Source organism: Lonchura striata, chromosome 3, assembly GCF_050655825.1.
Source record: "Lonchura striata isolate lonStrDom1 chromosome 3, ASM5065582v1, whole genome shotgun sequence".
Classification (NCBI taxonomy): domain Eukaryota; kingdom Metazoa; phylum Chordata; class Aves; order Passeriformes; family Estrildidae; genus Lonchura; species Lonchura striata.
Genome location: NC_140705.1, coordinates 32522712 through 32593003, shown reverse-complemented (window position 1 = coordinate 32593003; position 70292 = coordinate 32522712). Strand labels below are relative to the sequence as shown.

The following is a 70292-nucleotide window of genomic DNA, read 5'->3' as shown; positions in this document are numbered from 1 at the left end:
GCTTCCCCTCGGCAGAAGGGCTGCTCCTCGCTCCAGCTCAGGCTGCTCCTGGACCTCCTACCCCATGCGGAGCCCCCAGATCTGATCCGCTGGATCTGGGTCTGGCCCCTTGGTCGCCACGCACTGCGCCAATGGACAATGAGCCATTCTGGACAGGCATTCCTGGCAAGGCAAGCAACAGGGACAACGCAGGACAGGCAGGACAGGCAGGACAATGGGTGAGAGGGCTGTCCTGTGCCATGTATCCTAAAGGAGTTAAACAGCGCTGCCTGGTATGGATGTACAGTTCCCAATATTGTCAGCTGTGGAACAGATGTTATTAATCATCAGCATAAGCAGATAACCCCAAATAACCCTGCATCAGTCAGCAATATGCAAATGACCAAGGGCAACTTGGTCCTCATCAGCTTTTGGGTCTGTGAGGATGCAGCTTGCCGTTAAATAAAGTCAAGAACCACGCAGCTCACAACCTTATACATATTACTACAGTCGAAACCCTCATCCTCCTACTTGCCTCCATGCAGCCAGATGGTTGCTCATTCCTTCTGACTAAATTCCCCCTTCACACTGTTTCACCCCAATGATGAAATGTGCTGTGTCATCCTCCTTCACACCTTTGCATTGCCACTACCCTCAGTGAATTTCCACTGTTCAGACTAAGTACAGACCTCGACTTGCTGCTAAATACATCCTTAAAGCTTGTTATACATTTTAATATTGATTATTTATTTTGAAATCCTCAATTTCTTGAGGAAGGTACCTAGCAAGAGCCATAAAACTCTCAGTGCTCTCTCAGAGCTTGATTTATCTTGTGGGATTCATTGGAAAGCTTTTTACTGATTTCACTGTCCTCTGGACTGGAGCTTAATATCAGGAATATAAAACAGGAATATAATATCAGGAATTCCAAAAACCAGGAATTTGAGTACCAATCTTGCAGAGATGTATGCATTACTTTGATTTCATGAGAGTGTTTGTTGAAAAAGAGTAAACTTTATTGGAGTGCACTTAGGTACAAAGGTTAAGATTTTCTGGCTTCAGTGCTCCTGTCTTCACTTGAGCATAACCCTTACTATGGGAACCACAAACTGGTGAACAACAAGTATTTATCATTTAATTGCTGCTGAATGACCAGGAAAAGCAGCAAAGGAGACAAACTTGTTTTAAGTTGGTTCATAAGGCAACACCAAGCAACTTGTTAAAATTCTGTGATAGGTGAGTAATTACAGGCATTTGCTGGAAAATTCTCATTACCTTAATCAGTGAATTTCCTTCATGCTGCAGGATTATTTTTGACAACAAATTTTCCTGTCTGTCTCAAAGTTTTTCTTTAAAAGATGGAGGTACTTACTTCCTACTTATTTATCTATTTACTCACAACTAGAAAATATTTGGTTTAATATTCTATTTTGGCTATATTCTCATTTTATTAAAATCAGGGCAACTCACTGCAGCAGCTGGTTGTACATGGTTCACTCACAGCACTAATACACAGCTTTAAACTATAATATTAATAACTCCTGTTTGCTAATATATTTCATAAATACTGCAAAGCAGAAAAAAAATTACACTGATTTGAAGGGTGCTGGACATCTTTATCTCTCCTTAAATAGAAGAGAATGCTTCTACATCTCAGAGACAATCTTGACACCTAACCAATAAACCAGAGAAAGCAGGTGGCAATGGCATTATATGGAAAAAGCATGACTTATAAATAAGAAAATTAAGAACTCTAAAGGGACTGTAAAAACTGTAACTAAGGTATTCTTAAGATTGTTTCCTCTTCATATAAGAATCCTCTGTTTTGATAGCTTCAAAAGCCACAGATAGTCTCCTTTTCCATGTGGAAAACAGACAACTTTAATTTCAGTTCATTTGAGTCTTTATAAGCTGAATAAATCCTCAAAAGCTATGGGGGGAAAATTACAGACAAGACACTACACATTTTTTTAATTGTTTTCAGAGTCTCCCTTTTGTTCCTTTAGCCCTTAGGTTGGTAGGTTTCTACAATTTGAATTTCAAAACAAAGTCTGAGCAGCTAAACTCATGGCCCGAGTTGATAGACTCAAATGGAGCTAAAGTACCAGAGCTCACAAAGATCTTCCCTCTGTCACATTTGGCACAGCCTCAGCCAAAGCTTCAGCATCTTTCTTCCATACATATTTAGAGAAATCATCAAAGAGTAGGGGACACCCTGCCCACATGATAACTAATCCTTTAATTTGATTAAAGGATCCTTTCAAACACTCTTTGGAACTGATTTTGAAAAATCTCAGCCTGTATTCCAATGAATTTTCTTGTAGTTCTCAATTTTTAAGTATATTTATCATATTTTGGACTAAAAATTTTGCACCTAGCACTTTCCGTTATCAACTTTGATGCAACATGGGAATTGAAAATCCAGACAGCTTTCTTATGTCTCTCTTTTGCCAGTCTTTCCATACACATAATGAAGCAAGTTCATTGTGGAAGTAATCCAGAAAGTTGGGAAAAATAAATGTTACACTTAAAAGCTGAAGATTTTAAAGCTTGTAGAGCAGCATCTTACTTTATGTGGCTCCTAAGCAGAGAATTGTTCCTCTGTGGTGTGTGAAACCTATTGGACATCACCTTATGATGTTTTGCATTTTCAGGTGATGTACAAGTTAAGACTGGACATCACCCTTTGTCCTGCATCTGCTGCTGGTAAATGTCCTGAGGCCACGCCTGTAACTCCATTTCTTTTGTACAGTTCTGGACACTTGAAGACAAAGGGGAACTTTTAGTTAAGTAGAAGAAATTTAATAAATTATAAACATTGCTAAAATGATTTATGAGCAGTTTCCCATGTTTACAGGAGTAACATACAGAAAGACTGGAGTAGACAATGAGAATTTATGGGGGGCAGGGGTAGTTTCTAAAGATTTTGTTGTAAGAATTATTCATTGTTATGCCAGATCTTCATGGAAGATTAAACAGAACTTTACTGCTGCTAAGGTAACAAAGTACACACAAACCTAAGGCTCATGAGTATGTGGAAACAGAAGTATAAAAGTACAATTTTGAACAAAGGACATTCTAGTTATAAAAAATGATTGTATAGTAAGATGAAACGGGCATAGAACAAAAATATGGGATAAAAAAAATATTACATTCAGGACTGAAAAAAATTGTTAAGGTGGCTTTATTTCCACCTGAAAGAAGCAGTCTGTCCAAGGCATTTTAGAAGTTTTTTGGTCTGTGGGTTGTTGGTGCCAATCAGTTATTTCTCTGGGTTCTGTGAAACATTGCTAAGAAACAGTGAAGTCTTGTAGATTCTGCAACAGTCCACATACTTTAGATTTCTAAAGAGGTCTTTATCACTTTTTTAAAATTCCAAGTATAAAAACATGTTGAAAATTACAGATTTAGTATGCCATTAAATGCTCTGACAGTTCAGATGAATCTTTTTTGGTAGAAATGTGACTGTCATTGGGAGAAGTAAATGAAGTCAAAGGGTAGAGAAGACACAGTGCTCCAGCTTCAACAGAGCTACAGAGTATCATCAGCTGCTCTTGCACTGCAGAACACCAGAGAAAGACAACTGAAAGGCTCTAAACCATACAAAATGCCTGAGATAATGCAATGTAAGTGACTGTTTCACTTATTGAGTAATGGCACTCAGTGTGCTGGCTGATAGCTGTCTTGGCCAGGCACAGCTTGAAAGCACATGAGATAATGCTGCTTGGAGCCCAAGCGTGCATCCTAGAAGCCACTGTATTTTTAAGGTATCATTTTATTGTCAGAAGTAACCTCCAGGGCACATTTTCTCTGTTGTGCTGTGGGCTGTGCATACCCCTATGAATCCTCCTCTACATGTACAACAGGCCAAGCAGATCCTAGTCAAGGACATCACTCTATTCTTTGCAAAAATTTTTGGATGTTTTATTAATCATTGATGTTTCTCAATAACAGACTCAGTTTCATTTAAGACTCTGTTATTTCCAGAACCTTCACTGTGCCCAGAAGTTTACATTCAGAGCATTTCTCAGTTCTCCCCACAGTCAGATTTTAGAGATAACATCCCAAGATAGAGCTCTTTCTCTTTTGACTTGAATCACTACAACGAAGCTACAACAAAGCCCATGTGTTAAAGTAGGCTCTTGGAAAGAGACAGACCTGGAACAATTTTGAGAAAACTACTAATTCTTGCATTTACAAATTTGTGGTTGAGGACAGCAGAGAGGTACATCTTTCTTCATTTCAGAATTATTTCTGTACTATCTCTTTGAAACTGACAGAAGAAAATAAACCCAAACAAACAAAAAATTTTACAGAAAATTCCAGAGATATTAAGTAAACCTTCCTTCATGCCATTAAATCTAAATGTACTTAGATAATTAAAAACCTGTATGAGTCTTTTCTTCTCAGCAGCTGCTCTTTCAGTGAAGTCACAATCTGCTGCTTTTTAGTTAAAATATGACTAGTTTTAGTACCTGTGCCTGCTTTGATTCCCTCCATGAATTCCTAATACTAAGCACTTTTGCAAAGAAAAACATTTTCCTGTGAAATTCCACATCTGATATAGGTCAGTCATCTGACTTGCTCAGTCAACTGAATCTGGAGGTTAAAACATCTTTCATGTTCTGTGTAAATCAGTCATCATTCCTTAAGCTTCCTGCTACATCGTGTAAGAAGTTCTAGAGTTCATTTTCTACTTGAGTCATTAAAGATCCACTGTTACTGAAGGTGGTGGCTCTGACTGAGGAGCAGGAATTCAGGCAGGTTTCAGTCAGTGTCAAGCCTTCTACCTTGTCTACACTTTCAGCACAAGATACTGCAAGCAAATCAGGCCCAACAATGTCAAATCCAGTAGGTTTGCATTTGTATTTCTGATTTGAACAACATTTAGTAATCTACATTGCTGCAGAGGGATGAGGAATGAAAGCCCCCACAAATCTCATTTCCCCATCTGCCATTCCAATGAAACCTAAATTAGCAAGCACTCAAGATGTGAAGTGCTCTCAAAGAGCAGCCATGGAGCCTTACATTCCTGCCAGCCTTTCGGGGAGGGATCTTCTGCCAAGCCCTCGGAAAAACAATCTATCACCACATTAATTTTGGCTTTTTTTCACAGTGTTCCCGTATCTGTTCAGTTCCACTCTGACAAGGCAATTTAGAAGACTAAATTCTTGCAGGATGCAGAAGTGGGTCAGCAATGTATTTACACACGCAAGGACAAAAAGAGAGTAATCTTGCGGATAGTAAGGCGCAGTTGAGTACATGAATTTTGTCAACTTTCCTAAAGTGTATGTACTAAACAAACTAAGAATAGTTCTTAATTTTTATAGTATTTAGGAGTTTTTTATATGTTTCACAGAACAGAGAGGTGGGAAAGCATCTCAAATGTGGAAAGCTGACGTAAATTTGAGGATAAGGATTATGTGTGCTCTGCATTTCAAGCATGGGTTCAAGCCCACAGATGGAGGCCACTCTCCTACTGAGGGTGCACAAGACTGTACTCAGTCACGAGTTTGAGATGATCTTTAGGAACTATCAGAAAAAAATCCTTAGCACCCACATTTAATCCCCATCTCAGAGGCCAAAGGTGTCCCCACATGCAGCATGGGTAGCCAGTAGTGGTCTGCTGGCCCCTACCCAGGTGTAGCCTGTCTCTCTGCAGAAGGTGACACAGAGCTGACAGAGCCCTTCCCCACAGACAGGACACATGAGCAGCATGAATTTAACTCCGTGGAAGCAGTGCAGACAACTGCAGCCAACCTACTGGCATTCTTCTGGACCAGGGGAGTGATGCCCTGACATTTGACATTGTTGGCTTCTTGGGCAGGGGCCAAGGGTAATGAGAGAGTGGAAAAAGCACATGGGCTCTGTTTCCCAAACTGGAGAGCGGATGACCCAATCTGGAGAGGGGACTAGCAAGTGGGAGCTGAAGCTGGTAGAGGGAGAATGCAGAACAGGAAAGAGTGGCAGCAGTAATTAGGCCTGCACTGCAGACAGGCTGTATTGACCCACATGGGAAGTGATTGCAATGTCATAGGCAGTTTGAATCAAGATGACCCTTTACTGCCTGGACAGAAGGGGAAGAGATGTAGACTCAGAGCAGGAGCACACAGAATGGAAACCAGGTGCCTGGCCTGGCACCATCAAGTTAACATAGATACAACCTGTGCAACCAATACACTGAACAAAGGAACATGTAGGAGGCAATGTAAGCCAAACAAAAGGGCAGCCAAATAAATGAGAAACCATACAGTGGGTCGGGTAATGGGTAGAGAAATCATTAATGTCCTTCCATGCATCACCTTACAAGTCTCAACCCAAACTGTTTTGAACTAAATGTGGACCTGTCTGTCAAAGTAGATTTACATTTTGTATTCTTTGGTAGGGGACCCTGAACATTGTGCTAATATTTGTTTATTCCTTTTAGATTTGTAGAATAAAGTCAGTTACATTTTGCATTTCCATGTCCTGTGTTTTCCCTGATCAGATTTTTGGTGCAGCTGCTACTGTCTCAAAGCTACCTGAGATTTATTTTCTTCTGCTATAAAGGTACTGGGGAGGTAGTGGTTGGAAAGCAGTATTTCACATAGGGAGCTAATTAACCTGCAACTGTTGTTCAGTTGTAAAATGTAAAGTGGTGAAAATGCTAACTGGAATTTTTAGCACTTTCCAAAAGTCAGCTACAAAACTCAGTACTGTTAGCCCTGGCCACATTTGATTTTACCATCTCTTCTTTGCAGAAAATGAATTACATTCTTTGCATCCATGTTTTTCCACTGGGAGAACTGCTGGTTGACACAATAAGTATGTATGACTTTGGTCAGTGAAGGCTCAGCTTAGGCCAGCTTCCAGACTAGTCAGAACATGAACTGGATGGGAAGAGCAAAAAGCTAATACAGCCCCATTTGTTTGGTTTTTTAAAATTAGCTAGAAAAGGATGATGAAAGGCACACAACTAGTTTTCATGGGAAAGCTGTAAAACAAACATGGCTTGATCAAAATGAGAAGCTAGGAGAGGCTAGCAAAATTAATCTTGCTACAAGAAATATTTTGTCAATTCATCAGAACCATCTCCTCAAGATATACTTTCTATTTCACTAAGCAACAGACATCATGCAGCCAGCAGGGTCAAGTCTGCTACTCTGCTAATGGCATGGCAAGGGTAAGCATTTCAAAGCTGCCATTGATTTTTTCTAAACTGAGCTAGACTGAACAAAAATTACTTTCAGAATAGCAGATATAAAATAAATAATCAAGGTGTGGCCAAGCAACTATGCTGCTAAACTTATTTTGACAGCATACCTGTCTCAGTCATAACGTATTTTAGTCATGGTCAACATAGGCTGCTCTTAGATAACTCCTGAGAAACAAGCTACAGGATTTTAAAAACCTTACTTGTCTAAATTTTCTTTTTTGTATACAGGAAGTTGTCTTTTGACCACAATTTGTCCACAAATGGACAAATATGATATAACAGCTCTATCAGACCCTATGTGGCTGAATATTTGTGCTGTTTTCAACATGTAAACCCCCTCCACCCCTCAACCAGTCCTATTTAAAACAACAGGAGATAACTGACTCAATACTAACTTTATAAAGATGATAACTAAAGTTTAGGAAAGTCTAAGAAATATTAAACTCAACACAGTTATGTCATAATTGGATGCAGTATTTTTCAATGGAATCTAGATAATAGGACGTGCAACAGACCCATTCTCAGAGTTTCTGGACTACATAATAGGCTGCACTGGAGGCCAGTGTCAGGGGTTCCTCCTCACATCATCAGCGATTCGAGGACTAGGAAGGCTTCAGCAAAGACCTCATGGGAGACTTGACAGAAGGGAAAAATATTGTTTCATTTACCCACAGAGCCAATTCAAATCTGCCATTTCAAATCCCTGTTGAATCAGTAAAGTCTGCAGCTGCAGTCCTCATTCCCATTGAGTAGACGTCACTCAGACAAGTAGCATTCAGTGAAATAAACAGGACTATCTGCATGAAAGACAGATACTCCACAACATGGGGTGCAGATTCAGGCTGGGAAACAACTGTGAATCATCATGTAAGTAAGAGCAGACTTCTTTTTAGAATGTGACTGGCAAGGACCCTACAAACCTATTATATGACCCAGTGGTGAGACATGGGCCTAGAGAAATTAGGCTTGCTTCTGATTTTAGCTGCCAACCTAGGTGCAGCAAGCAGAAAATCAGAGAATCATCTTACTCAGATTCAGCTTTATCTGTGATATCTTCATGTTTCCTCCATGTTGCTGCCACTTCCAAGCCTGGGCTGCATCACCTCTCAGTCTGGAATTGTATCTGGTTCAACACAGATGTTGAACCAATAAGAATGATTTTTATGGGACTAGGATATAATGAAGATCATGGCTGATGATAGTTTCTCTCACAAGCTGGAATTCATGTATTAAGAATAAACTCTCTACGTATTCAGAGCAAATTTCTCATGAGACTGATCAAAAACAGTGCTGTGAGCTTCCCCAGGAACTAAGGGCTATTTATATTTCTTGGTACAAGTTACACTAACAAATAAAACCAAGTAAACTGAGTTATAATATTTCTCCTATGTCTGGAACTTGCTGAATTCCAACAGAGATAGGAACCTTTGTCAGTGAAGCAAACATTTTTTTGTCTAGCAGATGGAAAATAATTTCTTGTTTTAATATGGGAAATAAAAGACTGTTTCCAAATACGTTTAGTGCCATAGAGCTGGTATCTTATATAGAATCATCTCTCTTATCTACAGAATATTAGTATGGACTTACTAAATTCACGTTACATCTGCCTACATAATATATTTTATTATATTTATATTCTTCAGGAATTCAGAAGACTAAAGGAGGAAAAAACAACAATAAAAAAGCAACCCTGCATACAGTCTTAATCTCATTTCTCCACTCTCTGTTTCCTTCTGTGACCTTGGAGTTTTTTGCAGTATTGATTTGTAGCATTTCCTAACATATTAGTTATTTTCTAAAGGTTTTGCTGTCCTCTTGGGTTTTTGGGTTTTTTTGGGGTTTTTTTTTTGGAAAGAAAGAGCAGGTGTTTGTTTTAGTAATAATGAATGTTTCATTGCCCCTACAGATCATTCAGGGACACCATTCATAGTTAATGATTAAAATGCAGTAATAAAACATGAAAAGTTTGAAAGTCAACAGTGATGTCTCTGAAGATAGATCTTTGACAGAAATTGCTGACATCATCAGAAAATCTCCCTCTATAAATATATATGCAAACATAATAATTTTGCTTTTTATTTTTTTCTCCTTTTGCCTTCTCTTCCTTGCAGGCAGCTTTTGTATGTGCAGTTTCAGGTCAATACTCTAGCAAGATGGCAGTTTGTCTATAATTTAATTTAGTATTTTTCTCTCTTCATTTAAATTTTGTACTCATTTTCAGCCTGCAGTAATTATTTGCATGGAAAGAAATTGTCTTCAAATTCTATATTTAGCCTGATATATCGGATTAGAAATGTAAGCCAATCATCCAATGAGGTTAATTTTAAATCCTGTGGAAATTGTACCACCCTATTCGGTTTTCTCAGTACTGGTACCCATCTTGTGTGAGGTCGTATGACCTTTAACATCAATGTCAAATGTAATTTTCCACCAAAAAAAGTACGTACAATACCCTTAAAATATTCATTTTAGAATTTATAAGGAGAAGAAACCTGAGCAGCAGCCTTTTTTTTAAGTCGATGAACTGAGGGCTGTGATTGTGTTTTAAAATATGCAAAGAATGAACAGAAATGTCAAGATAAAAAACAGAAACTTATGCTCATTCTACTTTTCCTGCCACAAGCAGTATTCATCGGTTCTTAGTTCAGGGTCACCCACCAATATTGGTAGACCAGCATTTTACCCAGTGCTGTATTTATAATAATTAGTCAACATTAATATCAATAAATACTATTTTTAAGTTCTACATCTGCCTTAACTGCTGCTTTCCAGTTCTGTTTGTACCCATTCTGCCCCTCTAAAAAAGCAAATATTTTGGATTTTTTTTAATAATGCCATGGTTTTCTTGGCAGTAACTGTCTAAGAATGGCTATCACATTCATCATCTCCATCAAATCTATTTAAAGCTATTGGTTAAAATTCAGCTTGTGATCACTGAGCTGCAGATGGAGTTCCCTGAACAGCCAAGGAGTGCACGCATCCATGCCAGGAACACTTGGAGTCACTGTGGAGAAAGGGCTGAGACGATCTGTCATTACATAGTCTTTATCCCATCAACCTCAGAGAGGTGGCAAAAAAAGGCAAAGACTGTTACCTTACCTAAGTATTAGTGCCAGCACTTTCAGCAGGCTTCAGGGCTTTTTCCAAGGAAAAAAAATTGAAACTTACATGTAATTAAAGACAACATAGGGAGTAGATGTGATGTCCAGCTTCCAATAAACCATTAACAAAATATTAAATAGACATACTTTTAAAGTATGGGAAATGCAGGGTAGTAGTTCTTTTTAAAACATACTTTTCCAGCAGAGCTTATTAAACAAGATCAAGGCAGGTCTAACCTATAAACTCCTGGATGATCTGCAACAGGGATATTTTTGTTTTCTAGGGCATGGGCTTGCTTGAATATTTCATTCCTCATAGTGCATGAGCAGGAGCTGAAGGAGGGGTTTTAGAAAGAAGGAAGGCAGTCAGAATATTCTCCTTCAAGGCCATGAGCCATGGATGGGGGTCCCATCCCTATGCAGAGCTGCACTGGTTTCAGAAGGGCTCCACTCCAGGTGGACATCAGGGTGTCTCCTCATGGAGCGCTGCAGAATTAGGCTAAATCGAACATATTGAATATGATCTCAGAGAGCTAAGCTGCTTATCGCTGTGTGACAGATAATACATTATACAGCTGAGTGGCTAATAGATTAAACAGAGAAAGGCTGATGGCAGGGCATTTTCACTTCCTTTGGCTTACATTCTCCCTCAAGGAACAACACTGTGAATTTGAAAGGTTTCTCAGATTCCTCAGTTTCTCCTGGAAACCTGCTTAAAAATATGTATAAAGTAAACCCTGTCTTCTGTACATGGAAAAACTGAGTAATCCTTAAAGTCATCATGTTTCATAAATATATTAATGGATCTTAAACAGGAATAAGGAATTAGTAATTAGCTAAATGTATTATTACAGGAAATCAGTCAAATGTTAAGAACTCTTTAGTTTAGTTCTGAAATTTCAGTTTCAAAAAGAAGTTTCAATCTACGAAAGTACAAAGGAAATATCTCTGCTAATGAAAAGATTTCTATGTTTAGTTGCACTGGTGTGTACAAGCCACTGATGATCCCTCTCCAGAACACAGCCTGAGAAGGATCAGGATTTCACATTGGTAACTGTTGTCATAAATCAGATTAACAGTATGAACGAGCACTTGCATGAAAATAAAGAGGCGTTTTTATCTTCTGAATTTATATTTTAGGAAACTGTGTTTATTTACTCAAACTATTTCAGAACTGTAACTCTGTCTCCTTCCCTGTGAAAATGTGACCACAGAGAGTGCCATGGTGTTCATGGTTCAGCTAGCACTATCCACAATGATCCCTGTACATGCTTTGGGAGGCAGCACAGGACAGGGCACATTCCTGACTTGGAAACAGCAACACAATTTCAGAATCACCACATTACAGACTAACATAGTTTGAAGGGACTTCAGGAGGCCAGCAGTCAAACAAGCTGCTCAAAGTAGAGGCAACTATGTTGGGTTGCCTGGGGCTGTATCCAGTTAAGGTCTTAATATCTCCAAAGCTGAAGATGCCAAAGCTTTTCTGGGCATCCTTCTTCAGTGTTTGACCACCCTCATGGTGAACAATTTTCTCCTACCATCTGGTCAGAATTCCCCATGTTGCAATGTGCATTCAGCTGCCTCTCATCCTTCCACTGGGCACCTTGGGAAGAGTGTGGATAAATCTTCCCCACACACGGCCAGCAAGTAACAGCAGACAGCCCTAAGTTCTTCCTGAAGCATCTCTTCTGCAGGCTGAGCAAAGCAAGCAGCCTCAGCCTTCCCTTGAATGTCCTGTGTTCCAGCTCCTCACTGGCTTCGTGGTCCTTTACAGAGTTCAATCCAGGTTTTAAATATTTTTCTTGTACTAGAAATACCAAGCCACATTGCTGGGTCTTGTTCATCACTAGGATCCCAGAGCTTTTTCTGGGGAACTGAATCCTGGCCCATACTTGCCTGATGGGGTTACTCTGTCCCCAAGGATGACAGTGGGGACTGCAGAGTCCCACTGGCAGAGGCCAGCGCTGCAGCGCCTGCAGAGCCAGCAGGGCCGGGCTGGGGCGGTGACGGGTCAGCCCAGACCCCGCGGTCCGGGCTGCTCCAGAGCCACCGCGTTGTCTGTGCATGAGCTGAGGTCCCATCCGCAGGGCAGTGCCCTTGGCACAAGACACAGCTGAACGCAGCTGCCGATGGCAAGGGTTGGCCCCGGCTGCACGCCCTCCACAGCACTTTAGAGACCACTCTTGTCTGCACTGGCATGAACGAGCCCCCAGCCCAAGAGCCAAACCTCAGGAGTGGGAATATATACCCAAAGCCCCAGCTAACTCCATCCCTTGGCCAGCTCAGTAATGAAGACATTAAACAATACTGGCTCCAGCTTCCAGCCTTGAGGGATGCCTCTAGTTACTAGCAAATCCTTGTGAAAAAAGGCAGTTGGATGAAAGGAAGAAGGACGAATTTAAAGGCGGGACGACGCGGTTTCCAGCCCCTCCATCGCCTTTCAGGGCCGGTTTTATTCGCTGCCTCCACCGGTGCTGAAGCCCCATCTAGAGCATCGCCGCGCTATTGCGCTCGCCGCCCCGCCGGGACCGGGCACCGCAGCTCCGGGGCGGGGAGCCAGGGCGGGAGCAAAAACCTTCCGTCGCTCTAAGGAAGAGGAGAAGGGTTAAAAACCCGAAGGCAAAATAGCCTGCTCGGCAATCCTGTGCTTCGGCTGTCAGGGCCCTTGGAAATGGCACCCCGGTAATTTGAATTTCAGACCTCGTATAGAAAAAGGTAATGTTGAACCAGCCTTTTCAGGCAATAAATATAATCACTTGGGTAACTACAGGCAGCTTTAGCTAGCAAGTGTCATCAAGCAAACGAAGAGAAATGCTGATATGGGATATTAATGAAGGAATTAATGGATTATGGGTTTATTAACATCAGTCAACACAATTTCCCGGGAACCCAGTCAGTCAAACAAATTTGATACTGTTTTAATGAGATTAAGCATTAGACTGATAATGAAGATTGTGTCTGAAATTGTGTCTTTGCCAAATATTTGACATAATCTTGCATTTAAAAAAATATATAAACAAAATCGTAGCATATTACATGATAATTTTTAAAACTGGTTAAAAACTAGGTCATAAAAATACACTATAGCTAAGAGTTTTCAATTCAAGGGATTGTGTATTTTTCAAACTTACAGAAGAATCTTTTGGGTATTATTTTCTTCCAATCCAAGAGCATTTATCAATGTTCTTGGTGAGAACTGTATTACTGTACATAAAATTTGCAATATGACACAAAAATTGCTGCTAATGTGAAAAACAATAAAGGTAACAGTTCTATTGTACACTGTCCAGTTTTGTTAATTCAGATGTGATCACAAATGCAAGCTCATGAACCTGAAAACCAAAACCAGAACCAAATATTTAGATCTGAGACTGAGTCCTAAAATGCATTAGGACATGCCAAAAGAAGCTCATAAGAAGAAAAGGTGTTAATCAATAGCAACTGACTGTTGATGCCACAATAAAATACCTGAGAATTTAAATAACACACTGTCTTAGGAGGGCCAGTGTCATCATCTCCAGCATTTCTTCTCCATAATATGTACTCTGCTGTTGCAGAATCACAGCATGTCTGATGTCCCAGGGACCTCTCGATATTGTCTGACCCAGTACCCACCTGCTCAAGCAGAGTCAGCTAGGGTAGGCTGTTCAAGACTGTGTCCAGTCACATTTTAGAGCATCTCCAAGGATGAAGATTCCTCAGCCTCCCTGGGCAAACCTTTGGTCTTTGATCACCTGCAGAGTAACAAGTCTTTTATGTTTAAATGGAACTTCTTGTATTTCAAAGTGTGTCCATTACTTCTTGTCCTGCCATTGGGTATTGCTGAGAAGCACGGTTCCTTTGCTTTTAGTCCCCTCATCACGTATTTACAGCCCCTCATACATCAGATGCCTCAATCCCTTCATGGTCCTTCACTGGACCCACTCCAGTATATCCTCTACTGGGGTGCCCAGAACCGGTCCCAGCACTCCCAAAGTGTGCCACTAGTGCTGAACAGAGGGGAGGGTCCCTTCCCTCACCAGCTGACAGCACTCCCCCTCGCAGCTGCAGCTGGCACAGGTTGCAAGAGTGCACTGCAGGCCTGTGTTCGTGTTCATACCTCACACATGGTGTATCCCAGCACAACTTTACCTACATCTTATGTTCAACCTCTACCTAATTATCTCTCTGGCACTGGTACTCAGCTTTCCTTGTCAATGTCCTTGCTGTTCCACATTGGAAGTGACCTTGGAGATGGGATCCAGTTAAAACCATAAAGCAAGCTAATTTCAGCATCCTGCCCTGACAACCCCTCCAACCTGCTTAGTCACAATTATTTCACCAAGTGACAGGTAGTCAGTGTCAACCAGGTCTCACAACTTGTACTTTCAGAGCATTGAGGACACAACCCACCAGCTCTGACAGACATTGTTAAGGTAATTTATCATATAAAATTCCCACTTCCCTGGAAGAGAAGCTACAGTCACAAGTGAAGACGAGTTTGACTCAGAAAACAGATTTACCTGAGAATATGTGAGATACAGCCACTCACCTCCTTCTGTAGGCTCTCATATGAGCAGGCAGCTGGGGCCTTAAAACTGAACTTAAATATAAAACAACTTTAAACTCCCACATCTCTCCCAGTCAATTTATTTGGGTAGAAATACTTCTTTCCACTACTAAAAAATGTGCATTTTCTTGCATGGAACTAGTTCCAGCTTCTCACCACTAAGGCTTATTACACTTTTTTACCTCTGGACTAAAAGTCCTCTACCAAGAGGAACAATAGAGCTCACAATCAAACCATCTCTCAACTTCTATTGGTATTGAATCTTCTCTTGGGTGTCTCTCCCTGTAACACTGAGTTTTATGGACCCCTGATGATCCTTGAAATGTGTTTGTGAAGCATTTTTAGTTTTTCAACACCTTTCTCCAAGTGTGGACACCACAACCACCCACCTTAGTTCAGCTGGCAGGTTTTACTTGCACAGAAAGATACGATACCACTTTTCTCTCCAAACTGTTATCTCTTGGCAGTATCCAGGGAATTAACTGGACTAAATGTCCAACGATCAACACTTCTTATTCAGTTGTTCTTTTGGGTTTTTTTTTTATTACTTTAGCCACATGGTGACCAGAAAAAGATTAAACAAGTAAGACTAAAGCCTATTTGTTTGGATGGACATATCTCCTTTTTCATTGATGATACGAGCTGTCAGAGGACTAGGACCTGAAACCCAGCATTATGTTTTGTAAACATCCTTAGTGCAGTCCTTCAATCTGTCTGAGCAGACCCATGATTTTTCTTTGACTATATGAAACATCCCTCCTCTACAATCCAGGTTAGTTCAGTCCCTGTCCTTGCTTTTCTGACAACTACACAGTGACTGATCTCATTTGATACTAGGTTTTAGAAGAGGATTGATGGCTTTGGTTATAAAACAGAAGGGGAAAAAAACATCCAGGAAGCAGTCTTCATCAATTTAAGCATCCTTGAAGCAGAATATGAAACAGTATGGAGGCACAACATGAATAGTATAATATTCTAGCATTTGAGAAGGGGGGAACTTCAAATCCTGAGAAAACAAAAAGGAAGTTCATACAATCGTATAGTATCCTGAGTTGGAAGGGATTCACAAGGATGACTGAAGTCAATGTTATTTAATACTAATGAGGAGAATTCCAGTAAGTTGATGAATACATTGTGTCGCGGTGCCTTCCTTAGTCGGCGCTCGCCCAGTACCCTTGGCACTGCAGACAGCAAGGGCCACGTTTGTTTGCCACTGCAGGCAGGAACTATGGCCTGTGAGACCAAAGCCACCAGTCTGGAGGAGGTGTGATACAACGCTGACAAATGCAGGGAGTCATCCTTTTGGGAGTATCAGCGTTCCAAGTTTATTGGAGGTCTGAGGAGACAACCCTGCTGGAGCTGAGGTAAGCCTCAAAAGGCACTGAACAGTGTCTGCACGACCTTTTATATGGGGGAGTAACAAGGGGCGGGAACAACAGTCAACCAATGGGATAACAACTGGGAGCGGCACCCGAGGTGACGAGCAGGGGAAACATCCAGTGGGGTGAGAGGGAGGGAGGGGACCCCGGGAGCAGCCTATCACCCGAGGCCCTGGTAGAACTCTCTAGGTGAAGGGGAGGGGCCTCAGAGTGACAGACAGCCCTGGGGAGGGGCCAGGGGAGGGACCCGGCGTGAATGAACCGATGGGTAGAGGGAGGGGTGACTGCCAGATGGAGGGGGAGGACAAGAAAGGAGGCCGGATCATTTCACATAAAGAGGGGGAGAGGGAGCAACCATAAGTGGGGGGGAACTTAAAACACACCCCAACAACATTGCAAAAGTTTATGCACTACAAGCTGTAAAGGTTCAAATGCACCCTACATAGGATTTTAACAAATCAAGGATATGAAGTCAGAAAAGCTATCACCAAGCTGCTGTCCTACTCTGTGGTTCCCAAAGTGCCCAAGGTACATGTTTGGCTCAGAGGCATCTAAGCCTTCACAGCAACAGGCAGAATATATCTCATGGATTACTTCAGTCTGCCTACACAAACAAGTCTGATTTGGGGCACATTCAAAAATCCGAAGATGCAGTTTCAACTCTCTCCAATTAATGGGTTCAAGTCCCTACCTCCTACTTGCCCAGAGTCTGTGATACACAGGACTGTGGGCTGAGATGTTGGCACTTCTTCCTCATGGGAAACATTCCATTTTGGATTTAGAAAAAAAAAATTGATGACATGTTAGGTGTCTAGAAGTGGTGTGAGTTGTTCAGATGTCTTTCTGGGTTTAACACTACTAATCAAGATGTGTCTATGTTCTGAATAAAGATTTTTTTAAGGGTACAATTTTTCTGCGTAACTGAAGCAATAAAACTGTTCTCAAAGCAGTTCACATTGAACACTGAGCCAAATCTATTTTGATATAACATCCATTCCTTTTGCTGGTATCAATGATGCATTTGACCTCATTCCTCTACAACATAAAGTATATCACAAAACTGTACAGAGACAGAAAATTCACTTTCTACCCTAGCAATAAAAATTAATTTTAAAGCCAAAGGACATGAATATTCAGAACAACATATATTGCTCATGATTTAAAAGTTTTTAAAATTTTTTTGTCACTTTTTTTTTTTGTCAAAGGCTAATGTACATATTGTGACTATGAAACTGCAGATTATGAAAAAGCAGCAGAAACAAGTCCACAGATGTCATGTTTGTCCTTCAAAAAGTGTTTTTTTGGAAAAATGTTACTAAAACCTTCCAAGAACAAATACAGGACTTAACATAAAACTGCCAGATCCTGAATAATATGTGTGAAATTTTCCTCCCAGTAGCACATGTCTTCTGGAGAAAGATGTCCTTAACTGAAATGCCTCCTTCAAATAATTTTTTTTCCTAATCAAACATTCAATACTTGTTTGCTCAGCATCTTCTCTACCTTCCCAGGATTTACTGGGCTTTTTTTGCAATTTAAATTGCTTATAAAACACTTGTTGCTAGACCATAGGCAATAATTACCTTGTTTTAATTTGTGTTCCTGCTAAAACACACCTATATTCACATTATGAGCAGTTAAAGCTTTGCATTATAGGAACAGAGCATCTTATTTTATTATGTGGAAGTGTTAACTCATCACATTGTAAATTGTAATCCTGTGATTCACCAGCAATCACTTCATTTTATTCACTTAGTATCTCTCCACAAGGCAGCTGTGAGCTCAAAATCCAAGCAGGTATGCTAATGCAAAGAATTCTGATAAATTTGTAAAACCTCTGAAATCAACTAGTGCTGTGAAGTATACATAAGTATTTCTTTCATTGCACTATATCTGCCCTTTAATATTTCAATATTTCACAGCCTTGGAAATTTGTATTGTTAAAAACAAATCCCCAAGAGCAATGGCCTTTTATACATCTTCAAGTTCAGCTGAGTTCACGGAAGCCCTTTCTCCGTGACTGTCAGAGACACAAAAGGAGTGTCAAGAGTGCTGAAGCAGCTCCAATACCACCATGGTCAGAGAATGCTCAAGAAAATCCTCTTGAGGGGGTTGAAAGCAGTCATAGTATGAGAAGTGACACCAAAAGACATTGTTTCTAAGAGTCATAACACTAAGTTCTCAAAGGTGACCTGTCACTTGCCACCGATGACTCAGGAGCACTTGTAAAAAGCTGCAGTAGAGAGGTCTTGGGTCACTTCAGAGCCCATGACATGGGAGGAAACCTCTGAAAGCAATCTTGGGGTTTTGATTTCTCAAGATAGGCAAGCATGAAGTAAGAAAAACAGCTGGCCTCCAATAAAACCACAGCTTATTTTGACACATGCATTAAAAAGTACAAGGAGACCATGAATATTGATGTCAAAACAAACTGACATTGAGTTGTATCAGAATTTCCAGTATTTTGATTACATGATTGCAGATAGCAGAAACCAAATGGAAGTACGTGCTCATATACATAGTATGTTGGACTCGAAACATTATTCCAACATACGCAAAGGAGAAAAACCCTCAGCAGTACCCAAACTATGTCCATGTTTATTCTCTAATACAGAAATCTTAGTCAGCTCATCTTAGTCACCTTAGGCTAATTTTATAGCAGTGGACAGAGGGGGTGATTTCCAACAGGCCAGGCCTACTGCTGACATGGCATAGTGTTCTGCATGTCCAACAAATCATTTCTGCAGTGCCACAGTGTCTCTGCCCAGTTGTGGCCACAGAGTGGAGGTGTCCCAGCTAGCACGCTCCCTGTGGCCGGAGGCACGACAGGAGTGGCTGCCCCCAAATCTCTTCCAAGACCCCTAGGGTGGCAGTGCTCACAGGGATTGGCAGCTCCCTGTGGCTGGCTGCGGTGTGGTAATCACAGCTCCGTAGCAGAAATGATGGACTGAAGCAAAGAAATAAAGAGGGGCCACTTGTATGAATTCCAAGGTAATTTATTACCTAGGAGGGTTCAGGGACAAGCAAGGAACAGGAATGAGGGTGGCAGCAACTTAAAAGAGGGGAGGGTATGAGGGGTGGAAACAATTCATGCCCAATGGGAAGACATAAGGGAAGGAAACATAACTGGGATAATCCAATGAGGACAACATATGGGAAGGGAGCAGGTTTAACAATCCAGTGGGGTGCTGGGGAAGGGGTAACAGACAGGGAACTTTCGAGAACCAAATGGGGGTAGCTACAATCACAGACAGTGCAGGTGGACAGCACACATGGATTGACAGAACCATTTAAGGATAAGAGGGGAGGAACAGGGAGCTTCGCACTTTGAGGGACAGTCAAGTGTCCGGAAAACTTAGGAGTAAACAACCTGGGAGAAACCATTGTGAGGGGAAGAAATAGGTGGTACAAGGAAAATACCAACTGAATCTACCTAAAACGGAACACCTAACCGATAAAACAAAACATTGTAAATCCTATAAAAACACACACAACCACACCAAAGCCCTGCAGAGTGTCTACAATGAGCAGGACCTTCACTGTCTCTGCAGTGAACACAAGGAGGCACAGCAGTGGTGCCTCTTGCTTGGTCCCTGCCCAGGCAGAGCTGCCAGGGAGTTTCAGAGCCCGTGTGCAACGGCCAGCATGGACAGAGAGTGCAAGGGCAACACAGGGCAAAAATCATCTTTGTAGCCACCGTGGTCTTCAGTGTCCGCTGCACCAGGGAGACCATTGAGAGGAGCAAGGCAGACTGAGAATTGTACGCGTCAGTTAAAAAAGCCTTGCTATTAACAGTGTCTGCTCCCTGCCAGCCACAAATTCACAACTAGCGGAATTTACAAATGCTCTAGGTCTGCCCGAGTTCAAGAAGAGCTTGCACAATCCAGATACTGGAACAGACCAGTTTATTGAAACAAATCCAAAACAGGTTGAGGGTTTCTGAATGCACTAACTAGATGTATTAATGTAAATAGCAAAACCACTAACTAGAGTGTCCCTATAGACATAGCGTAAATTTACTAACTAGAGGATCCTAAGATATATATATATATAGTAAATGCAGTACTTATGGGGTATTAATAAATACAGTAAAAGCACTAATTACAGGGTACTAATATATACTGGAAATGTACTAACTATGGGAGGTTAATATATACAGGGTCTGTCAAGAGGCCCCACAAGCACAGCTCTGTGCGTCAGGATCTCTTTCAATGGCCGTGGATCGGCAGTTGTTTGAGCTGATCCAGCAGGCAATTGTACTCCTGCACGGCCTTCCTGTGGGCATTTGGACTGCGGGCCAGGTGCTCAAAGAGGTTGGGTGCTTCAGCCACCCGGAAGCCGGAGGGCAAGCTGATCTCCACCGGGAAGCTCGCATTGCCAAGGACAAAGTGGTGAAGCTGTTTTGTGTCCAGCGAGCAGCGCAGGTACTTCAGGATGTCCATCAGTCGCTGCCCGAAATCCCTCCTGCGCCACCGCGTCAGGGGTTCGGTGTTCAGGAGGTGCATCACCACAGTCTTCAGGGCGTAGCTGGAAAAACCTACACCCATCAGGAAGCCCGTGAGGAGCTGCAGGCACTTGCAGTGACAGCTGTCCTGGGGGGCCTGCCTGGAAATGTGCCTGAAGAAGTTTGCCTCCGCCACGGCGTAAGTCTCCGGCCACGTTGTGCTTGGGATGCCTACTTCTGCAGGCTGGCTGCACACAAAGATATCGGAGTCTCCTTGGCGCACTGCAAAGATCATCTCAGCCGTGAAGCTTTCCTTGTCTTTGCTCAGCTGAAATTTACAGGAGCGGCTGCAGGGCTGCCATGTTAAACGCCAGTGGCGGGATTGAGGCAAGAGCAGCCAGGCTACTCTCACAAATCCAGAGAACCAGTGGACAGTCTTCTCCGCATCTAGATAGGAGCCGGTGCAGAGGGTGTGCAGGAGGCTGGGCTCCTGTCTCCTTCTCAGCTCCTCCTCGGGGTGGTGCAGGAAACACAGCATGTCCTCCCCCAGCCTCTCCCTCGTGCAGGTGCACAGCAGCTCCACACGGACACAGAAGTTCCTCTGGAGCATCCCTGCAGTGTCCAGCTCCAGGTGGAAGGCATGTCCTGGAGGGGGGCTCAGGGGTACAAGCACACGGTACACAACATCTTGTGCATGCCCGGGACTCCAGCCTTCAAAGGCGCTGCCCACCCCAACAGCTTGTTGCGGCACCGGGTAGAAACCGTTGGACAAGCCTTGTCCAAAGATGTGGGTCAGTTTGTCCATCAGGTCCGTTATCAGCTGGCAGCCTTTCTCCAGATCCGGAACAGGCAACTGCATGCGCTCCTCCAGACGGCTTCCAAGCTTCCTTTTGGCATTGTGGTCATCATCTTTTCCGTTTGCCTTCTCCTGATTGTCTTCTGCATTTCCAGCTGCATTGGCTTCCACCACCTTTTTATCTTGGTTCACGTCTTCCTTCACAGTGTTGTAGCCTTCTTTTGCTTCCTTTCCAGCACTGCTTTCTGCCTTTGCATCGCTGTTACTGCCTTCTTCATTTCCCCTCTTTTTGTCATCTTCCACATTTGCAGCAACGCTGCTTTCTGTTTCTTCCTTTGCAACCACGTTGCCTCCTCTTTCTTCCTCCTCCAACAAGTTGGTGCTGGACCTCTCCTTGTGGCCACCGTTGTCTGGATCGTGTCCCATTTTCACAAGTGCAAACCGCAGGGCCAAGTGAAGGACGGCGATTCCAGCCAGAGCCCAGAAGTGCCACCCGAGCAGGACTCCCCAGGCCCCACCGCTCTGCTCCTGCTCCATCTGCTCCAGCTCCTGAACCAGCCGAGTCATCTGCTGGTTCAGGTACTCAGCACGCTGCTGCATGCGCTCCAGTGCGGCCTCATCCAGCCCATCCCCGGCCTGCTGCGGGTACAGGATGAGGCCTGGCACAAGCAAGAGAAGGAGCGGAATGGCAAGCATGGTCTCGGGCAGTGAGCAGGGCTTCAGTGGGGATGAGAGGGAGCTACTGCTAGGGCAAGTGGGGACAGGAGCCCCGGGTTTCTGAAAGCAAGAAAGAGGCGGCCAGGCAACTGGCAGGCTGCCAGACCTGTGCCTCTGCCCCAGCGCTGGCACCAAGGCTCTGGGCAGAGGCACTCCTGCCAGGGACTGGCTGCTGGATGCCCTCGGAGAAGCTGCTCCCTGGCTACTCGCGCTGCTGCCGAGGCCCTGGTTCCGCGTTCAGCACAGCCTCCTGTCTGCGTGCACGCTCGCCGCTCGCCGAGGCTGTACTGAGGCTGTGTTACCTGCTGCTTCTGACGGCAGCTGCCCCCATTGTGACACTGGGGCTCTGATGTCACAGGTGTCTGCTTGCATTCCTGCCAGGACTAAATAAAGGTGGACGTTGTGATCTTAAAAACTTTTTCCAAGCTAAATGTTTCTATGATTCTCTTCCATAAATATCTCTCTTGCTACTGGATATAGAAGAAGCACTCCTGGCTGCCCAGACATGCTTTGAGGTAAAATATCTATAGTACAAACCCATCTATTTTGATCAAATATGTTTTTACAAGTGTGTCTGCAAGGTACTACCTTTGGTATATGCAGGGAGATGTATATAAAGTTTTATGCATCTACACTATCATATTGCCTATTCTGAGGGAAAACCTCAGAAAATATGATGGCTGAAGGAGTCAAAAGGGGTCTTCTTTGGTACTTCATACCTTGTCTGATAGTTTTAACCAGCCTTTGATCTTTTGCAGAAACTGAATGTCTAAGTCTGAATCTCACAGTGAATTTTCACATCATGTACTCTGGTTAAGCAAGCAGCACATCCCTTTGACTCTGTCATTTGTATGATCATGTAGTTTTTAAATCCCCACTTCTTATAGAAATTGTGGTATTGAAAGCAATAGTCGAAAGATATTCCCTTTTCAAATCTGAATGTCATCTTTATTTTGTCGATTCAGGGAATCTTTTTATCCATCACACTAGGTGCAGTTATTGCAACAGTTCCCACCCTGTTTGCCACGGCTATTTCTGTGGTGCAGTAGAAATCAATAGCATTTTTCTATGCATCAGGGATTTCCTATCAATATTTATGTACAACAATTAAATGAGCACAGGTTCCACTCATCTGAATAAGCCTGGTAATTTTACCCATTTTTGGAACCTCAGGAAGTAGCAAACTGTTACATTAGGACCTGATTTAGTGTTTGAAGGTTTCCACCCCCCGTCTAAAGAATCCCTCCTCTCAGTTCAGCTCCGAGACTAGGGCTGTTCCTTCTGAGCCTTCTACTTCCCACTCCAGCTCTTGAACTTAATACTCTGCTTAAATGACGTTTCCAACCAAGCAAGCAGTTAAGACATCAGACTTGCTTTACATAGCCTTAAGAAAATTGCAAAACTTTGTCTTGCTCAGGTGATTCATCTGTTTGTCTTGTCCAAGAGAATGTGAGATACAGCAGCATCAATTACCTGCTGTGTATCAACTGTTAGGTTGTTAAGACTATATCTAAAATACATTATTTGTAGTTTTTAGACTAACAAATTTCTATCAATCAATCCCTACGCCAACATTTCATAATATCTGAATTTTTTCCAGCTCAGAAGATAAGCTCAGAAGTCCAGCTCTGAATTTTTTCCAGCTCAGAAGTCTGTTGGCATTAGTCTGGATGGAGCATTTGATGGAGAAAGCTGATGTCATTTGTTGTGAACAAGAGGCCTGTTTTCATTATGACTCAATACCTGTATTCAGTACTTGGATTACACATACATACTGCCTAAATTCAATACCTGTTGTTACCCATATTTGGTAAGTAATGATTAGTTACTCACTAACCAGGCCTCAAATGGTTAGCCATGGCAATTAGTCTATAAATCATTAACACAAAAAAAAAGTCTCTCCCACGTATTTTAATGCTTTCTCATGTTTGTTTGGTTTTTTAATTGCTTTTTCTGCTGCTTACAATTTTCCTAGCTATGGTGGGCATGGAGATGGATTATGAATCCCTTTCATCCTATTTACAGCGGCAACAGCATCTCAGATTCTGGCCTGGCTTGCTGCCAGATGCAAGCAATACATTTCCTCCAGTTGCAAGCAATAAAATTATTGCGTCTTTGTCATTCCCTGGATCTTTTTGAAGGACATCAATGATTCTCTGCCAGCATTGCTGTGATGAATTATATGCTTTTGCTGTTTAGCACAAGGGTGAGCTACACGAAGCCACAGAGGATGAATTTTAAAAAGATCCACATGAGTTTTTATTGTTTATTGAAACCAATTTCATAATAGCAATGCAAGTACAGCAAAAATATTAAGTGCAATTAGGGAGACAATTGAAATTAGGAAATTCAAAGACAGGTTGTTGGGGTTTTTTGCATGCTTCATGTCTGTTTTCTTCCTATTAGGATCAAAACATGAAAAGCTCCATTCAGCTTGGGAGACTCCAAGTCGGTTTTATGCCACACAGCTACTTCTGTGCTTCTGAAATACCACTATACATTTCCTCTCCTTTTACAGGAGTTTCTGATTGCATTCTAGCCTAGTTACTGAATTACATTTTCCAGTAATTTAATTAAACATATTTAGAGTTCTTGTGCATAATACACATGATTTTTGAGAATTTCTTGTTTCATAATGACATTTGGGTTTTTTTTTTCATTTTTCCTCCTAAAATGTATAGTCAGGGAAGAGGGATTGCAATATTTTGATTTTAAGTGCATTAAAACTGTATCTTCCTCATATATTTCCTTATTTTTATTGTGAAGTGACAGGCTGTGCCCAAAAATATTGCCTTAGTAATAAAAACTGGCAAACAAAACAAAAACTTTGTCCAGTTTCCTCCATTTTTCTTTTCATTTAATGGTCACGGAGCTTTTATTTTGAACATTCAGAATTGTGGAAACACAGTTCTGCCAAAGGCAAATATGTCTCCCTCTCAAGGATGTCCCATTTATGCTTTCCCATACAGGCAGGATATAATCTTTGTCTGAAATGTTCTATTTTATCCTGCTCCACTCAAATTCCTGTATTACGTTCATCACTTTGCTAACATAACATACTCCAGCAAGTGAAACAAATAAGATCTCCTGTTTCCTTTTCCCTTCCTCTCTCCACAAAGAAATTTCCTTAACTACATGTTTAATAAAGACTGCATTAGGGGAAAAAATAGCAGCAACTCAGAGTAATAAAAGCCAAGGTTTAGAAACCCTCTTACTTTTTTCTAGAATAAACCACAACAGCCTGTTTACATTGGGCCTGCCTTTGAATTCAAGCTTTTTTGCCAGCTTTTGGCAGTACTTTTATCCTTTTGTCAGTACAATCCATTCATTCATTTGCTCTCATCCCTGACCTGTCATTATCCCAGGTGCCACCCTGACCCAAAGCCTTGTGTTCAAACTGGCAATGCCAGAACGTGCCCAAGGTTCCCCAAAGGCTTCCTTGGTCCCACTGCCTGGAGAGGACACTATGGGTCTCAGCACTATGGCAGGCTGCTCTACTAGCCTTGTGCTCCCAGACAGCTCTCTGAACAAAATCACAGAAATCATTAGGCTGGAAAAGACTTCTGAGATTATCAGGTCCAGCCTATGACCAAACAACATCATGTCAATTAGACCATGGCACAAAGTGCCACATCCAGTCCTTCCTTAAACACGCCAGGGATGGTGACTCTACCACTTCCCTGGGCAGCCCATTCCAATGTCCAATATCCCTTTCTGTGAAGAAATGCCTCCTAATGTCCAATCTAAACCTCCCTGGAGCAGCTTGAAGGAAGCTGTGTCCCCTTGTTCTGTCATCAGCAGCCTGCAAGCAAAGGCTAACCCCACTTGGCTACAACCTCCATTCAGAGAGAGCCAAAAAGCCTTCCCTGAGATGCCTCTTCTCCAGGCTGAACACCACCAGCTCCCTCAGCTGTGCTGACCCTTCACCAGCTTCGTTGCCGTTCTCTGGCCTTGCTCCAGCACTTCAGTGTCCTTCTCGTAGCGAGGGGCCCACAGTTGGACACGGCAGCCACGGTGTGGCCTCAGCAGTGCTGAGTGCAGGCGCACAATCACTGCCCTGGTCCTGGGGCCAGGCGCCATTGGCGCTCTTGGCCATCTGGGCAGACGCTGCCTCATGTTTACCCGGCTGTCAACCAGCACCCGCCGTGCTTTTCCATGGGCTGCTTTCCTTGGATGTCCCGGGGCACCCGGCAGAGGTGGGGGCGGTGAGGGCAGGCCGGGTTTGGCAGCCGCCGCTCCCGGGGCACAGCCCGAGCCCGCCGCGCCCCACCCCGGCCGCAGCTCGGCGGAGCGCACCGGCCCCGGCCAGCAGCGCCCCCTGCAGGCGCGGCCGGGCCACAGCGGCGCCGAGAGGCGGTGCCGCACCGTTCAGCCCCTCCACATTCCCTCCTCTTCAGCAGCGCCTCAGCCAATCAGCAGCCGGGGCTCGGCCTTCTGCCAATGGGAAGAGCTGCTGCCGCCAAGCTGGCAGGGCGGGCGGCCAATGGCTGGCGAGCAGAGCCCGCCCCCGGCCCGCCGCCCGTTGCCGAGCAGCCGCTGTCAATGGCCGCCGCGCGGCCCCTTTAAGCGTAACGCGGCAACCGCCGGCGCGTCCTGCGGGCGGGCCTCTGGGCTGGGCAGGTACGGCCGGGACGGGCCGGGGGCGCCGGGGACGTCGCCGACATCGCGGGCGAAGGGAGCGGCACGGGGAGGGACAGGACCGCCGCGGGGCCGTGTTTTTCCTGGGGGCTGTGGGGGCTGGGAACGCGCACGGGCCTAGGCCTGGGGTTGGCCTCGGAAGGGTCTCGCGCCGCTGACGTTCAGGTCCTTTTTTCTGAAGTGCAAGTGGGTTTCGGTGATCGCATTTAAAATGTACCGTCGCGAAGTGCTGCTAGAGAATGACATTGGGTGTGTTCTTTAAGAAGGTCTGCGCGGAGCGAACGTCGGCTGCCTGTGGCTGCGGACCGGGGGGTGCTCTCGGGGCCGCTGCGCTGAACGCGGTGCGTCCGCGCCGGGGCGCGGCTGGGAGCGTGAGCGGCGGCACGGGGCTCCGAGATGCACTCCGATTTACAAACAGAAACATGATCTCTTCCCCCGGTTGTAGGACTGGCCTGCATGTGCTCTGTTTGAAGTGCCATTTCCTCATTTCTGACCTGGACTTACAGCAGCTTCTTCATTTTGAGATCTGACACGGGTAGCGTTGTGGCTTAGTGGCACAGAGTCAGGTAAATGTAACATAGGTTTTTAAAATCATAAAGCGTTTTAATTCATCAAAATGCAGGACAAGGCAACAGTCTTAAGCTGTGCCAGGGGAGATTTATGTTGGACATTAGGAGCGATGTCTTCACAGAAAGGGTGATTAAACATAGGAATGGACTGGTGGTGGAGTCATCATCCCTGGAAGTGTTTAAGAAAAGACTGCACATGGCACTTTGTGCCCTGAATTTGTTGACGTGCTGATGTCCAGTCATAGGTTGGACTTCATGATATCTGAGGTCTTTTCCAACCTAGTTGATTCTGTGATTTTGTTAAAAGCTAGTAAATTTAGAAAAACTGCATACAGTTAAGCCAGCAGCTGCAGTACCTAATGAAGTTATACTTAGTCCTCACTAAGGCTTGTCACTCCGTATGTTTTGATGTCATAAAAGTAAATTATTTTGCTCGTCTCTCTTCTGGAAAACTTACAGTATTTGGATATGAAAAAGATGGATGCAGGGAGAGGAAGAAGACAAATTTATTTTTAAATTATTCTTTGCTCTGAAGTTCAGCACTTCAGTGACTTGGGTTGATGCTTTTGTACTTGTCAGAAGCTGGCTTTCTTGCAGTGTCCCTGTCTCAGAATAGGTGGAAGAACGGAGCGGGCCGTTAGAGGTCAGTGTTTGTACGGGGAAGTGCCATTCTTTGACCAGCAAAAGCACTGAGCTTCCCCTGGTCTGGGAAGGGTGTTAATACTGAAAAGGACTTAGGAAGTTTTATGAGACTTGCACTAGAGAACTAAGGTCTGAGTGCACTGCATGAGAAGAATTGCTAAGTAATTTTCCTTCCTGACTATTTCATAATACCTGTAATCCCACAGTTCAATTTCTGTTTGTGTGATTTACTTAGGAGTAATAGGGAATCTCCTGTCTCCATTGCAGTTGTTTTGTGTGTTCTCTGTTTTGTCTGTCATGTCCTTTATAGTGACCTTGTTCTTGATTGTTTTTTGTAATGATGAACATGGTTTTGGTACAAAATATGTAAATAATAGCAATGGACAAAATATGTAAATAATAGCAATAGATAGAAGTGGCAGCAGTAAAGGAGTATGAAATCTTGGAAACAAAACTGTTTCTAAAGTTCATGCAAGTCCCACATTTCCTTCAGCCACTCTGTATTGATGTGATCTCAATTCATTAGGCTTCTAAAAGCATGCCTTGAGCTTTTGAGGGGAGAGGATTGGGATTTTGATGATGGTGGTAGAGTTTAGTAGACCCACTGCTAATCCATAATGTTTCGGTCCTCACAACTTATTAAACATACAGGGGAAAATAGATGTCTTTGTGGATCTTATTCACAAGAGTTAAACTTACTTTATAATCAACTTAAACTAGTTTGTAACAATTGGAAAGTCAGGGAACCAAAACATTTCTTAATTAAACAGTCCTTAGGCTCACTGAAGTGAAACTCAGATATCCTAGTTATTCTTTTGTTCCCAAGATAAACTGTGCATACTTTTGTTAATCAAATTGTATTATAAACTGTTGGAAAAATTAATTTGGCAAGACTTGACAGATTGAGGGTTTTTTTGTTTTGTATGGAAAATATTATAATATTACCAGTTTATGGAACTGAAAACCATTTGAAGATCCAAGAGATGTTTTTGGGTATTCCTCAAGGGAGCTTTCTTTGTTTTACCTTTTTTAATTTGTTTCCATTCCGCTGCTTTTCAAGTATTTCCAGAATGCATTGAAAATTCCTGTTCATTTATATCACTGTATGTCAAAATTATGCTTAGTAAAATATTCTCAGGGGTGAGGAATATCCAGTACAGGAGTGGTGGATAATTCTAATCCTTCAGTTCTTACAATTTATTTGTTTTAAATACAGCGAGTTCTGAAAAGCATTCTTCAAAAAGATTATTGCCTCTTCAGTGAACTCTTGTGAGGCTATAAAATAACTGATCAGCTTTAAGTTGGTACATGAAAGTGAGTGCTCTTGTTTTATATATATAATTAGACATGAACTGTAGGCATTTATGCTTTCCCTAAATGTATGAATATGAGGTCTGTGCCTCCAGAGTACTATTTTTATATCTCATATTATTTTAGTACTTTAATATAAATATATTAATTTCTATTTTTTTGCATTCCCTGAAATTCTGTCCTGTGGAGACCTGATGCAGTATTGCTTGTGCACCTTCTAGTGAACAGTGTGCCCAAAACGCTGCCTGTTCAGACTTGTTTTGCTCTTCAAGGAGCAAAATAACATCCATTCTGTATAGGTGTTTGTGGGGCCAGGAGTTAGGAAGGGAAGTATTTGGGAGTAGGGAAGCACCCTGATATGTTCAAATATTTCTACATGATCTTAGCTGCAGTTATGATTAGGCACACCTTTTAAAATTTTAATAACTCCACTATCTTGTAAGGGAAAAAAAAAACAATTGTTCCTGATTATTTGAATGTTCACAATAATGATACCTTCCAGCTTGTGTTTAGCAATCTCTAGGACAGGTGGTCTCAGGTATAGCTTATTTAACTTGCTAGGCTTTGCAGTGAGATTTTCATTTTCCTCAGATTCTTTTTGGTGTCTAATTTTTTTTTTTTATCACTTTGAAAATATTTAGGTGTTTAAAAAACATTATTTTGGAAAACTGCTTCCTAAGCAACAAAAAATATTATTTTCCAGGTAATTCACTATTCATTTCCAACCATATTCCCAGTTTAGAAACCTGATGGGATATTTATTCCTCTAATTCCTTCTGTATAGATTATGAGGCCAAATGGATTTCAGTCACTGGAGACAGGGTTGTGCTAACAGTGAACTGAGCCAGAAAGCTTGAATTTGTAATGAAAACTGTCTTGGCAGCTGACATTTCTGCTCTGCTTGGCTCTGCAATAACGCATGTATAGGCAGTGAAGGCTGAGAAGAAGGCCAAGTTTATTTTATTGGGAAATAAAAATATAGTGAAAAATTTACAGCTCATTTACAGGTATGTTGAATGTCCTGCAGTGTAGAACAGTTTTGACTGAAAGCAGCTCAGTTTTTGGTGTGTAATTTGCTTTGCCATTTAGAAATAAGCTAGGAGGTTATGTCATTCAACAGGTGGAGCTGATGGGCTCTGATGCAGGCCCTGTTTATTCACCCACTAGACACCTCATATCTCAAAGTTGGATTGAAAAGATAGAGATGATGAAATTAAGCTTGAAAGCTGCCAAGAGTGGTGAGAGAGCCAAAAGACAAGGGAAGCTGAGCATAGTCAGTAAAACACTTCCTAAACTGTTGAGAAAATTCTTTTGACCTTCTTTGAAGGTGAAGAAAATTTTGAATATATTTGCTCCATTACATTCTCAGGAAGTGTCTCCAAATACAAAATGGGATGATTTCACCTTGAGATATGGGCTTTTTCAATTTGTTTCGGGCTGCAGGAGTAGACCTCCTTATTTTGTACCTGCTTCAGATGTAATGTTTATCCTGTACTAGTGTCGTGGTCTCTCTAACCAGATACAAAAAAGGTATAAATATAGATGTAAATATGTAAATACACATGACACAAATGTGTGTGCTCTGGCCAATCCTTGAAGGCATGAAGCACCAGATGTTGTAGGGTATGGGAGTACTTTTCATGGTGAAGATTGGGATAGATAGGTACAGTCTCATTAGGAGTTAAGGATTTGATGTTTTCCAGACAAATGACAAATTTATATTCAAGCCCATTATTTAACATCGTTGGAATGCCAAAAATTGAGAAATGGAAGATTTAGTCAAATTCTACAAATGTCTCAAGTCACAAAAATGAGTTGTTAATTCATTTGGTTAAGAAGTTTTAAAACATGCCTAAATTAGTTTCCTGAATATCAACAAACTTTCACTTGTGTTCTCTTTTGTTTTCCAAATTCTTCTTTTCCATTCTCTAACTTGGGAGTAGTTACTTATTCTAGATTTAGCTGTGTTGATATTCTGATTTCTCTTTTGGGATTGAAATACCTCAGACTATTGAATGTAATACTAACATTCCTAGAGTGACATTTAATATAAATAATTAATATAATTACTAATATAAACAATAGGTATCAATGTGGATGTCATAATGTTATAGGAATCATGAATTATTTTACAGCTTTTTTACCTTTCTTTTTTAAACAGTTTTCTTTGTTAGCAAAACCATTCTCACTGTTTTTTTCTCTCTCTCTAAATTGTTACAGAAAAATGCGTTCTGAATGATAACTATTGCTTGCTGAACTGAACTGCAGAGATCTTGTGCTTGGAGATGAAGATGATAAACCAGAGGAAATAATCCAACTGCTGCCATTGTGACAAGTCAGAGATCCTTTGTGCCAAAATGAGCAGTCTTTGAGAAAATACTGGAAAGCTGTTAAACCTGAAAAATGGGAGAAAGAGTAAGGAGCCCAGATTCTGAACAAGAGAGGAAATCAGATGAGGATAAAAATAGTGACTCCTATTATTCAGATGAAGGTAATGAATCTCGTTCATCCAGCCAGTCGCCAGTACTAAGCTCTCCATCTACGAACCAAGAAAAAAGACATCACAAAACACAGACTTCCAACAGCCTGTTGCACTACCAAGGTAGGTAGGTAGCAGAAATTGCTGCTTTGTAACTGCTCCAAAGAGTTGATTATCTTTGAAAACTCAAAATAGACAAACTAGCATTATGAGCATCTACAAATACAGTTCATGTAAATTATACTACAGATGGCAGGTAGACAGTAGCTACTCCATTGAAAATTGAAATTAATCTTCTCCTGCATAAGGAGAAGTTGTGGTGATTTTCAGAATTCTTCACAGTTTTCTAAGCAAGTGAATATGGCTTTTATACTAGCCATCTGTGAATCATGCTGATGCTTTCCTTTTATCACTGACAAAAAGATCAATGCCAAAAACCCAGACCCAAGGCATGTCCTTGCTATGTAGTCTGTAAAAAGGAGATGATTGTTAAAATTTCCTTGACAAAATAACCTACAGATACCTGTCTTGTGGAAGTGTAGTCGACTAAGCTTTACAGGATAATACTGTGACTTTAAATAAACAAAAGACTGCTAATATGACAAAAAAAAAGGAAAATATTTTTGATGAAAATTAGGTTCCGATGGAGATTCAAAAGAAAGTTTTTCCTGCTTCTTCTCTGAGGGTAAAATATTTCCAATTTGAGATGACACAACTCCACTTTGAGCTCCCTCACAGACATAGGCTGCTTTTTTGATTTTTCTTGGGGAGGTGAACATCCCTGCAAAGAAGAGTAGCATGGTTATGCAAGCCCTGGGCTGAAGTAGGGCTGTGAAGGCTTTCTGCTGCACTTTGACAGCTTGTTCTAAATAGTTGTATACTTTTTTTGGTGAAGTCTTGCCATATCCTGCCTTTCTTGGGCAGATGTTTTTGTCTTTGATAAATGCTTGATGCTGTGTGACTCATTTGCTATGTGTTACAATCTAGGCTGTTCCAAAAGTTCTGATCTTAAGTGTTTAATTTGCTCAGGGAATGTATCTCTTCAGATCCTTGAAAGTGTGGGTATCCTGGTGCAACTGGTGTTTTTCTTCTGAACACTTTTCCGTGTTCAGAGTGGCATCTCCTCCATGGTAGTCCTGGGTTATCTGTCTGGGAACCAAAAATGGCACTTACACCATGCTATTTAATTTGGAGGAGGCAAATGTGTGACCGGTTCTTTGTTTACATAGCCAGAATTGAATATAATTATTACATGAAGGTGCTATGAATGTCATATTACATTGTCTTGAAATACACTATTCCCCAATGTATGAGCAAAAGTACAATATTGGTACTGGAATTTTATGAGTGGCCTAAATACAGAGAAATTCTTACAGGGGCTGCAAGTGTAGGGTTAATGGGAACTCCCTTAGCTGGTGATAGGAGTGGCATCATTCCTGCAGTGCATGTATTAGATAATCTTTTCATACTTGAATGTGACATAAGTGTTCTTTGTAAAGGAAAAAAATACAACTTCTTTTGTTTGCCCAAGGTGTGGAAAAAATGAGCACAAAGCAGAAAAAGAATGAGTATTTTTCCAAAATGTCTAGAGGAAATTATAAGAAGGTATTTTTAAGCTGTTATTTTTGCTGACAAGTATTCTCAGTAGAATAGAAACATGGTGTATGGCAAAGGGGAGGAAGAATTTGCTGTCACACACACTGTCCGTGTACACGTAACTGGATTTCTGCTGTATCCCAGCTTTCAAGCCAGAATTACAAACTGCTGCTCAGTTTGCTCTTCTTTCAAACACTGACATACCTTAAGGAATTATGCACTCTCTATTAATTCAGTTGTTTTAAGAGATATTTTTAGTGGATTATATGATTCATTCTTTGAGCTTGGCATGAGGGGCACATAAGATAGAAACAAAATGTTCACCTTTTATGTGTGAGGATGACAATAATAATAGTAATAAATAGGAATGCAAGCGGTGCATACAAGTAATCAGAAGAGAATACTGTGTGGAAAATAACTTGTGATACAAGAATAAATTACTCATGGAGAGCTGAATTTTCATTGGATTTCTAATTTTGCTTCGGAGGCTTTTTGCATTGAGCCTTTGAAATCTGCTGTTTTGTCTGTAAGCACGGCAGCTGGATTTGCAAATACTACTGCATTTGTCTGGGAGAATTACATTTTGCATAATACATAACTGGCTAATGCTCAGCTAATTGTTGCTATTGTAAAAGCAACAATTTTGTATGCATTTACAGTATAGTATTTCTAAACCATTTTAATAAACAATATCAAATATTAACAAAATATTACTTATTTCTGATACAATTTGCAGATGATTACTTTACAAGGGTCCTATATTAATGGCTGCAGATATTACTTCCTACAGCAGATCACAGACATAAGTCTCCATTTTTCAGCTATCAAAAGGAGCATAACTCTATCATATATATGCCTTTTATTGTCTGGTTTGAAAGCTGCCATCTCTGCTAGATATAGTATGATTGTTTCAGGCAGAGCTTGGCTCCAAGTATGTCTGAATAGACAAACTGCATTGTCTAATAGTAAACACCCTTTTTATTTTTCCTCTCTTAGCCACAAAGAAATTGGATTCCAAATATGCACCAAGCAAAAGAGGGACACGGTGGGGTTTCCGTTCTCAGAGCCTCACTAGGGATTCTCCTGCAAAAGATATAGATCTTGTTACAAAAAGAGTTCTTTCTGCTAGGCTGCTGAAAATCAATGAGCTCCGAAATGAACTGACTGAACTCCACATCAAACTGGATGAGCTGCAGAAGGAAAACAGGGCACTGAAGAGGCTTCAGCATAGGCAGGAGAAAGCCTTGAATAAGTTTGAAGATACAGAAAACGAAATCTCTCAGCTCCTTGCTCGGCACAACAATGAGATTAGAATATTAAGGGAGCGCCTACGAAAATCTCAGGAGAAAGAACGTGCAACTGAGAGACGGCTGAAAGATACAGAAGATGAACTGTACAGGAAAAAAACTGTCTTGCAGAAACTGAAAAAGCTATCTGCAGATAAGCACCTTGCAGAAAGAGATGACCTGGCAAAGAAACTAGCCTTAGCAGAGAGCAAGCTGGAGGACAGGGAAAAAAGAATTAAGGTGAGATGACTTTCTTTTTGCAAGAAATTCTGGTACAGATATTTCTTTCTGCAATGAATTGTAATTTTACACAGCTGTGGAGCAAATAGAAAACCAGTATTTTTTGGTTTTACCATAGAATCAAGTAAATTATTTATAAGGTGATTATATAATTACATATAAGATAGTTGTGCATTCAAATTTCTCTTTACAAATTAAGCATATTTTGTCAGAGTATATAATGTGGATTTGTGCTTTTAAATGTTTTTATACCTAGCAATAACATTTCAGAAGTGGGTGCAGATGTAATACAGCTTTATGCAATGTAGTTTCTCCTTTTGGAAGGAAACAGTTTGTAAAATTTTCTGGGTATTTAGGGAACTTTACACTAAAATTCTAAAAAAAAAATTATCTAATAATTATTTTCACTTTTTCAAGAGCATTCATACAGTGTTTGATTGTCCACTATTCTGCACATCTAAGAGCTCAGCTGGACAAAATTACATCATGTTTTTTAAATACTGAAATATCTTTAGGCCTTTTTATGGGTATCCATTATAAAAAAATTGTCCACTATATTTTAATTCCGTCCAGCAAAAATGAATGTTTTAGTACTGTAAATATGTCTATGAACTCATCTTAAAAAATGTGTTAACACTATTTAATCTGTTGGTAGTTGTACTATTTTGATAGTAGATATATTTTATATACAGTATATAAATTTTATACTATTCCTAGCTTAAATTATGTCATTGAGATGATGCTAAGGTTTGTTGTCTATATTAGTAATTAAATGTAAATTACATTACAGAGATAAGAGATCTGGAAATCCAAGGATTAAGCTGGAAACTAAGCTTTCATAAAATAAATCCCAAAGTACCAATATATAAATGGCTGAGTTAGTTAAACCACCTCATCCTGTAGTGTCACCATCTGTCATCTGTACTTTTATGATTAGGTATTTCAGCATTTGTAATACTGGATCATGTTAAAATGAATCATACTTTAAAAAGTAAGGGATTTTCTTCTAGTTTTTTTCCTGCTTTCATCAACATAGCTTCACTTAAAACAGCTATTACAAGATGAGGGCATGTAAATGAAATCATAATCACAAGCTAACTTCTAGTAGAAAGGTTAAAAATTCCTTCTTGTTTTCTTCCTTCTAATGCTGCACTTTCAGGGAAGGATTCTCTCTTACCCATGAGTAGGAGATTTGTCTTAGAGATCTGGAGGTCCACTGTGGCAAGAGCCTTACAGAAAGTAGTGTGAGTTTCTATTATGTCCTCAAATCACCTCTGAATACTCAAAAGGATGGGCTGCAGCATCTGCAGGTGCTTTGTCCCCTCAGAGTTAGGTTTAAAGGTTTAAATGTATTCAGTGTTTCAGCAATGGCTGAGCCCATATCTAAACTCAAGACACCGGTTTACTTAACTTTATATAAGTAATTTGACTATAAAAATTACTTCAGTTATTTAAAAACATTATTTTGTTTTAATTGAAGGATCTGGAAAGAAATCTTGAATTAAGCAGTAGCAGTTTTCAACGCGAGTTACAGTCAAAGAAAAAAAAGTTGTACGAGGCTCAAGAAGAAAACAGAGTTCTCCAAGAAGAGCTTAATCAGCTAAATCAGAAGCTGAAGGTAAAATGTGAAAGGAATAGAAGTTGCTAACCATGTTCTGGGATTTTGTCTTTGGAAGTATCTGTAATCAGGTTTGAATAGTTTACCAGCGGCTGCACTCTCTGATGTGTACTTAATTATATACAACATGTGAGTTCTTTTTCTGCATTAAATTGAAATGTTCTGTGCTCTGACCATACAGTGTTTATAACAGGAATGTCTCTGTGCTAATCATTATTGTTAGCACTAGTTAAGAAAAGCAAGATCAAATACATAGCCAAGCATTGAGAATAAATCACAACATCTATGGAAAATTAGATTTGAAGGCTTGAATTTAAAATTAAGTCTGCAGGTGTAAATAGTGCTTTGTTACTAATATACTTGCATTGCAGTAGGTTTGAATGAAGATTAATGTAATTTATTTGTGATATCCACATGTGTTGCTAAATGTGTGCAAATGTTTATTTGGACCCCACACCACCATCATTGTCCAAATTCTCAATAAAAGTACTTAAAATATTGTTATGTTCTACTTAGTTTACCTTTAGAAAAAAAAGTAAAACAAGAAAAAAAAACAAGTGAGACTCCAGATAAAGTACTTAATTTCTGGGAGAATTTTCCTCAAACTCCAAGTCTCTATATGCTGGAGATGAACCAGTTCACCACATTCCCAGCTGTCCAGCAAGTAGCAGTAGTTAGTAGCTCTAAAATGTTTAGTGTACGAGTTTTAAGATTTGTTGATGGAGAGTTTACAGTTTGAAAACCTTTTTGTTTTCAGATAAATTCTGATAACTCACTGTTCATTTCTGTATTTGATTCAGTAAATGTGCAAAAAGAAAAGTATGTCTCTATAATGCAGTGGGCCACTGCTAACTGATACTGACATACCCTGTGACAAGTATCACTGCTTGCTTTTAGATGTTTAACTCTTCACAACACTTAAAGTTGAGTTGTGCAGTCTATACATATAGTGTAAGTCTTGTTTATGGAAGCACTGGCATTTAGTTTTATTTTCATTGCAGAGATGTTTTTTTTTTCCTCTGTAATATTTTGCTAAGGAGTTTTTTGGGGGAGAGAAAGTTGTCTGCTTTCTCACAGCAGAAACAGAGTTAGGAATGTGATTGTTATCCTTAAAACAGTGGATGAAACAATTATTTATTCTGTTTCTATTTATAGTATCTATTTTTAATTTTATTTACAGCTTTGCTAGTGACTGGTAAATGAAATACCAGTAACTCATTCTTATACCTACCTCTTCCATTCACAGGAAAAAGAAAGAGAACTTGAAGCAAAAAATATATATGCTAATCGTATGTTGAAGTCATCACCTAGAAAAGACATGGATATTGTACAAAGAAAAAGAGGTAACTTGTATAAAGCAATAAAACCAGAAGAATTATTAGCATCACTTTGAAATGTCTCAGCTGAGTTATACCTTCCATGCTACTCAATACTCAACCCCTGACACTGCTTGTTCAAGCACATTTACCTTTTTGCACTTCTTTCAACACAGCACTGGTTATAAAGCATTAGTTTTTTGTCTGTTCCATAATACAGCAGAGCCAAAACAAAGAACTTCACCAAACAGCAGTTTTAACTCCTTTCATACCAGAAGTTCCTGGGTAGAGGAGGAGGGGAGCATTGGTAGTAAAATCTCCTATAGATGATAGATAATACTTACTTGACAATAAATTAGAGAGGCTTTAAAAATATGTATCTTCACTGCTAAGAATATTTTGGTGATCTGCTTTATTTTATACTAATTCAAATGTATTATCAGTCAGATGAGCTGCACTCATTTTTTTACTCAGAGTGTATGTGTCCCAGAGCATAATCTTCTAGAAGTATCAGTACAGTGATTTCTTCTAGTATGACAAGACAGTCTCAAACCTTATCCTACCCACATAAATATGTGTGTCTGTGTGTGTGCTTAGACTATTTTCACTGGATCAGTAGAATCTACTTGTCAGAAGAAGCAGAAATTTATGGGACTGTTTTAAATATTTAATGCCAGTATTTCAAACAGTTTGTCTGCTGCTTGTTTTATTATAGATGCTCTGCCATTATTCCATTTGAGGTTCAGATTTTTTAAAATGTCATTCCATAGGGATAAGTATATGTGTTTCAAAAATTCAAGTAAGTGAATTTTAATTTTATGAGTTTAATTCTGTGACAAGCAGTAAGATGAGTGAGATATTTTGTGGGTCTTTTTAACTAACATTCAGTGCACTGTAATGACCCTGTAAGTAGCATTGAGGTGGGATTTAAATTATTTTTTCAGTAGAATTTTTGCATGCATATTTTTTTTATTATTAGGTTTTACAGATGCCAAAACAGCTGTGTGAAACTCATCAATACTTTCCGCTTCCACTGACTTCAGTACAGTGTTTGCTGCAAATCATGAAAAATGAGAGACAGGTATATAATGAGATATTTTCAAGTGAAAACAACATCTGATTAGTTTGTATTTTCTACAGCCAACAACCAAAATATTAAAAAAGGACCACAACTCACAAAAAGTGTACAAACCAGTGGATGCTTCTCACCAGCAGAACTTCTTCCAGAATCAGAAGTTGTCTGTGGTGACACAGCAAACAAGAAAGAAGGAATTCTTCCTAAAATAGTGAGTTCCATAAAAATTTGAGTCCCAGTCCAGACTATTCACATATCAGATTGTAAAATGCAGAGCTTATATATTAGAAAAAGTGTGAATATACCCATGTAAAGATATAGCAAATACAATTTCAAAAACAAAATTTCAAATTCTGTTCTTTAAGACAAGATCTACCTTTCTAAAAATATACTCAGTTTTTTTAAAGATTTTTTAAAAGTTTTTTAAAGAGTTTGTCATATTCTTTGTCTTACTGAGAGCCATTAGCTCAATTTATTTCTTTTTTCTGTCACTGTTACTTCTTTGAAGTTTTTAAGACTTCATTTTCACCCCTTTTCTTTGTTTCTAATGCTTATTTAAGGAATCTGTTAAACAGTGATGGCTGCCTTCTCTGTATTTCCCTTTGGTCTTAATTATGGTTTCTGTTACTTTCCAGAATTATTTCACAGTGCATAAATCTAACATTTCCTTTTATTGTCACAGTGCTGGTATTTCTTCTGACTTTCCAGCTTTGTCAGTATGCTTGGGTTTTTTTGTTTTTCCATTTCCCCTTTTAGTACAAAATAGTACCAATTAGAAGTATTGCTAACACTTTTGTGACCTTGGGCTAAAATCAAAGGTTTGTAAGGTATTATGAATCAGAGCGATATATCTGACGAATCAGATTCTGGTACAAATTCTGATGACATGAGGCTAGGACCTGTTTTTCAGAAATAATAGTCTGAGGATGGTCTTGGCTGGTGTCATGTTAGGGCTGAAATTTTTCATGGCAGTTTTATTTGTATGTTCTCTCTTCCCAAACCCTTTCTGTGGCTATGGATGTAGTTTAATGTATTCTTCCAGTATATACTTGTGTGAGTTACAAAACCATACAGTTGGTACAAGTGCAGCTCATGGAGTCCAGCTGTGTGTTTTCTATATGTCTATTGCTTTAAATAATGGAAATTAGATTCAGTAGTCTAGGCTTTTATCAGTTTTTAAAGTTAAGCATTTTAAATACCTGGCCACCATCTCCTTATGTACTTTATATTTTTAATATAACAATGATAACCTTGTACATGAAGGAAAAATACTTGAAGGTATATTTTCTTTGTTCATTAAGTAGTAACTATTTCTTTTAGAAGGGTATTTTTAATCTAGAAGTTTATTTTGTTCTAAAATAAGCACAACCTACAAAATTAACTACCATGTGTTGGACTATGCTGACACTTTTTCTTCACTTCATTGCCACTACTTTTCTGTGTTACTGATTTTTACTTCTGTTCGTTAATATCTTTTCTGCAGATTCTTGCCTTTTACATATGTATGTGTAGCCACCAGCTAAAATTGTCATCCGAGATTAAACCTTTCTCTTTGATTGTTTGTTACTTAATACCCTATAAATTTAAGTACCAAAATGAAATTGTCTGAATCTACAACTCACTCACTTGAGTTAAAAGGTCAGATTGTACAAGTAGAGGGCAGCTAATTGCTTGCTTGTTAAGAGAATATGATGGTGAAATGTGGCCTTCTATTAAACTCCTTGAAAAAGACAATGTCTGGTTTTTATGGAGAACCACACTGAAATTGGTAGTTTTGCTTTATGGCATTGGAGATGCGACTTCCCTGAAATGTGCAATACAAAATAGAGTTGAATGTCTATTCATTTTGTTTAAGGTGTATATAAGTATACTAGAGGTGATAATATTTTCGGGTCAAACCCCTGGGTCGTCAAAGCTGGTTTGGTTTAAGGTGACTTACTCATTTTATGTTTAGCAGTAAGGATGTGATTTCAAAATGATATAGAAGTTCTTATGATTTTGTTAGGTTGTTTATTTTATTGACTGTTTTTGCCCATCAGCTTCAATTTTCTATTAATTTATTTCAGGAGAAAGAAACTCAAGACAAAGGATGGAAAGAACAAACAGAACTCCTAAGACAAGAACAAGACAGGGAGAGGGAAGAGAAACTGAAACATTTTCAGGAAATACAGTCCTTAGAGGAGAGGGTTCCAAAACTTCCTGACGGTAAGGAAATGGGCAGCTGAAGGCTGAAAAATGCACCATAGAATACTAATGAAGTGAGGCTGCTGGTTTCTGGTGAGAAGAGCAAAATGATTTTGCAGAGATCACTACAGTGGAAAATTATTTTCAGTTACATTATGCAAAGAAGAATCAAAAGGAAATACAGGATATAGAATAATCCATGTCCTGTACTCAGCTGTGATTAAGTATGCAGCAGCAGAAAATGCTGTCCACAAAAAAGTATTGGAGTCTGAGAGATTGTGCTTTACAAAACAAGAATGACACAGAAGGTAAATGCTGCTGTTTTCTCTGACTAGCTAAATGTTATTGAGGTAAGAAGTAGATTTTTACTATTGAGATTTGATATACTATTTTTACTATTGTTCTATTATAGTAGAACAAATGTGTTGTCTCTAATATAGCCTTTTTTTTCCGTACTTTCTACTGACTTACATAATTCGAAATTTTAGTTTCCCTTTTCATGTCTGGTTATCTGAATCATTTGGTGTGGCTATTTGAGAAATGTCAGTTTCTATCATTACATATTAATATTGCTTTTTTGTTAATTTGGTTTTCACAGCATCTTAGTGACTTAAATGCACAAGTCATCTCAGGTATTTTAGATGGACTGCACCCTGTCATGTTAAAGAACTCTTTCAGTGATTGCAGTTAATGAACAGTAGTACTTACTTTATATGACAAGAATTCTAAAAATCTATAGCTGCTTTCAGAGGTAAAATCTGTGAAAAATCTTCTTTCACAACTTACATAAGCCAAGAATCTGATTTTATGTCTCTGAATAAGATGATTTAACCATCTTACCCACCATATGGAATAAGCTGGTATTTCCCCCACCTTACAGACAGGAACATGGGTTTTTACTTAACTTGTATAATTATTTGCTAGTGAAAAAATATCTATGTTAGGTAAATGCTAAATTAACTGAACTACTGCAGTTGTTTCTGAAATCCTGAGCCAAAGTACACTAGATAATACGGAACTTTGTGAAAGCCTAAGTCAGAAATTTGAGTAAAGTGTTCAAAGGAGAATGACACTATGTTGCAGGGGCCAAGTAGTCATATTCAACTTTTGGCCAAATATACATCTGTTATCTTGGGGGGAAAATATTTTGAAGAGAGAAATATTTGAGAAGCTTCCTCCTTTTTCTACACATAAGCATTTCCAGGTTCCATCCATAAGTTGCTGTTTTGTACCTTTGGTGTCCCTTCATAGCTGTGCACAGTCACTCTGAGTCCAGGCAGTGATACACAGAGCACTATGTAAAGGTCTTTTCTGTATGCAGCCGATGCACGGTATTTTAAATCATTCACTGCTTGAAACAGGTGATGACTCCTATGACTTTGAGGCCTGATTACTTCAAATAAATAGTCCCCTTTATGAAAAAAAAAAAAAAAAAAAAAAAGAGCCCACACATACATACCAGGATTGTCCTTATGTCAGCAGTGGTGAAAAATAAAAATAAAGTACAGTGCAAATCAGAACTATTAAAATCAGTAAGGTTGTATTCATTTTCATTCAAACTCAGAAAATGGGAAGGCAATTGGCAGTATTCAAATTGCTTTGAAAATTCTAAAGCATGGGTAAGGTCCTTTGGAAGATGACAGTAAACTTTTATAAACCAGGAGTGGATTTAGTTGCAATTTTTGAAGAATTTATTTTTGCAACAGGAAAATTACATTGTACATAGAAGAGCATGTTAAAAACTCAATGGCTTTTACTTGCATTATTTTCAAAGTCTTATAAGGGTATTTTAAAATTAAAACATTTAAAATACTGTTCAAACATTTTTTGCAGAGTGGCAAAGGAAAGACTATGACAAAATTAAAAAAGAAAGCAACTTTTTGTTGGATAAAGAAGATAAAATAAAGATGGAGACAGAAATCCACAAATCTGAAGTAGAGAGAGAAAGCACTGAAACACTGGAAGAGCGACGAAAAAGAGAGTTCTTGCTTGCTAAAATGCAAGAAATAGATAGAGAAATTCAAAATACAACAAACACAAAAACAACTTCCCAAGCACTACTTCTAAATACAGCAAGAAAATCTGATTCCCTGGAGAAAAAAGAGAAAATTAATCCATTCTTTGAGATTCCCGGGAAGGTTACTAATGGATTTCCTGTAAGGGACAGCCAGGATGACAGCACAAGAGCACAAGAGCAGAAGCAACGAAACGTAAGGACTGTAGATTTAAGTAGTGAGTTAGCATTTGGTAGTTATGTACCTTCCTTTGGGAAGGGATCACGGAGACCAAGTTGGCTCACTCAGAAAAGTGACAAATTAGAAGAAAATGTTAAGGAAAATGCAGATTCCGATAGTAAGAAAGAAAAGAAGTCCAATTTAATGGAACAACTCTTTGGAAGCAGTGCCAGTACCGTTCTTCTTTCTAAAAATAACAGTACACCACCCTTGGGCATAGATTGGGACACTAGTAATAAGCCTTTTGTTGATAAAAACAGTAAAGTCAAGGTAAAAGAAGACAATGGGCTCTTTGGTGAAGGAAGAAGCCTAAACAGACACCGACTGCAGTACACTACAAGCAAGCCAGGATTTAATACCCTTGGTTCTTTAGAGGATGAAGTTGAAGAAGTAGTCTTACAGTGATCGTGTTTTATATGTTTCATATGTAAATACTGAAAAACTATTTTCTTGTAATATTTATTAGATATAGATTTGAAATATTTCAGATTTACTGTAAAGCCGTATGAAGGAATAATTTACATAAATGGGTATGTGTATAGAGGAGAGATGCAGAGGAGGAATGCTTGGAGGTTTTTTTACCTGTATTTTTACCTGTAGGCTGCTCATAGTACACTGCTTTTCATTTGGAGTAGTTCTTTTAGGCCTCAGATACTTTCTTTCTTGGGCATTTGGAGAACCTCTTAACTGTGCCAGGAGAAGGCATGTGTAATACCAGTCATGAAATGAGTAGAAGAGACATTCTTAGCACTAATTCTCTTAGAGTATTTTACACTGATGTCATGTTATCTCAGAAGAATATCAAAAGAAGCACAATTAACTCAGGAACAGCTGCTCTCTCCTTTTGCATAGGTTTTTGTGGACCTTACTACCAAATGTGTAACTCTTCTCATATATTCAGATTATATTTGTTATACAATGCCATTTTTTGTAATTTCTGGATTTTCTATGTAAAATTCCAATCATTACTAAGTAATTTTTTAACAAAATGGTTTTATTAAATGAGTTGAGTAAATTTCTTGTGTGTAGATCATCTTTAATACAAAGTTCTGACTTCTTATATCATATTATTGGTATTTGGGGTGCTGTCTTGTGAAGGCTGACCTAGAACAGAGACTAGACAGAGTTAAAGAATAAAGTAAGTTTTTATTAGATGGATACACCTTGGGCAGCACAAGAGCCCAGCCAGGGCTACACCCAAGATGAACCCAAAATAGTCATAAAATGGACAACTGGTCATGAGGTCTCACACTTTTATAAGTTTGGTCCATTTGCATATTGGAGTTAATTGTCCAGTTATAGCATCAGGTTATGAAGTCCCATCCTTCTTGTTTTCTCTCTTCAGTCCACGTCATTTATGGTCTTGGGCCTGAAATTTGGATTATTCATCCCCAGCTAGAGAAGGAATTGTTTTGTTTACCTACTCTGTGGAGAGATCTTACTATCCCCCAATATGAAGCTCAGAACTACACACTAAAGCAGTACAGAATCTGAAAAACATAAAAGCTAAAACCTGAGACATCAGGAGGGAGTTGGTTGCAACTTCAGTCGTGATGTTACTTGCTGGTTGGTGCTGTGTACACAAAAGATAGGCAATGAAGAATTTAGCAGAAGCATTCCAGGAAATAAGATGAAGGTCATTCATTAAGCTGAAGGTCATTCCTCACTAGAACAACAGATTTTCAACACCTCTCTGATATTCTCCCTCTGAGCCTGATTCAAAACACACTGAAATACAGAGAATTCTTACAATTCAAAGATGCATTTAATCAAGACTTTTCTGAACACAGTGGCTCTTCTGAAGAGAAGGGCAGTATCTTCACTATGCAGTAACTCTCTTTGCTCCTCTCATTCAGAAAGAAAATTAGTTACAGATCCAGATCCAGGGTGTGGACAGTTCCCAGTAGTGAAGAGCAGCTCATGTTCACCTGCTGCTTACAATCCCCATTACATTCCCTGTAATACTACAGAACTTAATGGTGAGAATATCAGAAATATTTTAACCAATAACAGTGAATTTAACTCTGTTACTTTCCTGCAAAAACTTTTTGGGGTGAATACTGTGGTGTAAGAGGTAGGAGAGGGCTGTGGGTAAACACTGGGTGTTTGTGACTGGATAGTTACTTCTCTTGTCCTGCCTGTGGGTGGTGCTGCCCTTCTGGAAGTGGGTGCTTTGCTCCTGAAGATGACATTGAGGTGGATTCTTTGTTTTTATTTTTTGTGGTTGAGGATTTGGAGGCATAAAACAATAATGTATCTGCTGCAGGTATTAAGAATCATGTAGTGTATGGAGGGGACTATTGGTTTTGTTTCTTTGGAAATCGGCTCATTAACAACTGGCAAATTCCAGCTACAACGCTGAACTGATAAGCCCTGTTGTTTCAATTACAAATGCATCATTTCTAAGCTGTTTTTTATTATCAGCCCCTTCTCAAGGTCACAAATATTCACATCCTGTTACCAGCCTCTTCCTAATGCAAATACTGTGGTGACTCACACCAAAAATAAAAGGTCTATCTGCATTAAGAAGGTGAAAATAAATTAATCTGATGGTAAAAGTGTCACAGGTATAATTTCCCTTTTCCTCTCAGACCTGTCCATCTCTACAGCTTATTTTTTTTCTCTTGCTGCACTTTCTACTTTTAGAGTTAGTAGTAAAAATACCATTATAGATAAAATGTGTGAAAGCAGAGGTAATATTCTGATTGTGGGAGAAAACATTTCTATCCTTGTAATATCTGTAAGCAGCATTTCTGTAATATCTGTAACAGTTTTCTACTCACTGGAAGAAACTTTTGTAAGGTCCTAAAAGGCTTTGTAGACCTTACAAATGGGCACATTGATCCCCTGTAGTCCTCTGGACCCCTGATCTCATCTGCTGTAGCTGGACAGTCTGCATGTTGCTTTTACTGGTAGCAGTGTCTTAACAGCACTTGATTGACTGCAAAAAAATCCAGCTTTTGCAATAAAAGGTAGGTCACAACAGTTTTGATGATGATTTGTGTATTATTTGGTGGTTTTGTCCAGTTGTAAGTTCTGTTTGATGTTTAGACATGGCTATTACATCTGTTCTTGCTTTCCTTCTGAACCATCAAAGGTGATGGAAGAAATTCCTCCATTCCAACAAGGAAGGATCATTAGAGTTTGATTAACAGTTTTAGTGGAATATTCAGGGACATTATTACTGCCCTGGAAAAATGGTCTTACACTTCTGATCCCCAAGAGAGTAGTCATCAAATAAAAGTATCTGAGGAACATCTGATGAGGGTGGTCAGGTGTCAGGGCTCACCTGACAGAGAAAACAGGAAGTTTTAAAAAGGAATTTTTTCTCTTTGAAAGAGGAGATGGACTGGTGAGTGTGTCAGGGGGAATATAATAGATGTTATGTAATCCAGAAGAAAAGTAAACCACTGGTTGAGAACTTGGGAGACCTTTCACAACTCTGAACTGAAGCCTCTCAGCTGAGGTAAGAAAAGGGAAGTGGGAAATGCTTAACATCTTGAATATTTTTCCCAGATCTGTGGAATATTTGGGCTAGCTAAAAAGTGGGAGCAGGGGGGAAAGTGATTTTCCATAACCTTATGGGATTCTATGTTTGTGGTTTTGCTTCTATTGCACCCGTGCCTAAAGAGGTGAATTGCAAATCTGTTATGCTTCCAAAACGAAGACACATAGAGAGCATGGGCTTAGGGTACTTGGTAGCCTCAGGTTCATTGCTGGTCCTGAGACAGAAGGTCTTATCCTGCCAGGCCTGAGCCTATTTGCAGTGTCAGAAGGTGGGACAGAATATCTGATCTGGCATGTTAGGAGTATGAATTTGTTCTTGGGACAGGTGGCTACAGGAACTTCACAGGGCTTTCACTGATACTTGTGCTCTACAAAGTGCTTTGGGTGAGCCTTTGCTATTCAAGATAATAGTAATAAATTCCGCATGTGCTCTGCAGCAGAGACCAGCACAAACCAGTGCAGCAGACACGAGTGCCTTCAGGAGAGTCATGGCTGCAGAAAGGGAGGTTTTGTTCCCAGCATTGCACGGCTTCGCTAAGCCTGACCTACTCTTGTTCCAAGATGACAACTTTAAGCATAAGAGATGCCCCGGGTGACATTGCTCATTTATAAAATTCCCTTTTGTTGGATCAAATTTAACGTGGTCTCCTGTTTCGAATTATCTCTTTGATTAGCTGCAAAGTTTTGATGTCTGCAGGAGGAGAACAATTGCATCAGTGTGTGCTGTCAGCCGGGACTCGTGGCTGCTAGGGAGTTGCTAGGATACCTCTCTAAAAGGTACGATTCACTTGATTAACCACCAACCCAGTTTGCATGAGAAATATTTTTCCTATCTTTGTTTTGTTCTGGCATCAACTGTGCATTAGATGTGCATGTGTGTTTAGAGCAAGCTACAGGTTGATTTTCATGTGTGTGCATTTCCTCCTTTTGATATGCAATAAAACGCTCTTTGCTTCACAGCAAAGAACCCAGAGCAGTTACAGTAGCAATTCCAGTAATCTGTAAAATGAGCATTGCTTCTAGAGGGGAACATCTCTAGGAACAACCTAGAAAACCAAGGGAAGGTCTGACTTTAGATATGCATTTCTGGCATTATAGCTAAAGCTTCACTTTATAGCTGTGAAGATGCAATGGAATTTCTATCTCCTGTGTATTATTTTCTTTCCCCACTCTGAGCAGGGGGTTAGACCAGATGACGTATCAAGGTCCCAACCAAAACTATCCTATGATTCTGTCATCCTTGCCTCATTCCTCTGGTATTAATGCTCCCTTCCAGTAGAAATGCCTTGCACAAAGCTGCTTCATTCCACTTCCACAAAGTTGTCTCAGAACACCTCTTGTGTGCCCATGTGTTCCTGAATATGGGAGTATTGTATTCAGGATGCAAACCTTAACTCAATTCTCTCCCCAGTAGTTGCTTCCTACATGTTTATCTTTCCAATGCCTTCTTTTTACCTCCATTTTCCTGTTTCCTGAAACATCTTTTTCAAACATTAAAGCATCTTGCCATAATTTCTATGAATCCTCTCTTGTCCCACAACTCTCTGCACTTTCCCTCAGACTTCCATAAACTCCTTTTGCTGCTTCCATCATATCTTTCCTCCAATGGACCATCATTCCTTCCTTCTATCTGAACTGACTTCTGCTTTTCATCCCCTAGGCCTGACAGTTATCCTCTCCCTTCGTTCCCATTATCTCCTCTCCCAGGTTTCATTCCCCACTCTCAAGCTCCCTGCCAGCTGTGTTGTGCTGTGTTCCCTCTCACCTGTGAGTGGAAGTAGTGTTGCAAGAAGATAGGAAAGATGCTGGAAAGGGATGTGACCTTATTTTGGAACTGAGTTGCCCACACTGGAGCACTATGATGCAGGTGCTGGAGCACTCTGTCCAGCGAGCAGGTACCAAGGTATGTGTACCCAGCAGGCCTGAGTACCCACAGCACAAGGCTTGCCTGCTCAGAAGTTCTCCTCAGTCTTCTGTTCTCTCTTTTAATTGGGGAGGGTGGCTGGCTTTGGAAGTGCCATTTATGTCCTTGAGGAGCTGCCAATCTTATCTCACCTCTGCAAGTCATTAGGATTTCCTCTGTCTTTTCTTGCCTTGAAATTGCCAAGTGCTCCAGGCTGTTCTTCCCAAATCCTCCCTCAATGGCATGTCTGTTTTAGTCTGGGTATAGATCCCCTGCTATTCCAAGTAACCTAAAAACCTGCACATTGCTGTGCTAGGATCTTGATGACCTGCTAATCTGAGTGCTTCTGACAGCCTTTCTGCTGCTCCTCCCACTGCTCCCATATCCCAGCCTTCCCAGTCGTTTTCCCTTTGTGCAGTCTTCTTGTTTCCAGTGCTGTTCTCTGTGCTGTGATATATTGGGAGTCATGGGACTCAGGCTATGTGCTGCTGTGTTGTGCAGAGCTTCTAACAAGCTTTGAGCTTCACAGTTTGCTGCTTAACAATTCTCATGGTAGCAAGGATGGATAACGCAGGTGCTATTATTCACTAGAGATCACTTAATTACTAGTACTCAGCATGAAAAAATTGTGTTCAGATTGGCAAAGGTCACACATACTCCCATACCTGACCTTCCTCTTGCTGTACAGCTAACTCTGGCTTTGAATTCTCAGTTGAAATATCTTAAACTGCCTGGGTGAACCAAGCACCTGAGCCTTGGGGAATGATCTTTGTTTAACAAGTCAGCATTAGTTTGACTGGTACATGGTTTTCCTTGTCTCATAATCCATCCTGTACAGTAACAACAGCAGCACCTGGGTTTCAGAGACATTTTTGACTCAACATGCTCTCTAAACCAATAGGTCTCATGCCACCCATGTGAAAACGCTGAGGAAATGAGAGGTGAAAGTGGCCTTCTCCAAGTCACAGTGGCCAGTGGTGGAAGTTAGACTTGGAATTTCCACATTGTCATGCATTATAAGACACTGTCCCCAATTTGTTTGTGTATGGGTATCCTCTATTCAAGTCTCAGGTATAGTGCAGTTCTGGAATGAGTTGTGTGCAGTTTTATTTTTTTTTTTCAGAAAAGCATAAATCTAATATGGAAACATTCCCAGGATTATTCTGTCTTCTGAAAATCACGGTTCTCTGATATTTTGCTTGTTCCTAGTGACTACACCACAAATACTGGCACATGTAAGTAACATTTGTGAGCAAAGGATGTAGCTTCACCTTATCTGTTGAATTATAGCATCCTCCTGATACTACACCTGCTATCCAGTGGGGAAAAAAAATCATGGTTAATGCTTGAGTATGATCAACATTTACAAGATTCACTGAAAATACTTAATTTTAAGCAATATTAATATTTTTATCTTCTCGTCAGTTATAAATTACACTCAGGGTCTAGAGTTTCTCCAAAATGTAATCAAGTAAATCCTGATTTTAATGAGTGGCAATCACTAAACCTGGGAATAATTGTCCTGACTTTCTTAACAGCAAGGCATTGCAGCACCTCTTGAATTCAACACAAGATTTATCTTCCTAGGGAAGCAGACTCTTGTCCTGGAATAATGTATACCCATGTATAAGATCTTCACATCAGTACATTGGAGATCAATAGCTCTTCTCCTGATTTGGCCAAATGATGGTGCAATCAGCCAGAGCTCAACTGGAAGATTGAGACAAAGTGTGTGTTGCTGTTCAAGGTACTTCATATTTCTTTGAAGGGAACATGTTGAGTTTTATAAGTGAATCACAAAATAATTGCAGGCTCCTGATGGCTAAGGCTGAGACAAAGCACTGCTTATAGTGCTCTGGTTGCTCTCTGGTGCTTGTTCACTCACATGCTTCATTCCTGAGTAGCTTTTGCAATCACGGTCTGTGTACCTGCTGCTGTGCTGTGTTATCACACACTCACACAATGGGCAGGGTTGGAAGGCACCACATTGGGTCACCTGGTCCAACCTCCCTGCTCAGGTTGGGTCATCCTACACCACATTGCACAGGATTGCATCCAGATGATTCTCGAGGAAGACTTCACAATCTCTCTATGCAAGAATTATTTAGATTAAAGTTTTATGAAATAGATCAGGGCTCACTTCCACTTGTGCACTGTCCTGGTAGTTTGATGTACCTTTCTTTCCTTAGCCATGATCTCAGGTCTTGGTCCCAACATTTATGTTGTTTGAGACAAGGATGCCTTCTTACCATTCAGAAGAGATATTAATGACTCTGCATTTTATCATCTTATGGATTATTTAAGTTATTGCACCTGGGCTGTCGCTGGGTTGTTCCATGGCTGCATGGGCAGTGGGTCCCACAGCTGTGAAGCTTTCCTGTGTATCACACGAGTTCCCTTTCAAGGGCACCACTGATGCTTGTGCTTGCTGTTACAGAGGCTTGTTACCCCTCTGAAATACATTTCAGTATGTTTTGGCTCTAAATATTTTGGATGCTCTAGGCTACTGCACATTATCTACTGTGTGCAAATAATTGACATAAAATTCACATTGTAATGACTTCTGAGGCCTTAGCTATGATAATTTTCTCAGCCACTAAGCAAAATGCTGGAAGGAACATGCACTCCAGGATGCTGAACTCTGTCTTCTCACAAAGGCCTTAAGAGGACTGGAAGGCTCAACTTGTAAACACTGAGGCCAGCACAAAAGTGAGACTTCTACTGTGTGGTCTAGGAGATGCAGATTCTTCTGTCACATCTCTGTGACTAGATCTGTAGAGATGTAGTGGATTCTCCTTCCCTACAAATGTAGCTGTTTCACAGCAGATGGGATGTGTCTGCAGACAGATGTTTCTTTTCATCTTCCTCTCTCCCACGCTCAATTTGTTTCTTTGTGTGTTGTCCCCAGGGTGGGCAGGACGTGGCTGCATGGTCATCTTACTCATAAAGTGGTACCAAATGAGCACAGCTTTAGGAGGTTGGTTGTGACACGAGTTCCTTTCTAGAATGAAGGAAGTTGCTTTTAGGTTTTTTAATCTATATTTCTACTTCTTATCTTTGATGAAGAAGTATGGATATCAGGGAGATATAGAAAGTGCCTTCTGTAGCCTCACAGCTTCAGGCAATGCACAGTTCAAGGGAAGTCCACAATGATGTAAGCAGGATAATTGTGAACATAAATGTCTGTTCCGCAACAAAAAATGAGATTTAATTTTAGAATTGAACACTCAAAAAGATGTAACTCATTTTTCCAGACAATTATTGTAATTTCATGAAGAGCATCCAACAAAATAGTAATTCAGATGCTTACCTGGTCTCTCACTCCTTATTATTGCTTATATCCTCTTCAGTGCAATTGCATCAACATGGTCCTCATACAGCGTTTATATTTTCTATTTATGCAGGTAATTAACTGCAGGGCTGCCTGAGTCTTTCTCGAATATTGCAGATGACTGAGGACTGTTCAGTGTTTGCAGCATCTGAGCTGGGTTTTTGCTCGTGCTCATAGCGTTGTCTTCTTCATTGGTTTGAAAGGTGCCCATGGCCCCCAGTGGGAGCAGCTGACTGGTAGAGGCAGAGGGACAGGACTGGGTTGAAGGACAAAGAAAAGCCCGGGTGGGGGTGTAAAAGCCATCCTTTGGAGGATTGCAAGGGGGTGTGGCAGGCACCGGGGCTCTCACAGGGCAGAAGCAGTAGCTGGAAGGCAGCCCAGAAAATGTCCCTAGGTGTGTAATCCTGTGAATCTCACCAACCCATCACTTTCCTCTTCTTCCATCCCTGTCATGGGTTATTTTCATAACACCCAGCAGATTAAACCTCTTATTCAGCAAACTCAACATAATTTTATCTTGTGTTAGTAGCACTTACTGTTACACTGTTGCAGCTCTATCCCCAAAAGCTTTTCAACCTCTCTCTTACAACGCACTGAAAACATCAAATCTCTTCTGAAATGTTACAAACTGTATTTTTTTTTCCTAGTTAAATCAGCAGACCAAAGTTGGAAGAAAAATCTATTTCTACCAAACTTGTAGTTTATTTATGTAGTCATTGACGGCAGGCATGTTTACATCTCTGTGATCCTAAACCTTAGGGAATTGCATTTCATTTCAGGGCTGCTGGGTCTGCAAAATCCCATGAGATTTTTAGCTTTGATTTAAAAATAAACAGGGTGATTTTTTTTCCTATGGTTGTAGAGCAAGCCTTGAAAGATAGAATTTGGAGACCTCAAAGAAAAAGAAAAGAAAGCACATTTAGGAGATAAAAATATATTATTAAATAATAAAAGTTTCCAAGTGCATATTTCATCTGTGCCTTCTTTAAAATTTTTTTTCATTTTCATGACAGAAGGTGACAATTCATTATTTTGGATTTCCTTAGAGAAAGGTTTCTTCAAGTCCCCACCAAGATGATCATGAGTTTCAGTCTGGAATACACCATTACACTGAATGCTGTGTTCTTCCTATGTAAAAGAGGATGTATCCAATTAAATAACTATATATTATTGATATCTCCAATACCAATACCTTACAGGAAGGGAATCTGACTCTCTCCCAGCTCTCAGCTCCCAGGTACCTCAAGGGAACCTTGCAGCTACTACACCCACGTTGTCCAGTTTCAGACTTGAAAGGTCACATTTTAATCTTGGCTCATACAGAGCCAGTGGGATTGGTGACAATCTCTCTGAAGTCACAGGTTCTTTGTACATTTTTATTCCTCTCTTCAAAAAGGTGAGAATAGTGATATGTCTCAAAGTATTACCAATTAATATATAAGTAATTGTAACCCTTTCTGAGATCTTCCTCCTCTCACAGTTCAATGGTCTGAGGCACCCCAGAGTTGAAAGTATTCCAGTTTGTACAGTCCAAATTGAAATGAAATGTTACCCGCTGATCTCAGATGTTTCACCTTCTCTGTTTCAAAACCATTTATAGAATACTTGACTCTCAAACCAAGATCAAGAGCACTGAAGAGGTGCCTGATCTGCTAGGAAAGCAGTGGACAGTAGGTTCTGAAACACTCCTGAGGCCACAGGTGTGGAGCATCTCTGAGTGAGAGGGGCCCAGCGGGCTGCAGCAGTGTGTGGGTAGAGCACGGATGCTCTATGTGGTATCTTGTGTTTATCTCATTAGCTTGCTGCTCATGGTGATCCTTCATGGGATGAGCTGGTTCCCAGCTGTCAAAAAACAGAACAAGCAAAGCAGAAGACAGCCACAGACACCAACTAAACCTCAGCCTGGTGTTGGTTCTTGCCCTTTCTGAGCAGTTCCCTGCCACAGGCTCAGTTATAGCATAAAAAAGTACTTGGCACCCTGGATACCTTGTAGGCTCCAAATTCAACTTTTTACTGCAAATTGCACAGGTAATCCTAGTCCTCAAGTGAGTTCACATAGCAGCTGAGAGAGAGGCCTTCAGCAGCAGAGGAGGATGCTTCTCTTCTCTCAAGTACACTCTTGGCTCTCATCTTTCTGGAGGCTTGTCCCAAACAGATTAGCACTTCACCTGCCTCAGCCTGAGAGAGGTTTTCTACAAAAGTTGTGTTCTCCTGATCTTCCTGTTCTGAAGGTCAGTTACTGTCAGTGCTACCCCTGGATGGTCTGCAGACATTGATGCCAAAATAATGAAATTGTTCCTCCTTTACTATGTCGATAATGGGTTCTGCTTGAATTTTAAGCTAGACTTACCTTTCCAAAACATAATTGGCTTGCTCCCTGAAAAGTCCAAATTCAGCAATATTATCTTTATTTAAATGGAGACTGTAGTTAATAGAGCAATAGAGTTGCATCTTTCACATTTTTCTAAATATTTTCTTTTTACTACATTTTATGGTTTTTTTAAAACTGTCATGCAATATTTAGATGACCAACACCTAGACCTCTGTTTCAGTGTAATAGCAGAGAAGCAGAAGGCCACTCTTCATCATAAAACCCAGTCCTGCAGTCAAAGGAACACGACATCTCATCCTTAGCTTAAGCTGAATTATCTCAGTCTTAAGACTGAGGTATCTGGGTTGCTTGTGCTTCCTTACAGAAAGCTATTCTCACAACTTCAATGACAAGAAAGCCTCTGATTTTCAAAATTACTTAAATGGTACTCCTCTGTTTTCCCACTGACTCTAAGGTATTTCTGAAAAAAAGCTTGCTTTGCTTTGTGATGCTAAATAAGTCAGTTCCTCCTATCTCCTCTGGAAACAGGGCTCTGTATCCCCTTTACTGTCCATATACCCTCCAAATTTGTATGAAGTCCTTTCCCTATGAGCTTCTCAGGCAGAGGTAAATTGGTGCAGGTGTCTCCTAGAATCATTATTAAATATTATTTTGAGTTTAATTTGATACATGGATGTGACCAGCTTCAAAACTAAGAGAACTAAGACCTAGGCATGTGATCTGTGCTTCATCTCTTAATAATGAGTAATTATTATGTATTATCGATTTCTTATCAGTTACTGTAGTTTACAGTATTTTGCTCAAAACACTAATGAAAATGTGGCTGCATTTATATTAAAATTGTGTGACAGTTATTCAAATATAATGAAATTTGTCATCCAATGTATTGCTGATAACTGATGGGACCTACACAATCCCTGTAATTTTCAGCTTTGTGGGCTAACTGCCTTTCACACCTAGCAAACACAAAGACAGAGGACAGTTATGATGATGGACAATTTCCTATTGTTTCTGTTGAGGACAGGAATGTTAATATTTAAGCAACTGGTGTTAAATACAAAAGGCATAGAAGCTCTCACTCCTACTCAGTCTGTCATGCCTTACATATTTAAAGACAGTGTTAATCTTTTAAACCATCACTTTGCACCCAAGCTTCAGAATTAGCTCACCATCTAGTGTAACTCCTTAATTTCTTTTTCCTTTCCCCAGGATGCAATCTCCTCTCCCATAAGCATAAATGTTCTTTTTCCAAGTATTTGACTATTTGTCTTCACTATAAATTAATTCTATTTGTTTGTTTGTTTGTGCTCAGTTTATCGCATCTGCAAGAGGGAACACCAGTCCTTTTTTTTGTTGTTGTTGTTTAACAATCTTACGGGTTTTGTTTTATATACAAACTTTATCAACAATATTATATATGCTCTCTTCACTGATACAAGTTAATAATGGGAAGACACAGGGCAATGCACTAAAAATATACTTCCTTAGTAAGGATTTCCCAGGAACACTTATCTTTGAGATCAGCCTGGTTTTATTATCTACTACCTTAGTGATGATTCAGTAAAGAGGTAATCTGCAATAATCAAAATTTCATATATGTGTATATATATATATATATATACATGTATTTCATATATTGAATTAGCATTTAGATATTTATCAACCAAATCTGTGATATGACTAAAAGGATACTGAGCTGCTTTGGAAAAAGATTTTGTTTTCTTACTGGTATTGATTGTACATCTCTCCTGTTATTTGCTTAATAATGAAATCCCGTATATACCCTTCTGTTAAATTTGCTAGAACTGATATTAGGCTGACAGAAGAATGGTTAATTTGGTAATCCTTTCAATGCCTTTGACATACAAAAACACATTGAAAGCAACCCTGTGGAAAAAGATTAAGTATTTCTCATTAATGAAAAACAGGACACAAGCCAACAGTGTGGACTTGCAACCCAGAAAGTCCACCACATCCTGGCTGCATCAAAAGAGGGATGGCCAGCAGGTCTAACTCTACTTTTGACACCCTACCTGGAGTGCTGCATCCAGGTCTGAAGTCCTCAGCACAAGACAGACATGGACCTGTTAAAGCAGGTTCATAGAAGGGCCACAAAAATGCTCAAAGGGCTGGAACATCTATGTAGACAGGATGAGAGATCTGGGACTGTTTGACTTTGAAAAGAGAAGGTTTTAGGGACACTTTATAGGAGCCTTCCAGTACCTAAAGGGGATTTATAAAAAAGACTGAGAGTGGCTTTTTACACAGGCAGTTAGTGATAGGATAAATGGGAAAAGTTTTTAACTGAAAGAGAAAAGATTTAGATTAAATGTTAGAAAGAAATTCTTGACTGTGAGGATAGTGAGGCTCTGGAACAAGTTGCCCAGTGAAGCTGTGAATGTCCTATCTCTGGAAGTGTTCAAGGCCAGGTTGGACAGGACTTGGAGCAACCTGGTCTAGTGGGAGGTGTCCTTGCCTGTGGCAGGGAGGCTGGAATCAGATGATCTTTGAGGTCCCTCCCAACCCAGATCATTATATGATTTTATGATACATTCTTCTATGTAGCCACATTTTTTTTTTCTTCTTGCTTCTTTACTTCTAAAGGCAAAAAAATATACCTCAATATACAGTTGCTGTTGGCATAAACCAGCATATTTCCTATTGCCTTCTTTTCAGTTTGGGACAGGATGAGACTATCTAAGTGTTTTTCTAAAATCAGATGCAAAAACATGAATGAATCATACAGAAAAGAAAGAGCAATTTGTATTTGTATACTAAGCCCATCTATTTCCAGGGAGCATCCTTTAGTGATGAGAGAATTCATTCCTTTTGCTTTTCATCTTGTGGGTACAATCATTGCTGCTGTGCTTTTACACTGGTGCTTCTCCACTGTGACACACTCTTCTTTCTTCATTAATTTCAGGTGACTGATGCTCTTGACTCTGTTCGCAACATCTTTTGTAGCTATTTACAGACTAGGAAGGTTGGTTTGCTCTCTTCTCACCCAGATTTGTTTATCTGAGGAAGTGGTTGGGTTCTCATTGCTTTTCTCATCAAACCATAGTGAAGTTTCCCTTTCACATAGAAATGTCTCAGACACCTGTGAAGCTGAGAGCCAGAGATGGGTAGAAGACAATTTCCCCTTGCAAAATTATTTCAGATTTCAAAAGCTGTTCTATCCTAGTCTGGGACAAATATTTTTCCAGACAGACAGGTTGAGAGAGCTGGAGGTGGTTTGGGGTACACCACATGTAGCAGACTCTGCCACCCTCATCCAGAGCAGAAATTCGGTCTGTTCTCTGCAAGGCCTAAAAGGCAGCTCTGAGGAGAAGGAGGCAGAGGTTAAGAAACCTAAGTTTAGGAATCTGACTCTTGGTTGTAGAAGCATATCAGACATCTGAGCTTCTTCTAGTGGGTATCAATGGAGCCAGTTCAACTCCCTCTGAAGCAGGTGCCCTGTGCCAAGTCAGACAAACTGTGTGGATCCACTGCTTGATTCAGTCACCTACACATGGGGCTTTGAAATGCTCTGTGCTGCCTTGCCTGGCTTTGCAAGGTACATATCTCTCCTACATCCTGTGTTGGGTCTATGAGTTCTGGGTAACCCTTGCATTAAATAAACATCTCTATCCCATTGGGCAGGACTTTGACCCAAATCCATCACCTCTATGTCAAGTAGAGAGCAGATTTTTTTTCCTCTGGTTGGTAGATCTGTCATTTATACAAAGCAGAACAGCCTGGATAACTGAGGAGTGCCTGTATCCCAAAAGTTATTGAATATTGCCAGAGGAGCCATTACCTTAGTATTAGTAGTAGAATATCTTGGAAAAAAAACCTGTTTGATAGCAGACACATTCCAGAAAACCAAAACCAAAACCAAAACACAAACAAACAAAAAACACATAGAAAATTCATGACCTGATGTTCCTAATCAACACACTTGGAGTACAGTTCATGCTCAGAGCAGTGCTGAGTGTCTGTTTTATCTGCCTGCCTGGACTGCAGCTCTGCCTTTGGGGGAATTGCTGAGCTGTATCCCTTCCTGCCTCTGTCCCCTGCAGCTGGCCCTGCAGCAGGAAGCTCTCCAGAAGAGGGGTCCCTCCAGGCATGCAGCACTCAACCTCCACAAGAAAAGAACATACACAGGCAGTGGATGATGAAGAGGTGAGTCTGCTGTGGCACACAGGTGTTCTGTCAAGGGGATAAGAACTCTCCTTTTGAAAGACAAAGTTGAACTGCTCACCCCTCTGTCCCTTACAGCTCCATGGCTGGCTCCTTTGCAAAGACCATTTGAAGCCTCTCTACTTTCTTCTTTCTTTTTCCATTTACTACTTAAGATGGAGTTTTGGAGATAAATCTTATACTTCTAAAATCCCACTTAATGTATTATCATCCTTAGAATGTTGGTGGTTTTTCCTGGCTTAATTACACTAGGAAATACACAAGACCACTTCTCCTCACATCCTTTTACCAAGTATGATTTTTTTTTTAATGGACAAGGAAAAAATGCTTGGATTGATAGGGTGTTCAAGTGATGTCAGATTTTCTCTGTTGTTATTCTTTATTAATTAAGCAGTATTTCTGTATGTAATTCCTCAAGTTCAACATGATTCGTCACCCCCTCTTGAAATTACTCTGCTTTTGAGGCTTTTGAGTCCAAAATGGCCTGGGTGCTGCAGGTTAGGATACATCTTTCTTCTTTTTTTCCCCCCTCTTTTCTTGTTGTCTTGGATGAAAAGCCTTGAATAAAAAAGTCTAGGAAGTTATCAGCCCAAATACACTGCTATTATATATCCACCTACCCCAGTGCAAGTCCTTTCTTGCACTGTTGCAAGAAATGCAATGCTACTACTTGCAGTGTTACTACTTGGCTTCAGTTCTGTCATCCAAAAGGACAGTCGGACAGTTTTGGTTTTGTGTTTTTGAGGGTTGAAAAAACTTGTCTTCCTACATCTATCCCCCAGCAAATCTGGAGTTTCCACTTTCAGAAATTCTTTTGAGATATCTTGGCTAACAAAACTGCCTAATTTCTGATTTTGTTAACAGGGAATATTTACAGAATGCCAAATCTCTTCCAAGGTCCTTCATTGAGGTTCTTCTTTAATACTGGGGCTTGAAAGGCTGCATGTGCTCCAGGTCACCCTGTGTTCAGAGCAATTGATAGCCTTTGAAACCTAGAAATTTAGGAGCTGTCAGTCAGTGTTTCTAACAGAAGTATGAGCATCTTTTCATGCACAAACACTTCTTGTTAAAATGACTCCTGGGAGGTATTCTCTTTTGGTTTGTGGGTGGCTGACAAGAAGGTACTATGGTTTTGGCAACTGTTTTCTGCATGGTATTTTTTCCCCCTCTCCTTTAAGAACTACACTATCTAGATATAGCCTAGGGGCATATCCTCTGTACTGAAATGAGTCAAATTTTTCCAACTGTTTTGTTCTTCCCTGACTCCATTCTATGTAGACTTTATCCTAAGAGCAGTAACCATCTGGATTGTCCCCTATTGGTGAAGCCAGTTCATAATGACAAAGACAAACCAGAACCCCTGAAGATCCACTGGGAAAAGGGAGAATCATATATTTGAGTCAGGCACAAATACCTGAAAGCTGATTCAGCAGTTGCAGGACTCAAACTATTCACTTTGCAGAACAAATACTTCCTTCTACAGAGAGAGAGAGAGAGATACTTTGCTTGTTCTCTTCCACCTATTCCAAACTGCTTCTCCATCTGTTTCTCAAGAACCTTAACATAATTCCAGGCTGTCTTCTTCACCCACTTCTCTTTCTGGGATGCCCCAATGGAGCTCCACTTCTACTTCTTTTCTCTCCTTGTGTAACTGCTGGCTGTTCCCTTATACAGCAAATATCTCTATGCAGGTGATAGAGGTGGTTTAACTTCTGTGCCTCCCTGCTCTGTTCAATCCTGTCCTGCTGGCAGCTCTTGAATAATTATCAGCTCTCAGAGTGGCTAACACAGATCTCAGCCAAGCCTTCTCCCACGCTCCTTTCTTTGTGGGGGAAAACCAGGGATATGCTTAAAGTCACACATCCCATTTGCAGGCTCTTTCTGTGACTTCCATAAATATAGATGTTTACATGCCGAACATCACATGTTAAAATACATTTATTTGTGGCTTTACTCTTCTAGGAGATGCAGTTTCACTGTCCACCAGCTGGTACAGAAGTCACAAGCAGGTGCCAAATGTGACTGCCCTTTCTTCCTAAGGCCATTACAGACAACCAGATCCCTTGGTGCTTTCTTACCACGTACAAACACTGCACAAGGAGCTGGCAGTGGCATGGACCAGGCAAGGCTGGGAGATGCTCATTGCTCTTCAGAGGCAGGGAGGATCTGAGATCACGGGCACAGGAGCACCTGGGGACTGACACGGCTGTGAGCTGGGCGTGATGGGAGTCCCTCAGCCAGCTGAGGGGGAATGGCTGCTCCAACAGCACTGATTCCATACAGATGCTGCAAGGTCAGTTTGTACACTTATTGGAGAGCCCAGCTGACTGGCGAAACAGCATTGCTCAAGTTTTGGAAAGGTGAAAATTCAAAGTCAGGTTCTAACCAAGCCATGCCACCAACGATCTCTGATTTGTAACAATTAATGGCCTTTTTGTTCTGGCTTTGTGCATCATGCAATGAGATCATGATCCATGACTACACTCCTATGCAATAAAATAATACAAATAATTAATAATAATAATAATGAATTGAGTTTTATTATGTCTCTTGCACTGCTTAAAATCCCCTGTGAGCAGTTACTGTCGGTGAGAATATTTAATGTCTTGATGCAATTTGAAAATGTAGTCCAAATGACAGTGTAATAAAACAAAGAACTTCATCAACTTCTAATTGAAATTAATGAGGACTGAACTTCTACTTTGTACATAAGAGACTTTTCCCCCAACTTTAAAAGCTGTTGGCTCCGGGAGTGGTATGACTCAATTTGAATTATCTTCTTTTTCTACCTCAAAAAGATTTTACTGCAGAAAACTAGTCTTATTTCAGACAACCAGTAAACATCATACAGATTAAAAAGTTAGACTTTTCTCTCAATTCCTGCAGAAATGTTTTCCCTATGTATTAGCAGATCTGTAAGAAATCATAGTCATCTGTATTTTGTGAGACTAGGAGCTGAAAATGCATTCTTTATCTAAGAGACTATTTTCTACCATACTATTTCAGAAATTTATACATAGACCAAATCTTAACAAAAAAGACTCTGTTATTTCAAGGTCATTTTGAACCTCTGTGGCAGAGGTACAAATATGAGTAACATCATCAGGCAGAAGCATAGTGCACTGAGGCATGCCAGCATGTTTGTCAAAATGGCTGTGGAAGCCCTTTTCCCATCCCTTGGCAGCAGAAGGGAATAGCAGAGATGATTTGAACTGGTCATTGCATTTTATTACCATGCAATGAGACAGGAAAATATAATTCTCCATGCTGACATTTGGCACTGGTACAATTTCACAGACCCCTAATGACTGCAGTGGAGCACAGTTCAAGCCACTCAGCTCCAGGTAACTGAAGTGTTCCTTGTCTTCCAAGTCTTCCAAGTTATATGTAACATTTACTTTTCTTATAATTTTTTTGCTATAAAACCTGCTAACCCAAGAATTAATATTTTCTTTTACTTTTTTTTTTCCTTTACTAGTTTGCACAGCTTTGCAGAGCTTTAAGAATGTCTAAATTGCTGCGAGCTTTAGCACAGCCATTTAGGTCATCCCACATTGCTATACTGCAGCTGTTTGCATTACATCTTGTGGGTCACTTGTGAAGGGAAGAGTTGTTGTGATGTACTGTGCTTGCCAACAGCAGGCACAAATCAGGAGAATTGTACTTGGAGGCATATCATTAAATTTCAGCAAACAGGTTTACTGGAGAAGTCATTCATCCTGTGAGATCACTAAAGCTGCCATTGTCCATAAACTATTTAGAAGACCTGAGTAAAGGGCTACTTAAAGTCTTCAGCTGATAAGGCTTAATGCTGTGTTTTCTCATTCCTTTGTTTATGATTCTCCTACTTGCCAGTGGTTTCTTCTCAGTGCCTGAATAATTTGTGTTCATGGGCACCTACTTTCAGGATTGTTGGAAAGACAGGATATTTAAATACTAGCTCCATCTAGTACCTACAAAGAGACCTAAAGATCTGTAAGTCTTTTGATGCCACAATATAAATGGATGGTTAGCTTGGGATAAAAGCATGCCACACAAGCCTCTAGGAAGGTGAGTTCAGGCAACAATTTTTACCTCGGATACTGTTGGTTTATTTCTTTTCATAGCAGTTACACACACTGCTTCTAAAAATAATTTTTTTATATATACCATCAGCCTGCACTCTGGGTCTAACTCAAAGACTGTAAAGGAAATTGAGATTATTCTAAGCAAAGATAAAAAAATATCTATAAATAGGATAGAAGTTGTGATATTTTGTTATATTTTACTTTAACCAAATGTGAAGATATAAAAACTAAAACTTCTGTTTTCTGAAAATGTGGTTAGTCTGCACCTTCCAGAGACCAAGGAAGCAGTGTCCAGAACCCACAAACTCTTCAAAATGGTTACCCTTGTGGAACAAGAAACAGCTTGTCAAAATCCCATCTTTCATAGTGGAATTGGCTACTTCTTGACAGAGAAGGATACTTCCTGCAGCAGTATTATATACTTACAAGGCATGAATCAATTTGCATTTTAATCATGGGGGACCCACACCATCAATTGGTGAGAGTGCTTTTAATTTACCTGAGCTCGGTCATTGGGTTGATCCCTGCAGATTTACCTCTACAGCAACACCTGCTTTTATCATGACATCTCTTGAGTATTCAGCCTCCATAAAAATAAATAAATTCTCCTGAAACTGTTAAATTCCTTACCAATGATTCTCCTTTCACTATATGAAATTCTAAATAAAAAAGATAGGTTTATTTTAAGCCTTTAACAGACTGTTGTAGTTAATCGTGTATATCAGGCAAGCGGCTTGGTTGCTAAGAAAATCTTTGGCATGTTTCCATGGGATTTGTGTGTTATCGACAGAAAAAGTACCAAATGATAGGAAATGCATCTGCTAATTTGAATAGTGAAACAAAAAAAAAAATAATAGAACCATTTTCTGCTCAACTTTTGAGTTAATGCAAGCTCAGGCCAAAAATAACATACTTCCTATCAATTCACAGAGAAGATTTTTGGCTTCAAAGACTTGATTAAGATTATAAAAAAAATAAAATCCCCATTTCTATGTGGGTAGAACATATGGATCTCTGGCTGTCAGTGGTTGCCCTTATACTACTGCACAGAGGTTCCTAGGACGAGCTCAAAGCTAGAATACATTCTGGAGGTGACCTGCAGAAGCACCTGGTGTGTTTGTTACTTGCAGAAGAAATATCAGTTGTATTTACATTGAATGTTCTCCCATGTGCAGTTGTCTGCCATATGATTAGGAAGACCTTTCTCCATAGTTTTTCCAGCTATCTCAATTATCATGGTCCAGAAGAGAGGGAGAAAAACGGCCAGAGATGGGGAAGACAGAGTGCCTCCTTTAAAAGACCCTGACAGTGCTTGCTTCAGGAAAGGACACAGCAGTAGGCATCCAGGGCTTTAGTTGAGCAAACCCTGCCTAGAGGAGCAGATGCCTAGTACTGGGTCATAGCCTGGAGCTCAAATTGATGCCAGAGAAGTTTTGCCAGGTACTGAAGCAGCCAGTTGCAGAGAAAGCCAGCAACCCCAGCATGGAGATGGAGCCCCGCACATGCCAAGTTTTAAAGACTGGCTGACCATGAAAAACATACTTATTCCTCTTCAAAACTTTTTTGTATTTAAATATCAGCCAGAGTCATCTGGAAGTCAAGAATCAAGCAATGGGGTTAGATCTTATTGATGTCTTCTCAGAAACCATCATTTTAGGTGCCCTGTATTTAGACCTTTGGCTATGCTCCATAATCAGTGCATGACCCCATAATTTAAGATTTTGGAAAAGGAATTAGTCCCTCAGGTCTAAATGCCAAAGAAAACAGTGGATGTATTGTGGGAGGTTACATTGTTTAGCAGGGTAACATAGCTTAACAAAGTATTGTGGTGGCCAAGGAGACTACTCTGAGAACAAAGTTCCTGGGCATGCTGAGAACATTGATCTACAGTGTAAAGTTCATAAAATCTTGTGGAAAGTTATTTATTCTGTGGGATGATCATTTTATTTTTAACTTCTTGGATTTCTGTTGCTTTTAGGCATCTTTTTTTATCCCTGGACAAGGAAAATCAATCAGAGATGAAGCCTATAGCCACATAAGGCATGTGTGGGGTTCCGTAGTTGCTGCCTACAGCGTTCCTTTACCTTGTGAAAGAAACCTGTATTTTTTGTTCACTCTCATTTAAAATAATTGTTTCTTATTTCAGTTCAAACATGGGTGAAATTTAAAGGCCAAGGAACAGGGTTTCTGCTTCTGGTTACCATTGAGCTACTTAAGCAGCAATGAGGGGATCCTATGTAGGCAAGAAAATTGAGAATATAAGACTCCGTGTTACAATTCAGTAATAGTCCTGGAGAGGCTGAGTCATTTTTTGTGGAAGATAAGCAGCCATGGATCTTTTCTACTTTCTTTCTCCTCTTTTTTTATCCATTCTCTGACTTGGGGCAAATTCTCCCAACTTCATGGTCCCTCAGTTTTCTCTTTCTGCAAAACAACGAATCAAACGTCTTTGCTAGAATTTTGGAGGAATGGATGTAGTGCTTTATAAATATGTAATGAGTTCTATTTTTGCTAGGAGGGAAATTGGACTACTATATATATATAAATTTAATGTTTGCCACTGGCTTTGGAATTTTTTTCAAGACATGCCAACAAGACAATATACTTAGAAGTTAGTCTGACATATCTCATTGTATGTCAAAGGTTTGCATCAAATATTTGATTCGAGCTTCTCTATGAGTCTGTTTTTAAAAGAGCAGACACAAGGCACATTTGCTTAGCCTGCATATCCCTAGAAAGGAATGAGATATACATTTTTAAACCATCTCCATTTACTTATGAGAAGAATATCTATCTGCAATACTTCACATATAAAATGCTTCATGCCTGCATAACATATGCACAGAGCATATGCTTTAATTTTAGTTCAGTACAATACTTCAAATTTAAACAAATTAGCCCAAGGCATAAAGTACTACCGACCATTTTTTTTCTGTTTTTAATATAAGCCAGATTGTAGAGAAGCATTACTAATGAAAACAGCAATCATAAATCTGAGCATATTTTACTTACCCCATATTAATAACATAATATACCTCTTTTTAAAATTTAGGTTTAAATTTAAATTTTTATATAGTGAAAGAGAATTAATTGGTAATGACCTTATCTTGCTATTTCTTCACAGATTTTTGTCATCACTATTTTAGGGAATTTTGAGTTGATGGTACCATTAAAACACTGTTATTCAGGGCTATCTGCCTTCAACTTGTTCAATTTCCATGCTCAGTAACAAGGGAACATGGGCACCACAATCTCTGAACTACTTCCAAGGTAACTGCTAGTGATAACAAGGAAAAGCAAGTCAGATGGTTAAAATTCGCTGTTCAGGAGTCCACATTTTTAATCCAGAGAAATGGTATCTATTATGTATATTGAACAGGTACTCCAGTAAATTCTCCTTCTCCCATGGAACGCTTAGCTTAACAAATGGGATGCTATTTTTTTCCAGTTACAAATATTCTATGGCAACACCATAGGTAGTTGCATTGCTAGTTATATAAAATTTTATGGTGAAGCCTCTTTAACTTCATTCAGAAGTCAGAAGTACCCTCTTGAGAATCCTCTCACTGAAGGGAAATTCAATAGTTAATATTATTGAATGTTATTGAATTCTCAGCTATTGCAAATAATTGTGTTAAGTCATTTGAATAGAGATAATAAATAGACTGGTTTTTCTCTCCTGTGCAGCAAATGGGGCATTGTTACAAAAAAAAAAAAAAAAAAAAAAAAAAAAAAAAAAAAAAATTTAAGACCAGGTTTAAAGTCCATATAAAGCAATATGTTTAAGTATCTTACCAAAATGTACTTGGGTATCCCTCCTCTTCACAGCAGACAAGGCTTCCTACAGGATCCTTGTTTGTGGAATCTATCTGACTTGCTTGTGTGAGCCCTCCTCATTGGTTAAGAGTAGTTATCTGGGATGGCTTGAGCAGAATTCACTTGGGTCTTTGGGAATGAGGGTTGGAGAAGAGGAGTGAAAACTCTCCCATTGGCTCAGCTGGAACTGGAGGAACTGGAGGAAGATGTGCCCTGTCAGGGTAGATCAGAAAGGGATCCAAAGGATGGACTTGTGGAACTTGCTTTCAGGCACCCAGTTAAAGTTGTCCCTCTCAGTGCAGCACCAGCAGCACTAGCACACAGGAGACCATGAGTACAGCATGTGCAGCTGTGATCCCACCCTGACTCTGCTTCCTATGCCACACACAGAGATGCACACACCCACAGATAGATAACCCTCTGCAGGGAGACTCCTACATCCCTTGCATCACAACTCTCCCTGTTTCTCACCCAGAAAGGAGAAGTCTGAGGGACTGACTTTTTACTCTTTTTTGTCTTAGAGTGAGAAACCTAAACTAAAGTCTGGTTCCAGATCTCTCTTCAGCTTAAGAGAATTTAAACTTCAATCACTCCTCTGAGGAATTTTCAGTCCTGTATGGATAAAGAAATATTTTAACCTTATGTGCCATTTTCTGGAAATCCTCTATTTAATTTTTTTTCAATAGCAGTACCTAAGTACCACCCTGAAGGGTTTATGTTTCAACAGTGAGTATAGTGGGGTTCTGTAGGGAGCCAGTCTTGTAGGCATGCATTCCATGTGTGCTGACAATGCCTGATAGACACACCCCACTTTGGGGACAAACTGCCTCTTTCCTGGACAGTCCTGTAGTTGAGCAGACACCAGACTATTTAGCCTTGTTTAAAGTAGGGCTGCCCTAAAACGGGAGTGTGGTTTAGGTGTATAAGAAACAGAAAAGCACTCCCAGGATTAGACAGAACAGATTCAGATTCTAATTTCTGTATGAATCTCGTTTTAATTTCCCTTTTCTTGTTTATCTCTCTGAGATCTGGTCCTAAAACTCTTGCTTGGCATCATATAAAGATGCTACAATGGAGCAAGAAGTGGAATTCTATGTCCAGCTCTCAGATTGATTAATTGAATACCTAGTTTGTGTTTCAACACAGCCACAAGTATTCATTTACTTATTAAAAGATGCATCAGTGCAACAAAATAAACTTTTCACATGAGCTCCCACAGACCTATTCTTGATTTATGGCATTATACTAGTCAAGTCAATTTTGTTCAACAATTTTAAGTGCTCTGTTGAAGCACTTTTCTAGTTTGAATTTTATGTGAAAACCAACAGAGTTTACTTTGACTTATTCCAGTGCAGATGAGAAGAAACTCTACTGCAACTATGGTACTTGAAAAGCTGCCTGTTTCCAAGAGTCATTTCTTAACGTGTCACTTTCTCATCTCTCTTTGTTTCTTGGTTATAATTAATTTCTAAAAAAAGAATGGTTCAAAATTTAAATTAACTATAAAATCTATAAAAATATAAAATGAAGTATCTGAACCTAGGCCTTTGACAATTACATTTATTACTGCACACTGACTGAAAAAGATACTGCATTAGATACAGAAGGAAAATTGACATCAAGCAGGCACTCGACATAAAGTGCAACAATATGTATTAGAGAGGAAAGGCATTTGTGGGGCATTTGATTAACATACTTTTAATTGGACTTTCCCGCCTCATTGGTTTTATTATTTCAATTTAGTTCAAGCTGCTCAAATACGTAAATAGGCAAAGCACCTACTATAATTAACACAATACACTGTTTGCAAATTAACATATTTCTCAGATTGTGTACACACAAATAGGATATTGTGCAAATATTGCTGAACTCCTACAGAAATATAAACAGGATGGGGATGTCCATTATTGACCAGAAAAAAAACTGAACAACCAAAGAAAAATAACACAAACACTTTTCTCTTTGAAAGCTATTTGGATCACTTGATCTTTGTGATTTGTTTTCAACAGCAATTTTAACTTTAGTTCTATATTTCAGTAAAAATTCCTAGGATGTTCTATCAATACCATTCAAGCTTGAATTTGAGTGTACTGTTTTGTTCCCCATGTCATGCTCTCTAATCATATAAAAGAATGTGTGAGACCATACTTGTATAACCAAATTGAAGAAACAACACTGAAAAGCAAGCATATACTGCATAAAGTATGCCTAGAGCATAGAAACCCAACAGAAAATGCTAAGTTCTATTGCTATTTATAATGCTGGAAATATTTCAGGATTTTTAAGATCACATTTTAGGTGCTATTAATCTAGGATGTAATTAAAAAAGAATATTTAAATGGCACAATTGCCAATAAAACCCATTAAATATTTAACAACTGAAAATCATATAGGTAATTTGGATTTGATACTTGCATTCTCAGAATATGTGAATGGCATCTGGGCAATAAAGCACATGGACAGAAATTCCATAGCCAGGATATAAGCTGAGTGAACAATTTGTTGTGTGAATATTTGGAAGAGAAAGAACAGACTGAAAACTGCAAATCTTCCATGTTTGTTTGAGAGGTCTTCTAGTCTCACATGATTTAAAAATTAGAGTTAGTATAATATTTAATATATTTTTAGAGGTTTTACACTTTAAATAGTTTTTAGTTGCCATTTTAAAAATCCCAGAGTTCCCCTTCCTCAATAAACTCTGTTTAATTTTCATTTTAGGCTATGATTTACCTTGGGAGCACCACCTACTGTTGAACACTTATATGTACAGTGGGCAGGGGAAACACCTACAAAATCGATGGTTCTGGTCAAATACACCTTAGAAAAATACAGAGTGTTTAATTTAAAATAAACCTAGACAATGAAAGACACAAGTTCCAAAAGTTACCTGTATATTATATGATCCAATAGGGAAAGATATTATTCTTTTCCTCACGCAGATTAAGTAAACATTGCTTAGGAGAAATCAAATATTGGATTTGTTTTATATGTACTACTCTTCTTTCTTCACTAAACTTTGCCACATAAAAGCATAAAATTCTTATTTGCTTTTTCATTATAATGTTTTTTACCATTTCACCTACAAATTCAATCAAATAGGCTTGAATAATTATTAAAATTAATATAGTTTCCCTCATAAATACTCACAAATGATTTTACAAACATTATTGGAGTCCTTACACGTTCTTTACCTACAGTTATGAAAAGCTAACTGTGTGTAAGATGTTACAATTTTCTCATTGGCAAGCAGGATTTTTGAATTTATACTCAGTTTGTGGTGCACCTAGGTATTTCTGGGGGATACCTAGGTGTCTTGCAGACTGACAGGGCACTGGGTGCTCACTATTGCCCTGAAACAAAAGGTTCTGTAATGTACACACTTAGCTAAAGAATTCATTTTATGGGGGAAGGAATTTAAATTGAATCTCCCTATCTATGTTGCAATCTTTTGTGCTGAGCAAAACAGTAGCAAAGCAAAGTAAATGTCCATTAGGAGGTAATAGCTGGAATATGCTCCACTACTGCTGTTTCTGCACTGATTATGCAAAAGAGCTGTCAGTCAGGAAATTCCTTTGGGAAAACAGCACTTCCTTCTTTCCAAATTAATTACATTAAATGTGGTGAATTACATTAGGGAATGGGAGCATGCAGGAATGGCTGTAGGAAGTTTGCTTCCATGCTATCAGAAAGTTTCAATCACCTGTTTTCATAGAGGTGCACAGTGTAACTGAACTGTCCATATTAGTTTCTTCTCCAGATGGGATAAATATAGAACAGACTTGCAGTTTTTATTTTTAAATGAA

The 70292-nt window shown here is 39.8% G+C and overlaps 2 protein-coding genes across 8 annotated transcripts; one reads left to right on the top strand and one right to left on the bottom strand.

Annotated features, from left to right (window-relative positions):
* Positions 1-16243: 16243 nt before the first annotated feature.
* On the bottom strand, positions 16244-22299 carry LOC116183487 (inositol 1,4,5-trisphosphate receptor-interacting protein-like 1). The gene has a single exon (XM_085574778.1). It carries the CDS (start codon positions 22140-22142, stop codon positions 20415-20417), a length of 1728 nt encoding a protein of 575 aa, XP_085430904.1. The 5' UTR covers positions 22143-22299; the 3' UTR covers positions 16244-20414.
* Positions 22300-26655: 4356 nt separating this feature from the next.
* LCA5 (lebercilin LCA5) lies at positions 26656-44366 on the top strand. 7 transcript variants are annotated; one of them, XM_085574771.1, is made up of 10 exons: positions 26690-26783; positions 27065-27142; positions 27247-27367; positions 31544-31925; positions 34395-34924; positions 36405-36542; positions 37789-37885; positions 38999-39144; positions 41000-41138; positions 42951-44366. In XM_085574771.1, the coding sequence occupies exons 4-10, from the start codon at positions 31727-31729 to the stop codon at positions 43754-43756; spliced, it is 2055 nt and encodes a 684-aa protein (XP_085430897.1). In that variant the 5' UTR covers positions 26690-26783; positions 27065-27142; positions 27247-27367; positions 31544-31726; the 3' UTR covers positions 43757-44366. The 7 variants fall into 7 exon arrangements, with proteins under 7 accessions (XP_085430900.1, XP_021397274.2, XP_021397275.2 ...); XM_085574773.1 differs by having other exon boundaries at positions 26766-26783; positions 27068-27142; XM_085574772.1 differs by lacking the exon at positions 26690-26783 and adding an exon at positions 26895-26966.
* Positions 44367-70292: the final 25926 nt, after the last annotated feature.

Excerpts from the sequence above, each read along its gene's own strand:
- LOC116183487 (XM_085574778.1), bottom strand. The coding sequence starts at position 22,142 with ATGCTTGCCATTCCGCTCCTTCTCTTGCTTGTGCCAGGCCTCATCCTG.
- LCA5 (XM_085574774.1), top strand. The coding sequence starts at position 31,727 with ATGGGAGAAAGAGTAAGGAGCCCAGATTCTGAACAAGAGAGGAAATCA. Across the intron at positions 31,926-34,394 it reads CAGCCTGTTGCACTACCAAG|CCACAAAGAAATTGGATTCC; the intron begins GTAGGTAGGTAG and ends TTCCTCTCTTAG. Across the intron at positions 39,145-40,999 it reads AAGGAATTCTTCCTAAAATA|GAGAAAGAAACTCAAGACAA; the intron begins GTGAGTTCCATA and ends AATTTATTTCAG.